Source organism: Daucus carota, chromosome 1 (genome assembly GCF_001625215.2).
Source record: "Daucus carota subsp. sativus chromosome 1, DH1 v3.0, whole genome shotgun sequence".
Classification (NCBI taxonomy): domain Eukaryota; kingdom Viridiplantae; phylum Streptophyta; class Magnoliopsida; order Apiales; family Apiaceae; genus Daucus; species Daucus carota.
Window position 1 is genome coordinate 31621529 of NC_030381.2, and position 72089 is coordinate 31693617.

The 72089-nt window shown below is 35.3% G+C and overlaps 2 protein-coding genes, 2 long non-coding RNA genes and 1 other non-coding gene across 15 annotated transcripts; 4 read left to right on the forward strand and 1 right to left on the reverse strand.

Annotated features, from left to right (window-relative positions):
• The first annotated feature begins 2716 nt into the window (after nucleotides 1–2716).
• Nucleotides 2717–3337, forward strand: LOC108220966 (agamous-like MADS-box protein AGL62). The gene has a single exon (XM_017394870.2). It carries the CDS (start codon nucleotides 2717–2719, stop codon nucleotides 3335–3337), a length of 621 nt encoding a protein of 206 aa, XP_017250359.2.
• A 13321-nt stretch (nucleotides 3338–16658) lies between these two features.
• LOC108200733 (uncharacterized) lies at nucleotides 16659–19887 on the forward strand. 5 transcript variants are annotated; one of them, XR_010284643.1, is made up of 8 exons: nucleotides 16659–16762; nucleotides 17364–17494; nucleotides 17576–17833; nucleotides 17919–18071; nucleotides 18150–19067; nucleotides 19141–19285; nucleotides 19399–19486; nucleotides 19588–19885. It is a non-coding gene; the product is annotated as an uncharacterized LOC108200733 (long non-coding RNA). The 5 variants fall into 5 exon arrangements; XR_010284644.1 differs by having other exon boundaries at nucleotides 18150–18552; nucleotides 19588–19878; XR_010284646.1 differs by having other exon boundaries at nucleotides 18150–19285; nucleotides 19566–19887.
• An 8469-nt stretch (nucleotides 19888–28356) lies between these two features.
• Nucleotides 28357–32132, forward strand: LOC108209484 (uncharacterized). 7 transcript variants are annotated; one of them, XR_010284653.1, is made up of 5 exons: nucleotides 28357–28510; nucleotides 28593–28978; nucleotides 29089–29207; nucleotides 29308–30045; nucleotides 30424–30884. It is a non-coding gene; the product is annotated as an uncharacterized LOC108209484 (long non-coding RNA). The 7 variants fall into 7 exon arrangements; XR_010284648.1 differs by adding an exon at nucleotides 31449–32132 and having other exon boundaries at nucleotides 28593–30045; nucleotides 30424–30561; XR_010284656.1 differs by having other exon boundaries at nucleotides 28593–29617; nucleotides 30007–30045.
• A 1382-nt stretch (nucleotides 32133–33514) lies between these two features.
• LOC135150036 (small nucleolar RNA R71) lies at nucleotides 33515–33621 on the reverse strand. The gene has a single exon (XR_010288390.1). It is a non-coding gene; the product is annotated as a small nucleolar RNA R71 (small nucleolar RNA).
• Nucleotides 33622–56972: 23351 nt separating this feature from the next.
• On the forward strand, nucleotides 56973–60763 carry LOC108194584 (putative F-box/FBD/LRR-repeat protein At4g03220). The gene is made up of 4 exons (XM_017361547.2): nucleotides 56973–57187; nucleotides 57768–58909; nucleotides 59057–59224; nucleotides 59932–60763. The coding sequence occupies exons 2-4, from the start codon at nucleotides 57785–57787 to the stop codon at nucleotides 60502–60504; spliced, it is 1866 nt and encodes a 621-aa protein (XP_017217036.2). The 5' UTR covers nucleotides 56973–57187; nucleotides 57768–57784; the 3' UTR covers nucleotides 60505–60763.
• The last annotated feature ends 11326 nt before the right edge of the window (nucleotides 60764–72089 follow it).

Sequence of the window (72089 nt, forward strand, 5' to 3'; positions counted from 1 at the left end):
ATGGAAAATTACACTCCCCATAATAGATTTAAGTGAGTATTTCTTTTGGATTAATATTTATTTTTTGCAAGGTGAGTACTACCGGGTTTTCGACTCGACTTTACATTGTTCCCATGATAACCAAGTTTCCACCATAATTCGGATTGAAATCGGTACAACTCGGGTCGAAATTGGATGAACTTAAAAAAACTCCAATGGAAAAAACTAAAAAAACTCATAATCCACGATAATAACTCCATTATATGTCACTTATAGAGTTTTATTATATTGTCATGATATAACATGGAGAATAAATAATTTATTAATTGACTTATATATTAGTTATTTGTCTTAGGAAAATAATTATTTAATTAATGTAATTTTTGATTTAAGTACTCATTTCGAGTACCCGAGTACTCATAGATTCCCCGATTCAAGCTAAGTTCAGAATTTTAAACCAACCCTAAATAGAGACCATGATTAAACATTTTTTCATTATTCCATGTGTAGTTGTAATATGTTGGATAGAAAAAGGCATATGCTGCACGACTATTGTTATTGAAAGAACCAAAACACAATGTTATGATCATAAGTAATTATTCTTAAAATGCAAATCTAGTGTACCTCTTTGATATTTTCCTGAAGCAGTGTAGATATATTTGTAGAACATAATGGACTAAAAAATGAACATGTAAAACTAGGTAAAGATTTAGAATATTTTGTGGTGACAAGTGATTTGGTTTCAGTGACAACAACCAACTCAGGAGCAATGGCGCAATGGCTCTAAAGTATTTTGGGGCCTGGAATGGGCTCTACGATATTGTGATGGCTGACTTTCACATTGCAGATATGAACGTCTATGAGTTTATTCAGCGCATTCGTGATCAATGCTTGAGGGGCATTAAGTTCAATTACTTTTCACACAGCACAATATGCCTAAACACTATATAGAATTTTTTTTTATATAAACCATCACAAAACTCAAGTTTGGGAAATATGACCTAAATATATATGTATGTATATATATATATATTTCAATTTAAATAGATTGCATAATTTTGATAAATTGAATATGAATAATATTATAAGATTTTTGGGAAATTTCAAAAACATTACTTAATAAATAAGATAATATTTTATAAACAATGAATTTCAACAAAAAATTATGATGAAAAAGAAATATTATAATACTATTCTTAAAACACTCAACATAACAAATATTATAAATATATGTTTGGTTTAATTTATTTGTTTTCGTGTAATACAACTTGTCAATTTATTTCTCATTAAAAAAAATTTAACAGGACACAAAAAAATATTTTATGAAAAGATTGTATTCATCTAATTTTTGTAATTCGATAATTAATTAAGAATTCATATTTATATTGATTCATAGATTAAAATTTTATGTTATGCATTAAATATGTTATTTATGTATTCTTGAATCATTTCTGAATTTCAGATTATTTCAAAATTCTATAAGTCTATTTTATTGTTATTAGAGGATATATAAAATTAGAATATCGAATTTTTGACTAGATAGATATTGTGAATCGTAGAATATCGAGATTGGATTTTGATTTTCAAAAGAATAATATTATGTAAAATTTTTGATAATAAGCAAAATATTTACTTTATAAATGTGATAAAAATTTGTAACCAGGGTAAAAAAACAAATTTAAACTAACAAATATTTAGAAAATAATCTTTACAACTACCATCATAAAAGATAATTATCATCTAACTTTTTTTATATTTAAGTCATGAGTCCTACATGTTTGCTTTGGTTTATTTGTTTTTACTTAATACAAATTGTCAATTTGTACCAAATTATATATATTTTAAAATAAACATAATATAATAGTTTTTAAGAATATTCATTCGATTTTTGTAATCCCAAAATTCATTAATAATTCAAATTTTGTATTACTTGGTAGATTAACATTTTATGCTATCCATCCAAAGGTTTATGTTCGTATATTTGAATTCATTCACAAATTAGAAATTATTTGAAAATAATATATTCATTCGATTTTTGTAATCCCAAAATTCATTGAAAATTCATATTTCGTTTTACTTGGTAGACGAATATTTTATTTATCAATTCAAAGTTTTATGTTTATATATTTGAATTCATTCACAAATTCCAAATTATTTCAAAATTCTAAGAATGTATTTGCATGTCATTAGAGGATATACATACTATAATATTTATTATTTGTTTGGATATATGTTTCGAGTATTATGGAATATAGAGATAAAGTTTGTCTTTTCAAAACAATAGCCAAAAATATTTTTAATTTTATTCTGAAAAAAGGCTATGACTTTAAGAAAAATTCTTATAAGCCTGAATAAAAAAAGAAGAAAGAAACATTCTTGTTTTATGTTTATTGTGGGATGGAATATTATTATACTCCTAAAATATAATGTAATAATAAAACTAAATTTATTTGACAAGCAAAAAAAACTTCCATGACAAATTTTAAGTTTGGCGGGATTTTTGCCCCCTTTTTTCTTTAAAAAATTTGTATTTCACATTTGAGTTTTACTATATTTGAATGGGCGCTACTTTTCTATTTGTTCCCCGCTCTTTAACTTTTGAAATTTGACATCCATTAAAATCCTATTTAAGCAGCACATTGAGGAACCCTATTTGATTAATCTACTACACTGTCACAGTCATCTGTTTTCTCACCCATAAAATTTAACATCTTTAGAGGTTCTCTCAATATCTAAAATGGCAAAAAAAGGAGCAGGGCGCAAAAGGATTCCAATGGAGAAGATAGAGGACTCAAGTAAGGTTGGGGTTACCTTCTCAAAACGAAGGTCTGGCCTCTTTAAGAAGGCATGTGCGGTCCGCTCTCTCTGTGACTGTCATACGGCTATTGTTATCTTCTCAGGGGACAACACAGTTTATTCTTTCGGTGATCCCTCCTCAGATAGGATTTTCAATTCCTTCATCGGCGCTACCCCTGCCGAAGAGAGCGAAGGCGCTACCCGTGCCGAAGAGAGCGAAGGCGCTACTTCTGCCGAAGAGAGCGAAGGCGCTACTCCTGCCGAAGAGAGCGAAGGCGCTACCCCTGCCGAAGAGAGCGATGTCCCACAGTTAACAGAAGGTTATGATTTTTGTCAACTGATGGAAGAGATGACAGAATATGAAGGCATAGTTGATGCAGAGAAAACTCGGGAAAATGGCTTTACTGAAGTTGAGAACGATCCTCAAGATGAGAATTGCTTGGGGAAATTGTGGTCAGCACCAGTGGAGGAACTAACATTGGCAGAAGCTGAAGAAATGTTGGCGAAATTGGAGGACTTTAAACCATTTGAAGACACTTCTAGCAGCCAAGCACAAACATAATCATCAAGACACACAAATGTAGAATCTCTTGGCGTAATTTGCCGAACCAATTGATAACAATAAAAAACAGGGTTGTATGTTTATCAAAATAAAATAATATTAGTATTATATATGTTCGGGCCTTTTTTATTGATATGTGATAACATAATGATACATACTTGGTACACGAATAAGAAAACACCCCAATGAATATGACTAAGAAGCCAATATTAAGATTTTAAGCTCCTTTCAGTGGTAATATATTTTGTAATACAGCCACCCCAAGTCCAGGTACAAGTTATACAATAATTTAATGCTAAACCCTTTTTTAACATCACCCTAGTTTGTTATCTTATGGATGTCGAAATTGACTTGCTTAATATTTATTTTATATGCATTTTCATACGTTGTGAGTGATACGTTAATTATTCAAAAGTAGCAAATACAATACACAAAAATGTAGAAGAACCATCAAGAATTTGCTAAAGCTAATGTTGTAGATATTTTTGTGGTGCCCCCAAAGCCATGTCTAAGCACACGACATCGATGTTTACCTATACATGGGTGGCCAACATATCCTAGACCTTGGCTAAAAATCCATGATTAGTGGAGTTTTTTGGTAGTGACATCGGTATATGGGTTCTTCAGAGGTGAAAGGTTAAGGCTGGATTTACATTTTTGATTTTGCTCATCATATAGACAAAAAGTGCATCCTGATTGATACTACAAGGAGTCTTCTTGCCACAAAAGTATTAATTGCTTCTTTGCTTCTCAGGTCTCGGGCTTTTCTCTAGGCTATGAGATTATTTAATGTTTGAAACCCTGGAAACAATATTTTATTTTATATTTTTTATCATCAAAATCTACTAAGTTAATTAGTAAAATTTCACTATATTAAGTGACTTCTTTTAGATTTATCATCAAAATCCTCAGATGTTCAGGGGGTCATGGTAAGGACCGATGTGAATTATCTGGTCGGTTGTAGCTGGAGCAGGTGTAAGAATTTGTACTCGGATTCTGTTGGTTGATCACAACCCCGTTTCCCTAGTGGAGAATGCATCTCTGCTTCAAGAACAATCCTATAACGATAATGATTTGTCTATTAATTTTTTTTGTTAATTAGTTCTTGTGATCAGATTCATGATTCTTTTATTGTATTCTCCACGTTTATTCATCTCATGCATACTTAAATAAACACATACATACACACATATGTATACATATTTTATTTTTTTACTAGTTATCTCTGAAAAAAATTATGAAAAATTACACTGCCCATAATAGATTTAAGTGAGTATTTGTTTTGGATTAATATTTATTTTTTGCAAGGCGAGTACTATCGGTTTTTCGACTCGACTTTACATTGGTCCCATGATAACCAAGTTTTCACCATAATTATTTAATTAATGTAATATTTGATTTAAGTACTCATTTCGAGTACCCCAGTACTCATAGGTTCCCCTAGTCAAGCTTGAGTTCCGATTTTTAAACCAACGCTAAATAGAGACCATGATTAAACATTTTTTCATTATTTCATGTGTAGTTGTAATATGTTGGATAGAAAAAGGCATACGCTGCACGAACATTGTTATATTGAAAGAACCAAAACATAATGTTATGTTCATAAGTAATTATTCTTGAAATGCAAATCTAGTGTACCTCTTCTATATTTTCCTGAAGCAATGTAGATATATTTGTAAAACATAATGGACTAAAAAATGAGCGTGTAAAACTAGGTAAAGATTTAGAATATGTTTGTGGTGACTAGTGATTTGGTTTTGGTGACAACAACCAACTCAGCAGCACTGGCACTAAAGTATTTTGAGGCGTGGAATGGGCTCTACGATATTGTGATGGCTGACTTTCACTTTGCAGATATGAACATCTATGAGTTTATTCAGTGGTCAATGCTTGAGGGGCATTCCCATCTGTAAGTTCAATAACTTATCACACGCACAACATGCCTAAACACTCAAATTTTTCATGATTACTTTTTAATGTTTGGGGTTTTAGTGTTAAGGACCGTTCCGGGGAGTAAGAGATTTTATTCTTGATATATGGTTAGCCACACAACCATATTTAATAATTTATATTGGAAATTACTAATTTATTAAGTTGCAGTGATGGCGGAAGATGCCCCAATGGGCATAGGAAAGGAGGCTCTGCAAAACCGGGCATCCTACTTCATCCAAAAACCCCTCTCACCTTTTGAGGTAGCATACCTAGCTATGGCAACATATTGTGCATTGGACTGGGAGGATTCCTGATGATATGGATACTTTGACAAAACAAAAAATGAAGGGCCTCACTAGGTCTTATGAAGTAATTGGAAAACGAAGAAAGATTGAAAATAAAGAAGGTCGTGTGACAGGTACCTCTATCCTGCATAATAATGGAGACTATAACAAGTCAACTAATGATTTATAACTCTAGTATCCTGCCCATTAATATCTTGGAAATTTTTATAGCCCTATTGTTTGACAATTAAGTATATTTTTAATAAGCAGAAGCTGCACCAAGAAAAATTTCACACACTACGAATGACGAGCAAGGCTATTTGCACCCGTCTAGTAATTTTCAGGTACTAATTTAACGATAACCAACATCTGTATAGGCATCTATTCTTATTTTTGATTATGTGTAGTTCTTTGAAAGTTAATCAACATACAAACTAGGGTAATTGTTTTTATTAATTTTTGGAAAAAATCCAACCAAGGTAACTTTATAAACATTTTAATGGTGTTCATCTTCTATATGTGTTCATATTATGACAACATAGATTCTTGTAAGAGAGGAAGGTTGCACCATATTTTATTCGTTAGTATATTCTCCATATATCTCCATTATCTTATTTCCATCTAAGTCATTATGAGAACTTGGGGTGTGCCCATGACTAGTATACGACAAAGAGAATCTTTTGGTTTTATATCATATCCATCCTCATGTACTTGAATATCAGAAAGACAACAGGAAAGTGGTCTCCAAACTGTGTTGGCTATACCACTGCGGGTGTTCCATATATATATCCTAAATAAATTAAACACATAAAGATTGCACTAAATGCATTGAATGAAAATGTTATTATGAACACTGGTAGAGTTCATGTAGCCGGGCAAAATGGACACTTTCAAATGGGAGGGGGTCAAGTGACCCCTAAAACTGTTTACCTGCAGACTGGTGTTCTACATATCCCAAATCTTATTCCGGATCAAGAAGCCTCGTGTGATTTGGGCGGATGAATATATTTTGATGGAAATACAGGCAATGTGGGTATCATAAGGACGGGAAACGATCAAGTTGCAGCAGTGGGGAACCAAATATTTCTGGGAGGGGGAACAAGTGATTTCTGAAAATGGTTATACTACCGGTGCTCTTCAGGTTTCCAAATCTGGGTTACATGTAAACACTACTGGCCAATGCACTGCACTTCTGGTCTTGATAATACAATTGAAGATGAGCTGACTATTGATTATATTGCTGAAATACTAAGTCACATTCAAGAATAAGATTGGACGTATCCAGAAGCAAAAATCAAGCAATCTCAAAATAACCTGAAGAGTATGAGATAATTTATTTCTACAAACTTTTTTCATCTTAGAAAACTTATTTGTATGGTTGCTACTAAAATGTATGTATATATATTTGCAAACATGATCATAACATATGTTCTTATATTCAAGCTTTTCGTTTTCTAAAATTTTAATATATTCTAATTATTGGCAGCTGACTGCTGAGACAGCATAACAAGTTTAAATGATGTCCTCTTTTAAGTGCTGATCAATATATTTTGTTTCTTAAGTAAAATTTTGGAAATATGTTTATGCGAACACAACTTTAAATAGAAATGTGGGAAAAGTCTAAATTTCACCGTTTTTATAAAATTAACAAAAAAACCGTTAATAGGCATATCGCTGTCTAGTTTCGTTGTAATATACTAGTGTTAAACTCATGCCAATTATGGACGACTATATAATTTAAAATTTACTGCTCATAATTTAATCTTTATCTATTCGTTGATATGTGAGTAAGCTCCTTGTCATATGTCTTCTGAATGAACAAATATATGAAAACATGACTTGTAGTTTGATTTGTTTGATTCCATAATAGTAGAATTTTATTATTCAAAATTCTGCTAAATACCCATATCGAGAATTAACTTCACCACAGTTATATGAGTTATATATGTATAACTTGCTTTGAAGTTCAAAAATAATTATGTCATAGACTTTAATTTGCGATAGTGTCCATATCTTGAGTTTGCAGTAGTCATAAACTTGTTTCTTATAAGTTTAAATGTTGTGTCAAACCCTCTACTTTCGTATGAGCGTTACATTGTTTGTTGGGACATATGAGAACCAACATTAAAAGTCGTGATTTTAAAAAATCCGCGAAAACTCTATACTTTAGATTGCGGGTGGTGGAAGTGGTCAGTGGTAGTTGAAGGTGATGGGTAGTTAAATTAGAACATGATGAAATATTAAAATATTAAACAAATGGTGAGAGATGAATATAATATATTTAAACGAATGGACAAGATTAGATGTCATATCTCATGGTAGTGTGGGTTCACATTTGAGCGCGATGTTATATATATAATATATATATATAGACAAGTGATCAAATAGAACTCAATGTTATTCTAGAAAATCAACTCAATGTTATTCTAGAAAATCGAAACTATTCTCACAATCATGAAAAGTTATGGTAGCGAGCAGTGATGACCAATATTGGTCGTATATGACAGCGAAAATATTCGACAATGTATTATGTGTGAAGATAATAATAATATAAACTGTATATATGTGTATGTATATATCTATATTTGTGAGATTTTTTTATAAGAAAATAGTGATTTGTGATGCACACCATTTTTACAATTAAAAATATTGATTAAAAATTGGTTAGAGACTAGTTTTTAGTTTATAGCTTTTAAACTGATATGATTTCTAGTGGAATGAGAAGCTATGTATGTAGGCAAGTGATCAGTGCTATTACATGGTTATATATGTTTCTAACATGTACTTAATTTATAATTACTTTTAAACTTAAAATCCAAATACTTGTTTTGACTCACTTACACCTTGTTATGATGTGACAGGGTTAAGTTAACTCATAATTCATAAATTATTTAATCACTTTACTTATAAAATCAAATAACATATATTTTAAATGTTAAAACCCGTATCAATGAAATTAGATATTCCCTCCATTTCAAATTAAATGTCCAATTTCAAAAATCACACTGTTTACGAAAAGTGAATGTTCACAATTAATTACATTAATTGACCATAATATGTGGAATGACATTGATCTAGGAAATATAAATAAAAGATATGTGGAGTAGAATTGATTTTGACAATATGATTTTGCATTGAAAGTTGAAGTGGACAACTAATTTGAAATAATTTTTTTTCATAAAAATATACATGTAAATTGAAACGGAGGGAGTATTTTATTTATCAAAAGTGGTTGGGAAGTGAGGTGGTAATGAATAACATGGTGTGCATTCTATCTCTACTTTGTTTAGTAGTGCACTAATGTAATTTCAAATGAAAAAGATATTTAATATTTCCTAATTTTAGCACCATTAAGCTATCATATACTCCCTCTGTCCCCCTAGGTAGTTGACCTTGGACGACCAGAGTTCGGCACGCATTCCAATACTCCCAGAAAACATAGTTCCGTAAAAGTTTTTTAATTTTTTTCTTTTGAATAAAAGTTTGATATTTGAATTTTTATACCCAAAAAGAAAATCTCAAAAATAAGTTATGAAACAATGTTTTATAAGAGGCTTAAAGTGCGTGTTGAGCGGTGAAAAAAAACAATAAAAGAAATGAGAGGGACAGAGGGAGTAATGTATTATAAAAAATTACATACTCCCTTCGTTTTAAAATAGTGATCGTTTGACTTTCTTGCACGTACTTTTAAGATTTTTGACCGCATGTTTAAAATCATTGTTTTTGAAATTTTCTTTTTCCAAACAATAATATCAATCATATATTTTAATTCAAAAAAAGAAAATTTCAAAAGCAATTATTTTTAGCATGCGGTCAAAAGACTTAAAATTAAGTGCAAAAAAGTCAAGCTACTTATATTTCAAAACAGAGGGAGTATAGAGACTATTATGATTTGCCCTTAGTTTTTATTAAGCTGTAATTTTCGAGAACCTGCTTAATATCTTATAATCTATGGAGATATAAATTGTAATCTCTAATACTTAAATATCATATAACAACAAGAGTCTTTAATATGCTGGTAGCAGCTAGCGGATAGCATAGGAGTTGGCATTCAATTATAAACTCAGTCATCAGCATTCTCAAATATTTCCAGGTCTAAGGCGTAGGCTTGGTAGGATGGAGGTGAATCATCTAGGCCGTGGTGTAAAAAGAGATGGTAGCGGGCTCATTGTAAGTACTTGTGCACGAATTTTGTTGGTTGATCACAACCCCGTGGCACTGGTGCACAATGCATCTTTGCTTCAAGACCAACTCTTTGATGGTAATAAATAGACTCTTACTTTCTTTTCGGTGAATGTTCTCTTTTGATCAGATCTCTTGAATTCTGGGTGCATATATGTTTATGACCAAAACTGATGTTCTTCCTCTGGATTTATTCATCCAATTCTTCCTGCTGATGCATACGTACATGTATAATTATATGAATTTATATATTTTTTTGAGTATATATCTTATTATTTTATAACTAACAATTTTTGAAGAATTAATTTCATGAAATTTTTGACATATATATTAATATGTTGGTAATATTTATTTTATTGTTTTCTCATTGCCATCCTTTCAAAAGAACAATATGACACACTACTTGTAACACTCAGTCCCACATCCAGAAAAGTGGAGATATTTGTTCAGTTTATAAGCATAAGTACTACTATCAATTGCAACAATGAATCATGATCTTTTGGGGCCTTTGGTAGGCTTGTGAATTACCCAAGTTGTTGCAGTTGGGCTAGTTTTATTTCGGCTTATTTTCAGATTCGGAATTCGAGACTTGACCCGATTTTCGAAAAAGACTCGGGATTTGACCCGGGTGTTGCAGTTGAGCCAGTTTATTTCGGCTTATTTTCGGATTCGGAATTCGAGACTTGACTCGATTTTCGAAAAAGACTCGGGATTTGACCTGGGTTGTCACACTACTCATAAAAAATAAGTAGGGACATATTATTCGCAAAAAAATTTGCCATCTATTTTAATATTATTTTTGTCCTTATGAATAAAGGCACATATAAAGAAAATGTTAGTTGGAACTTGGACATATATTCTCTCTGCACATTCCCTTGCTTTACCAAGACATAATGTTATTTCAATGTCACATTCTACAAATTTAATTACACACTTTCATAGTAATTATGCTTGAAATGTGCAAGTCTTCTTTCCTTGATGCTATGTACATATATTTGTTAGATAATATGGCCTAATGAAAATTAGCATATAAAATTATGTAAACAATTTATATTCGTGGGACATGTTATTTGGTTTCAGTGACAACAGCCAACTCGGCAGCCAGGGCACTAAAGTATTTGGAGTCGCGGAATGGGCTGTATCATATTGTGATGGCTGACTTCCACATCGCAGATATGAACATCTACGAGTTTATTGATCGCATTCGTGATCAATGCTTCAGGGGCATGCCCATCATTAGTAAGTTTTATTTAACATTCCATACAAATAACATGCCTAAGCAATTATCTTTTCATTGTCACTTTTGGAAATTTGGGGTGTTAGCCTATTAGGAACACACAGCCTTAATTAATAATTTGTATAAGTTGCAGTGGTGGCTGAGGATGACCCAATGGACTTGGGAAACGAGGCTCTACAAAAAGGGGCATCCTACTTCATCAGAAAACCGCTCACACCTATGGTTGTATCAAACCTATTGAAGCATATTGTGCCTAAGACATGGGGAATTCCTGATGTTACTTCAACAATAACGAAAAACAAGGGCTTCACTTGGTCTTATCAAGGAAATGATAAACAGAAAAAGATTCAAAACACCCAATACGGGGTGACATCTATAGGTGATTCTGTCTTGCATAATGATAGCCTCCATAACAAGTCAAGAATGATTTATACCTCTAGTACTATCTTGTCCACAAATATCTTCGAAATTTTGATCTCTCCATTGTCTGACTAATTTGTTTTTAATTAGCAGAAGCTGGTCCAAGCAAAACTACAAACATGAGGAATATTGAGCATGGCAATTTACAATCGTCTCCTAATTTGCAGGTACCAATTTAAAGTTCACCTACATCTTTATAGGTATATTTGGTAACCTTTAGTTATTAAAAGAGTTTGTGCAACCCTAGGTACCTGTTACATATCACTTTTATAGTCACAGTTATTACTTTGAGGTTTAAAATTCTTTGTCTTAATCTTTCAAGTTCGGATCTGCAGACTTGTATATATATTTGGGTTATGTTGATTTCTAGATTATTAGTTGGGTAATATATGTTGATTTTTTGGAAAAAAATCTGATAAAGGTAACATTCTAAAGATTTTACTCCTCATGTTCATCTAGTCTTTCTGTTCCTTTTTTGATAACATACATTCTTGTCAGACAATATGAAATTATACAATATTGCACTACAGGAAAACAGGTCAAAACCGCCACAGTTATCGGTCGGTTATTGACAGATATCAGTCGGTTATAAGGCTAAAACCGACCGATAACCGTGGTCGGTTAAACCCTGGCGGTCGGTTTTATTACCAAACAAAAAACGACATCGTTTTAAGAGATTGATGTACATATATTTTTATTTAAATTAATTTTTTATTAATTTTTCGCAGAAAGCATAACCGACCACAGCAAACGGTCGGTTATGCTAGTGCCATGTCATACTCATAACCGACCGTCCGTTGCGGTCGGTTTTATTTGTTGCCACGTCACACAGAACGCTGTCGTTTAGTTGCTTTGACGAGGTATAACCGACCGCGACCGTCGGTCGGTTTTAGTGCTGCGATTGTTGGATGGTCGGTTTTATTCGGTCGGTTATGGCCTGCTTTCCAGTAGTGTTGACAGTGAATCTTTCATTTTATAGAAAATTTATTAGTAGTATACATTGACAGTGAATCTTTCATTTTACAGAAAATTTATTAGTAGTATACATTGACAGTGAATATTTCATTTTACAGAAAATTTGTTAGTAGTATACATTGACAGTGAATCTTTCATTTTACAGAAAATTTATTTGAACAAATTTTTAATTCAGCCTTATGTACTTGAATATCATCTTTGCTGCAGAAACAGAGTTGCCACTTTACACTTGATGGCATTCAAGAAATCCTAAATGGATTAAACTCCAACATTGCACTGACTGCAACAACTGCAAATCTTACTATGGACACCGGCGGAGTTCAAGTAGCAAGGAGAAATGGAGAGTTTCAAATGGCAGGGGGTCAAATGACCCCTTCAAATGTTTACATGACAGGTGATATGGCTGGAGGAATTAATGGAAATACAGTCAATCTGGGTAACATGAGCAGTAGAAGCGATCAAGTTGCAGCTGGAGGGAATCAAATAATTTTGGAAGGGGAACAAGTGACCCTCAAAAACTGTTATACCTCCAGTGCACTTCAGGTTCAAAATGAGAAAGCATCTGGGCATTCTGGAGTTAAAATGTATTGTAATTCCAACCCGGGTTACGTGAACATTGGCGAAGGCACTTCTAGTCTCCATAGTCCAATTGAAGAAGAGCTGACTCTTGATGACATTGCTGATATTGTAAGTTACATTCATGAATCAGATTGGCCGCCTGTAACAGGTGAAGCAAATTCCAACAATCATCAGCGAGTGTAAGTGTGGAAATATGAAGATACTTGAAGAGAGTAGGCCATCCTTATGTCTTAGAACTTCTCTTTTTGTGGTTGCAGGTAAAATGTATGTGTTTTTGCAAACATGGTCACTGAAATATGTTCTTGAACTTAAATTTCTTATTTACTAATAGTTTAATAGATATTGATTGTTGTTTTCTTATCTAATTATTAATTTACTCAAAATATAATTCACGTCATGAATCATACTTATTCGTGAACCCTCGTTTGGACAGATTAAGGTAGGGTTTAATGTAACCATACACCCTATGACACTGTATTAGTGCAAGAGTAGCCATGTGAACTTAAAAATAATTTATACATGTTTTATACTATATATTCACCAAATTAGTAAGTGAGCAAGATTCTCATAATTCTTTAATTTGCAGGTCGTACATTGTTATATATGGATTGTTCAAGAGTTTGTTTTGTATATAATTGTCAACCCATGATTCATCCTTTAATCAGTTAATCAACCATTTGTTAATTCTATACATCAATAAATAAGAGGCTTTTAAATAGTATTAAAGACTATTACATAATTTTATGGGATTATGCGGTAATTTTATTTCGGTTGCCTACCAAGAAAATTTTATACATTATGACCTGACTAGTTATTTAATTAAGGCGAATTAATATTAAATATCAACTCAAAAAGTGAACACTGGATGGATGGTTGAATTGTCTAGAACATATATGAGAAGCAAGGATATATACATGCGGGCGTATGTTTCTTGTTGGATGATTTTGGTGTTTCATTTTAGTTCACTTATATTAATTAACGATTACTTTATTCATCAATTGGGTAATTTGTTTCCATAGATATAAGAACATTTTATCTCTTTTCAATTCGCTTTTTATTTTACTCACAACTCTCTCACACAAAAAGACATTACTTTTTTTTTTCCCGCTCAAAGAGAACTTATTTTCACTATAATTCTAAAGTAGCAATGGCACCTTACTTAAAATCATGTCCAACACTAGCTAGTCACATCTATAAATAGAACGAGTTGGCTGCCTCTGTCAAGATTACTGAGGTGAGAATGCACACCGCTAAATCATAATACGAAATCAAGCAATAATAAAGAATCCAGTCACTCGATAGAAGTTCATTAATATGTTAAAATACTTAATGACAAATAAGTTGTACACGCAATTTAGTTGATATGTAGATTAAATTTAGTGTTAGTCCTTAGTGAGTCAAACCAGTTACACTAGGTGTCAATATAATCAAGAACATATCTACTAAACTTATAAAAAAATAATTAAAATCATATTTTGGTATTTGTAAATGTTCAAGATCAAACTCAAAAAATTCTAAGTAAATGTGTTTCTACCACTACAAGGAAGTGAATTCTCATGAAATTAAAAGACAATTTACTCAATAGTTTTCAAAAAACTCTCAAGATGAAAACTTACTTGTCACATTCGATAGTTTTTCAACTTAAAGAGGTAGATAAATTTTCACAAGGCTTTGATTTTTTTTCATAAAGACTATTCAGTAATTCTCTAAAGGATGCTTTGTAGAAGAAGATTTCAAGCTACTTTGTTGGTTTTGATGTAAATTGGATACAAATCATTTCACTACTAGAAAAGCGGGCATTTCCGACCAAAATTTCCGACCGACCAAAGTGGTCGGAAAAAAAGCGGGCATTTCCGACCGACTTACCGACCAAACGTGATCGGTCGTAAAAAATGGCGTCATTTACGACCGCCATTACCGACCGCACCAAATCGGTCGGTTATAAAGGGCGTGGGTCCCGCTCACCAACGTTCTTCAGCTGACATGGACGCCACGTCGGTAAAACCGACCGACACATTTCCGACCGCCTGTGGTCATTTCCGACCACCTTGACTGGTTTAAAATAATTGGTCAGCTTTTAACTTGTTGTCGACTTGTGATTGGCTGAGTGGGGACGAGGTGGAGCCCAGCTTATTTCCGACCGAATTTGGCGGTCGAAAATGGCCTGCTTCGTTTCCGACCGAATTAAAACCCGGGCGGTCGGTTTTGACTTATTAGAAAAACAATAAATTCTATTTGACTAAGTAAACTATTTAAAACAAACTAAAAATATTGTACATCCAGAAAACCGACCATATTCAATATATTTCCGACCAAACTCATAATTTTAACACAGAAAACCGACCACATGCAACACATTTCCGACCAAACTCATAATTTTAACACAGAAAACCGACCAAATTTAACTCATTTCCGACCAGATTCTCAAGTGCAGAAAACCGACCATTTCGTTCTGTCATTTCCGACCGATTTACGAATCTGGCGGTCGGTTTTGACTTGTGAGAAAAACAAAAAAAATTATTCGTCTAAATGAACTTAAAAAAAAATTAAAAAAATTGAAACTAGCTTTTAGTCAGTTAATAAATTAATAAAGAATTATTCATCACTTAATATTTGATTTTTTAATTTTTTTTATTTTCATAACAAAATATAAATACTGACTAACTAATTTCAAATTAATTATTCAAACAGCTAGAAAAATGTAGAATCTTTGTGATATGGTCTATTTTAAGGTACTAATCATGATATCAAAAGAAGAAAAATATAAAAAAATTATAAAAACGCTATCCAGTTACGAATCTTGCATTGCAGTGAATGTCGAAGTTCAGGGTTTGGATTTTATTAGAAGTTATCCTAGGGTTTATACTTTCAAAATATCAATTTGTTTTTTGGGCGATCCAACCATACGGATCGTAAATTAAGTAGTCATAGTAGTTGTATACCAAAAATCAAATCAATAGGGTTTTATCTGTTGAGATATTATAACGAAAATATTATGTTATACTTAAATATAGACGTAGGGTTATTTTTTTACAAAAAAATAAATTTGTTTCTTAGGCGATCCAACCGTACGAATCGTAAATTAAGTACTCATCGTAGTTATATACCAAAAATCAAGTCAATAGGATTTTATCTGTTGAGATATTATAGCGAAAATGTTATGTTATTCTTAAATATGGATGTAGGGTTATTTTTTTTACAAAAAATTAAATTTGTTTTTTAGGCGATCCAACCGTACGGATCGTAAATTAAGTACTCATTGTAGTTATATACCAAAAATCAAGTCAATAGGATTTTATTTGTCGAGATATTATAGCAAAAATATTAGGTTATAGTACTTAAATATAGATGTAGGGTTATTTTTTAAAATAAATAAATAACTTATTTAAATAATCCAACCGTACGGATATGAATATAATTACTCAACTTATATTGGTCCTTAAAATTGATAATTTTGAACATTAGTTGAAGGAATATTATAATTAAAAACTGATTTTCTAGTTATTTTATTTTGTAAAATAAATGTATGTTTATATTTAATTTTCTTTTGTTTTAACAAAAAGTTGTAGTTGGTCTGGTGGTTGAACACTAACCTGAGCAAGCAAGGGTCGCGGGTTCAATTCAGTGGGATTGATTTTTATTTTTTTTTTGCCATGGTTTCCCGGGTTTGTTTTGGCCAAAAATTAAAACACCCGCTTCCTCTCCTTTTCACTTTCACATTCATCTCTCCCAACTCTCTCAGACCTCTCCCCCTCTCCACTTACTTTTCTCTCCTTGTCTCCCTCAACACTCTCTCTCAAATCTAGCTCTCACCCTGTAAGTGCTTCCCCCCCCCCCCTCTCTCTCTCTCTCGATTCTCTCTCTCTCTATCTCCGTCTCTCTCTCTCCCCTCCGTGTATCTCTCTCTGTTTGCTGTGCTCATTTTGAGGTTTATAAATGTGTTTATATGTACTGTATACATGTGTTATGCTCGTGTCTCTCCGTGTATCTCTCTCTGTATGCTTTTCCAGGTTTTGTATCTCTCGGTATGGGTTAGGGTTTTGATTTTTTTTGTGGCTCAAATTTGCTTTAATCTGGTATATATATGTTTATATGTCCTTTAATCTGGCTCTATTATAGCTGTTTTAATTTTTTGATCTGTTTTGTGATTATTTTTTGCTCTGTTTTGTGATTATATCTTGCTTTAACTAATATTTACATATTAGAACATGTTCAAAGTGTTAGTCATAAAAGTTGGCTAAAATAATGGTTTTGTCAGTGATGTTAGGTGTTATGTGCGTTTGATGTGTGTAGTGGTAGTGCTTGATTTAATTATAATTGAGCAGCTCTAACACTATCCTATTAGTATAAGTTTGCGGAGAAGGCTCCTGTATGATCAGCAGTGCCTCACTTTTTAAAATTATCTTCCAAACATTAGGTTGACAATATCATGGTTTTTGACTGTGGCACAAAATCATAAGATGCTAGCAAACCGTTTCAAATCACGTCTATTTTATTTTCTCTACTCTTTGAAATTGGCAGAGGGGGGAACTCACAAAAGCTGCTATAGTAAGTCCAAAATTACAGAATCCAATCTACTTAAGCCATAGTTACCGGGTTTCTATTTATATTGCAAATGATTTACAACAGGAACTCCCAAGTCCTCCAGTACAACAGCTTAAGGAACAGGCAGAGGTGGAGGAATGGCCCCAAAAATCACTGAACGAAAAACAGCAGGAGTATCAGGATTTGCTAATCCGTTGTATTGCTCAGCCTCTAGGATTCTCCAAAGGCAGACCTGTTGCAGCCTGCATCATATACAAATGCCTGAGGCACTGGAGATCATTTGAAGTAGAAAGGGCTAGCATTTTTGACCGAATTATACAGACCATTGGCCAGGCGATTGAGGTATATATATGTTATTTACTTCGACATTGCTACTACTTCAAATCAAGACTGCAGTCAAATCTTGATTATACTTCTTTCATTGTAGACACAAGACGACAACAAAACCTTGGCATATTGGTTATCAAATGCATCCACGCTGCTGTTCTTGCTGCAACGTACACTAAAAGCGAGTGCTGCTGCTGGTATGACTCCACAACATCGGCGGTCACCATCAACTTTATTTGGGAGGATGACCAGGGTAAAAAATCTACATATATGAATATAAGATTGCCCTTTACAGCAGACTTTATAACAGACGCAACATATTAATTTTCAGAGCTTTCGCGGAATTCCACTTGGCTCTGATCTTTCTTCTGTTAATGGTGAGGTGACTGGTGGGGTGGATACAATAAGACTGCAAAGAAATTAAGGAGAATTTGGGATAAAAGACTGTTATACAATCTAACATACAGTGTATTGCAGTTGTATCATTATGCTTACCTTGCGCATAGAGTCTATAGGGTGGTCATCTCCAAGTCTAGGGTCCATCAGTTTGCCGAGGCCTTCTACGGGATCTGGCTCATTAAAAGCTTCCTCGAACTGAAAAGTATTGGAAGCAAATTATCATTAGCTTATAAATTAACTATCAGCAGCTAATGACATAGCTGTCCTATTCAGTTTGGGCACTTGCTAGTACCCCCACTTTCAGTCATGGTTATAGTGGTGGCAGAGATCATTCTGTAAGTGCTGCGCAACTAAGGTCTTTCTTCTTTTGTTTCTTGTATTATATTTTCTCCAATGACTGCAGCAGTTGTATAGTTACGTGTAATGTGGTTTTTAAAAAAACAATAGAGAACTAGAGAGATAATTTATGGTAGTTAAGCATAACATATATAGTTTTTATTGAATAGTATTGTATATTTCAGAACAGATGGTCATTTTAGTTTACATTACAAATATATACGTCCATGTATTGTTAACCAAAATGATTATTTTATGTTACAACTATATAGCTCAGGTGCTTCAAGTTATATAATAAGGAAATTAATGATTAGATCTTAACTAGTTGGTCACTTCTTGATGTAGAATTAATTTGATAAAAAATCTACAATTCTTTGGGATAGATACTATGGACAGAATAATATTCGTAGGTCACCTCTTTCTTGTGGAATTAATTACCTTGCAGACATGGCAACACAAGGGAAGCTAATGCTCTGGGGTGCTTAGTTCTTGCATAGACTCATCATATCAAAATGTAAACATATATATACCCTTCTATTGTTTGATTTTCAATTCCCTAACTGTATCTATATTACATACACTTGCAGATTAATAGTCTAATAGACAGAGGACAACTATGGAGACTCGCATCATCTTCATTTTTGCATGCAAATATTGGACATCTCCTGGTCTGGTGTTTATGCAACATAAATTAATCAACCTATCCCTGATTTTCAGAAACTCAATGCCAGGGTATTTCTCTTGACTCATTCTTTTTCAACAACCTTCTAATTATAAATTATAATTTTTGGTGGAATGGTGGAATGGGTGACTATGTTGCTTGCTTTCTCGCTGTCGAACATAAGCCTGCTACAACAGACTGTTGATTTTGAATGGAAATCTGCTATTGCTGCTAAAGTTTGGACTAATGTTGCGAAAAAAGGCTTAGTCAATGTAAGCCTTTTTATATCTCTTTCTAACACACGCGTACACACACTGTTCACTATGGTTATATATGTAAGTGATATATTAGTGTAAATGATGAATTATTGCAGGCAATTGCGGAGGCAACTAAAGATGTCACTGATGGTGAGAGTTCGGAGAATGACATGATGGGGATGATGATGGTGATGGCGATGAGGATGATTGAAATGAATCTAACTAGCTATATGCATTATTGGTAGGGATGTTGATTTTGTTAAAACATTGGTTTTTTAAACCGAGACCGAACTTATAACTTTTTTTATTCAGCTGTAACGTATATTTGCATGGTTTCGGTTATTTTGTTGAAAGAATTTGTAAAAATATATGAATGCTTGTTGGGTTTTAAATTATGTTGTATTGAATTTTAATGGATATGATTCTTGATTTTGGGTTTGAAATTGGATATTGTATGTGCATTGTTGGTTTGGTAAAATAACAGGGATATGGTATAGTTTACAATGTAAATACTGCATTTTTTTGAAATTTTCTTCCCAGAAAACCGACCAAATTTGCTCATTTCCGACCAAGAATGGTAAAAAAGAACCAAGAAAACTGACCAGATGTAAACATTTCCGACCAAATTCATATCCTAAAACCCAGAAAACCAACCAAAGCAAGGCAGTCAGTAATGACAATACGGTCGTAAATGATTTTGGGTGGTCGGTTTTAGCCCAGAAGCTCACCCAATGGATCCTGAAAATTATTTCCGACCAACTCATTTCCGACCACACTGCGGTCGTTTTTACAACTGGGCCCCACAGCTGAGCCCTGAACTTCTTTACCGACCAACACATTTCCGACCGTCATTGGTCGGTTTTGAGACAATCCACGTGTATGACACGTCAACGGTGGGCCAGATTTATCTGATACAATCCACGTGTATATGGACATGGCAACACATTTCCGACCGAAAGAATCGGTCGGTTATATTCCTCATTTCGGACCGATACGTCATTTCCGACTCGGTTTAAAGGGACCGACGTGGTCGGTCGGTCGGTGGTCGGAAATGACCTCAAAACCGACCGATTTTGCTTATTTCCGACCGATTTTGGCGGTCGGAAATGCCCGCTTTTCTTGTAGTGTTTTATCATCTTTATTTATAGTGAATGGTATTTCGATAGTTTTCAAAATTGAAAACTATTGAATTACAAATTACATGCTCGATAGTTTTCTCGGGCTAAACTCATCGTTTTTTTTGGTTTGTTTGGTGCATTTTATTGAAGTCAACATTATAATGGTTGTAAGAGAACTTGTAGAGATCATTGCACACTATAATTCAATAGATTTGAAGACTACGAAATTTTGAAGATTGTGTTCACTTCTTTATCTTCCTTATACACTAGATTTACTATTAAGAGACAAGTGAGCTCTATGACTTCATGTACAAATTTGATATCTAAAGTTTATTGTCAAAATCTTGTATTAGAAAAGTGTACAGAAGAAATGTTGTCGAGTAAATAATCAATTGTACACGGAGGTTTAAATACAATTGATAATCTTTTTTCTGACTAATCAAATGATCAACCAAATATGAAAGAACTAAAACAATTTATAGTGATAACCTTGATACATCGTTACGACTCTATCAAGAAAATTCGTAATCTTGTGATACTTTGAACAAACAAAAAATGAAGGACTTCACGTCTTGTGAAGGAAATAGAAAATGAAGAAAGATTCAAGATACACAAGGGGGTGCCACATTTACACGTAATTCTGTCCTGTATAATGACGCACACCGTAAAAAGTCAAGAATTATTCATACTTCTAGTATCTTGTCCATAAATATCTTGTAAATTTTCATATCTTTATTGTTTGACCATCATATTTTTAATTAGCACAAGCTGCTTGGATTAGAACTTCAAACATGAGGAATGATGAGCAAGGCTATTTACAGCCATTTAAGAATTTTCGTACTAATTTAACAATAACCTACATCTATTTAGGCATACTGAGTTACCTTTTATGACTTAATTCACTACAACAATTAAATATCCCCTTTTATAACGGAAAAGACGGGTGCACAGACATTATGACGGAAACCAAACTACCGACGGGATAATTAAGTTTAGACGCCAGCAAATAGGACTAAGTGTTTCCATCATAAATAATATTATTTACGATGAAAAAGGACCAGATTTACATTTTAAAAATATTTACCAAAGAATTATACGATGATTTATATGACAATACCTTTTTCTACGGACACATTTTCAAAGAGGACAATAATTTTGAAGAACACTCTCTCAGAGTGTTTGTTTTGACTAGTTTGTGCAGTCATGATGGTCAAAATTAAAATATTTTTTATTTTGAGAGAATGGATTTTTGAATATTTTTATGCGTGTCACGGAAATAAAATAATATTTACTAAAAGTTAAGAAAGTTAGGTGGGAGGTAGTTTTTTGTTATGTATTTTATCTCTATTAATTTGTTTGCTAGTAATTAAGGTCAAACTTAAATTTTAAAATACTTAAGATTTCCTTGATTTAGTAACCACTAACCTACTTTGTTACGATTTACACATTTAAATTTTTATATCTTTATGATTCATGCTTGCGCTTTATTGAAGAACAGTTTTTAGCATGAAAACACTGAAAACACTGATCTGCTGCATAACAATACAACATTCAAAAAGTGAAATTTTACAAAATAATTGTCCCGCACTATCTAAAAAGCGCACAACAATTATTCTCACTGTTCTCACAAACAAAATGTTCTCACCCGAATCACTGCCTATATATATAATTTATACTTCCGGTTTTTTATAATTTCTATATCTTGAATTAATTTAAATATTTGTGATTTATATTTCAGGTTTTTATAACCTCAATTTTTATTTTATATCTTATATAAATATAATTTATAGTGACAACATACTTAAATATTTTATAACAAGAATATACATTTATTTTTGGTGGGTGGAGTGTTAATATGATGAGGGCTTAGGTGATAACACTATATTAGAATCTTAATTTTTTGTGCAAAATATTCCCAGGTTCAACGTGGTCTGGCAAAATCATCTTCGGTATCAGGATCGGAATAATTTCAAACAAAGTTTTCGTGTTGTTGATTCCTAGTTCAACGTGGTCCTGGAAAAATCATCTAGGCGGTCGTCTTAGAAGTGACGGTAGCTGGCCCAGTGTCAGTACTTGTACTCGAAGTGGCTTCAAGAACAACTCTGTAACGGTAATGAATTGGCTCTCTCTTTTTCGTTACTCTCTTTTGATGAAATGTATTGACTCATGAGTGAACTTTTATATGTTTATAACCAAAACGGGGGTTGTTTATCCTCTGGGTTCTTTCATGTATTCTTCAAGTTTGCTCATCTGATGCATACTCTCACACACACGCACATACAATTATTGGGCTGATTCTCAAAAAAATGAAAAAAAAAATAGTTTCAAAAACTCAAAATCCAGTATGACTACCTGATTATTTGACACTGTAAAGTTTGATATACTCTTATGGAATTTATTATATTAATTAATCCCAGTATTGATGTGAGCACTCATTCCAAGTACCTGAGTACTCATTACTCGATAAATTTATCAGGGGAAGCCGAGTTCCGATTTTTAGAACACTGTACGTTCTTTTCTTTGTTCCACCTATACTTGTAATATGTTGAATAGAACAATGATACTGAAACAACCAAAACATAAGGGTATTTTCATATGTAATTATGGTTGAAATGCACTTCTAGTGCTATTCTTTTCTTCTTGATGCAATATAGATATATTTGTAAAAGGGTTTGTCTGGTGTGTGACCATGGGCACATGCAAAGCACAAAAATTAATTATATGTTTTGGCCATTTTGATTGGTGTGGTTGTTATATATGCAAGAGTGGTTAGCATGTGCCCATGGGCACACACTAGAAAAACCGTTTGTAAAATATAATGGCCTAACGAAACTAGCTTGTAAAGAGTTAGATGTACAATATGTTTGTGAATATCACATAATTTATTACCATATTATCACAATCTTATTCTTTAATTATTATATATAAATAAAAATTTGAGTCGCCGAACATCGCACGACTGTCACTAACATGAATTATTTTTATAAACATAAAATTCGAATCAACGAATATTTTATCAGTTATCACTAGATTATCACATTCAAGTATCTTATACCTTAATTATTATAGCTAGATAAAAATTTGAATCGTCAATTATCACGACTATCACTAATATTTATCGCTATAATTATTATAAATAGATAAAATTTGAATCAAAGAATTCACATCACTTATCACTTGATTATTTCAATCTAATTCCTTAATTATTATAAATAGAAAAAAAATCGAATCGCCGAGAATCACGGATATCACTAACATGAGTGATTACTATAATTATAATAAACAGAGAAAATCTGAATCAACGAATATCACATCAATTATCACTATATTATCGCATTCATGTCTTGTTCCTCAGTTATTGTAAATAGATAAAAATTTGAATCATCAAACATCACGGCTATATATAGCATGAGTTATCACTATAATTATTATAAATAGATAAATATTCAAATCACCGAATATCACAGCAGTTATCACTAGATTATCACGTTCAATTATCTTGTTCTTCAAGTATTGTTACTATATAAAAATTTGAATCTCCAAATATCATAACTATCACTAATATCAGTTGTCCATATAAGTATTATAAATAGATAATAATTCGAATTATCGAACATCGTGACTGTCACTAACATTAGTTATTACTATAATTATTATAAACGGGTAAAAATTTGAAATTTCACACCTAGAGGGGGGGTGAATAGGTGTTATGGCTAATATACCCGATTTTTAAAAGTTACCAAATAATTAATCTGTCAATGACAGCCTACTGTTAATTTTCAGAGTAAACAGTTAGCCTGCTAACAAGATAAATGCAATGCAGATAATGTAAAGCAGTATGCTAGCAACACCAAGAATTTTAGCCAGGTTCGACCCCTAACCCTAATGGTCTACGTCCTGGTCCCCTACCAACTGGTAAGAGATTATATTATTAATCAATAATATCAACGATTACAAGATTCAATAATATAACTCCCTTTCTCCCTTGTTCCTGTTATCAGCCTGCTGAAACCCCTGAACCACGAACCAAAAGCCTACCAAGACCTATACTTCCCAAGTATACTCTTCTAGCTAACTAGTTCCCTTGTTCCCTTGTTTCACAAGCTGGATACACAGCAACAAAACATTACACCTTGAACAATACAATGAATAAGTGTAATACAACCGAAACTATGAACTCTCAATATAGATATATATGCAAATATAAGTACTAGAGCTCAATAAAAGATTTAGCAATGTAAAGAGTTGTATTTCAGAAAGCTTGGTGTGTTCTCCTTGTTCTCTACCGAAAATGAAAGCACACACAAATTTATATACATCATACCAACGGTCATAATCCAACAAATTTCCCAACGATCTTGGTAACAACCTCACGTTTAAATTTGAATTGAATGATGAACGTTTGGATGATATATGTTTACTGAGTAAAGAATAAGTCACGTTTGAAATCATCTCAGTAAAGTATTTAAAATAAAACCCGTTTGAAACTAAATAGGAGTTTGTTAAAGATAAGATCGATTTGAAATAAAATCTCCTATTTGTTAGGAAAACGTTTTTGAATGAAACTCTTTATAAAACTGAGCTCTAATATTTATATAAGATATATACAAATATTAGAATCCTTACAAAGTCGTTTCCTATTAAATCTCCTTGAAAATAGACTTTGATCTTTATCCGATTGATTCTCTGTTCACGCTGTTAGCCTGCTGATAGCTTGTAAATATTCCTGTAAGCTTGCTGACAGCTATAATCATGCTAACATCCTGAAATACTGTTAGTACGCATAAACAACCTTTGATAGCATGCTTTCACATATCAGTTCCATGTTATTATCTTGCTGTTAGTGTCATCATCAAAACCTAGAGAGTATCAATCTCCCCCTTTTTGATGATTACACTATATTAGGAAAAGTAATAAACTCCCCCTAAATATAGCAATCTAATATCACTAAACTTTCACAATTATCACAGAGAATAAAATCTAGCAAATAATCCTAACTCACAGATATTCACAGATATGCAATATTTAACACAGAAAACAATTAACCAAAGCAAATATGCATAGATAATTAACCAGGATAAACCACCTGGTGTCCAAAATATTATCCAACAAAACAAACCAAGTTAACTCAGGATAAACCAAGTTAACTCAGGATAAACCACCTGAGACCAGCAAATTCAAATCCAAACCAACATAAACCAACTTAGTCTTAAAGCAAATTAAACTTAGGGCCAATAATGTACTTAAGCAGATAACACAAACTTAAGCAAAGTATTATTAATTTCCTAATTTCCTCCCCCTTAATCATTAAAAAGGTGAGAAAATCAAGTTCCAGCCTTGTCCTGTTCATCCTTCTCCTTGGCAAATTTCTTGGCAAGTTCAGCAGCAATCAGATTTTCAGCCATCAGTGCATTCCCAGCAGCAGCATACTTAGAATCAGTGCCAGCAGCTTCCTTCAGTGCATCCAAAGCTGTCCTAGGCCTTGGACTTTCTGTGGCATCATCTTCTGAAGTGAAAGTTGCCTTGACATCAGATGAACCACCAGACCCATACATCCTCTTGCAAAGTTCATAGGCAAAACTCCCAGAACTGCATTTCTCTGAGGCAGTTGAAGTTCTAGCCCCAAACATCATGTCCTTCCAGAACCCAAACTGAGAATTCAATGCATCCATCTGCTCAGACAACTGCTTCTGGCCATCCATCACCTCCTTGTGATTTGCTCGAAGCTCATCCATATATTCCTGAATCTCTTGTGCAGAGATTCCCAGATCAACCACATTCACAGACTGTGTCGTGGATGGAGGAGGAGGAACTTCAACAGTAACCAAGTGCCCATCCTTATCCAATTTTAAATTGGATTGAGCCAAAAACTTAGCATCCAAAAATTCCTTAGCAACAATGACTTCCTCATCAGCAAAAGACACACCAAACCACTCGAATACTCGAGTCAACAACAAGCCATACGGTAAACCACCAGTTGATTTACCCTCAACAGATTCCAACATATTCTTTAAAATCAAATCACTTAAGTCAAATTTACGACCAGCCACCAACATAGCAACCACAACAATATCTTGAGAAGATAAATTAGAACGAGTCCCCAATCTCGGACTGACATTCTCTATAGACAACTTAAATATAGCTTGAGCCAGTGGGAGCAATTGTGTAGTTGACGGAAACGCATTTTCAGAAACAATTTCAGACCCGGTGATTAATTTTAATTGATCTTTGTGAGAGAAACCCTCAACATCCTTAGGTCCTCTTTTAGTGTGAATAGACATAGTAGATGGTGGAATCTTAAGTATAGCCTCCAAAAACATCGAGGACAGACAGATCTTCACATCCGACACATACGATACATACTGATCAGACCCAACTAACTGCAAATTCGCATAATACTCTCGAACTAGAGCAGGATAACAATTTTTAGGCATATCCACTAAAAATGACTGAAATCCTAAATCCTCAAAGAGCTTCACGATACCACAAGAATAAAAGGTTTTGCCAGAAAGAGGCTTACCCATGATGACTTTCCGACCCGCAAGACCACGGACTGCAAGAGCCTCTGACTTAACCTTCTTTTGCCCAGATTCAACACCTGCATCGCTTCGATTAACCCCGGATAACTCGTCGCCGCTTTCAATCGTAACCAACTCATCGTCTTCTTCGTCAATCAACTTGCGCTTTTGAGATGTCGGAGTAGGCTGAGGAGTGTGAGACTTGACATTTGCCCTAGTCTTCTTCCTCATCGCTAATCGCAACCCGATTGATGCTATTGTGAAAACGAAAGCTTTTCGGAGAAAGTGGGTGAAAACCCTAGCGTCTCGGGGTGGGTTGTATATGTAGTTGAAGAGGCGTGGAGTGAGTAGATATTTCAAAACTCTTTTAACAATTATCAGGGGAGTAGTTTTAGGAATCAAATTAAACGAAGTGATATTCCTAAAATAACTCATGTTTATCGACTAGATACCGAATTACTCACAAATGTTAACAGCACTTATCACTTATCACATATATATACTCATTGTAACTAATTTGAATTTTAAACTTATCATAAATTACACAGATAAGCACAAAGTCACGTATCAAAATTCAGCACAAAAATTCATCAGTCTAAGCACATAACGGTAATATCATTTATGAGCACAAATTTCAAATTAACACTTAAACTGACCGGCATGCAAAAATAACAAAAATTATGTAAAATGCTAGGAGTAAGCTGATAGTACCCGGACCATGCTTAAGAGCCTGCTGACTGCACATCACACATACCCAATTCCCTTCTCAACACAACATATCGTTCTTCAGGTAAAGGTTTCACTACGCCATATAAGGCCTACCGCAATGGTATGAACACGAGTGTTGCAAAATTATGTTGCATTAGAGACACTAATCCATATCTACCGCAACGATAACCATTCATGTCCATATGATGTTGCAATAGAGGAATATATGTGTTGCATAGAGTATTAGTAAAATAATTATTTATAATATGAGAATAAAATTTACATAAAATCAAAAAAAATATAAAATAATTAATTAAGAAAATATAATATATTAGACATGTAAAAGGCTTAATTTTGAAATGCAATATTAATTTTTATATAATCTCTTTAAAATAATAAATTTGAAACTAAGTAATTATGTATAAGATAATAATGCAACAATTAAATTTTTAAAAATATAAAATAAATAAAATAATCATATTTATAAGTAATTAAAAATTTAAAAATAAAGTAAATTACTAAAAATTTAAACAAACAAATTGAAAAATTGGGCGGCTCCTAAAAATTTGGGAGCGGCAGATTTCCCCCCTTTTCTCTTTTCAGTAGACACGCATACACACACTCACATTTCACTCCACAAACTCATCTCACTGCAGACACTCACCTCATTCTCTCCGCTGAAACTCACCGCTCTGGTCAAACTCACTTCTCTGCTCAAGCTTCTTCATTTTGTTTTTGACTATAATGTTTTGAGTTTTGTGTCTTTATTTTTCTCAGACCTTGAATTGAATTGGGATTTCACCGGAATTAGGGCTTAAATAGCTTTTTACTTTAATTGGGGCTTCGATTTGCTTGGATTTAAGGTACAATCCCTCTCTCTCCTTATCTCTCTCCATGTCTCTGCGATGCAGTCTCCCTCTTTCTCTCCCCCATCTGGCTTTCCCCACCTTTGTTAATTAGCCTAATCTGAAGTGCTAAGCACGTTAGTCCTAATTATTAAAAACCCCAAATGTCTGAACACTCTCTACTTCTTGATATTCAATATCCACCACCACAAACATTAGTTTCTCACGGATTGACCAACTGGGTCCCAGTTCTTTCTCTAGTGTAGTTGTTGAGGCACTTGGGTAGTTCAACCTCACAACTTCATTTTGTAAATTGAGGTATTCTTTGACAAGTTTTATTTTATTAATAGTTTTACAGATTTTCTTATTTAGGTGTGTGCTGATTTGTATATAAATTCAGGGGATTGTTGTTTTCTTGAATTTTACAGAAAAGAGAAGAAGATATAAAATAAATGGTGTGTATGCTTTTTTGTTTTGAATTGGAGCTCCTAAAGCTCTGGTTATCGCAGTTGTGGCTTTGTTGTTTTTTGGTAAAGGTCTTGCTGAGGTGAGTTTCTTTACTTTGAGCTTGAGGTATATATGCTTTACAATTTTTGTTTGAAGCTTATGTAACATTTGTGGCATCTATGGGTAATGATTGTCTCAAGGTCAACATGTACTTTGTGAGAGTCTACAGGTATTCAAAGATGGCTACTGATAAAGAAATTCCTGAGGTATATATGCTTTACAATTTTTGTTTCATTCATTACAAGTTCATAGATAACTGCACCAGTGTATATGAAGTGATCCTTACTTCAAAAAACATGACTTTAAAGATAAGTTGTAGTAGTATACAGAAGCTGCATAGGGTATATTCTAAAGCTCTCAGGTTCCTCCGACGAGAAGATCTTGTACACCTTGCTTATGGACTGTAAGTTTCAGATTCTGAAGATGTCTTTATGCTAATAATCCAACCAGGTAATCAATTTGTTTCAAATAATGCAAAATTTATTACGTATCTTAGTATCCGGATTTGCAGCATTTGATACAGTAGCTTAATAACAAAGGTCATTTGCTTCTATATGCCGGTTTAGTCTTTAGACTTGAGAACAAGAATTAAAGACACCTACGCCCCTCCCCTTGCCAGCATATAACAGCTTTTTAATGTAATGGACTGGTAGCTCGAACCTTAGTTATGTTAGAGATCACTATTTAGATGGAAGCAGTACTATGCTTATCATTTCCTTAATTCCATAACTAGAGTACTTGACTGATTGGTGAGAACTTAGAATACTGTGTTCTTTTATTTCAAGTATGTTTCACTTTGAGTGGGAACATGTACTCATTTCAATTTTTTTCCTTTCCAGGAGGATCAACAACTCTGGATAATCCGACAACTCCATCAGGTAATGAAATTATATAAAGTACTACTAGCATATGTATCATGAATTTCTGATATCTGGATTTGCATAATTTAATGGCTCTCAGAAGGTAAATTGTTTGCCTTGGGTTTTCTGATTTTCTGTATTGTGTATACTTAATTTATTATCAGTAGTCCCTTTATTGCAAAACAGTATTTGCATATACTGGTGATTGGTATGTCGACAAAAATAAATACCTGGTGACTGTGTTATTAATAATTGCTAAAATCAGTTTCTCCCACAAGCATGAAATTGGAAAATAATAATTGAATACACCATGATGAAAAAAAAATTAGGCCATATATGTAAAGTGTTTATGTTATCTTTATCTATCCTTATTTTTTGTGTGCTTGAACATTGTAGTGTGACCAATTAGAGGTGTGTACTTGAGATCAAGATGAACACTGAGGTTCAGCAGGCTTCTAGAGTTGATCATGGAATTCAGACCAATATGACGTCCACCTCATCTGCAGCCCCAACAATTAGTCCAAAAATTTCAAGGTTTGCAGCAAAGTCTGGATTTGTGATACCTAAAAATAAGTTGTTAGGCTCGCTGGTACCTGCATATCGGGGTAGTAAAAAGCCGGAAGAAACTGCTCCTATTAGTGACGAAAGTAGTAAACATTATCGGCGTAGTGTTTTGTGAAGATGTCAGCTAGCTGATCTGCTGTAGCCACAAATATTAATTTGACAGCACCCTTTGCAACATTATCTCTCAGAAAATGATGTCGAACATCAATGTGCTTTGTCCTTGAATGGTTGACTGGATTTTCTGAAATGTTGATTGTACTTGTGTTATCACAAAAGATAGGAGTTTGCTTGCATTTGATTCCAAAGTCCTTCAATTGTTGTCTCATCCATAGCATTTGAGAGCAACAGCTACCAGCTGCTAAATACTCCCCCTCAGCCGTAGATAGAGCAATTGAAGTTTGCTTCTTGCTTAACCAAGAAACTAAGCTTTGACCCAAAAATGCACAAACACCACTTGTACTTTTTCTATCAGTTTGACTACCTGCATAATCTGCATCACTATACCCAACAAGATCAAAAGCATTTGTGATAGGATAGAATAGACCCAAAGTAATGGTTCCACTTAAATATTTAAATATTCTTTTAACAGCTTGTAAGTGAGAATCCTTTGGTTTTGCTTGAAATCTAGCACAAACACAAACACTATACATAATATCAGGTCTAGAGGCTGTAAGATAAAGTAAACTACCAATCATACCTCTATACATTCGAATATCAACATCTTTACCATTTTCATCTGCTGTCAGCTGATAAGTGGTATTTATACACACTTATAGGCCTTCATTTCCACTTAAATTGGTTGATTGTACTTAAGTGTTTAGTGTCTTTTGATGTGTTTTTATTGTTTTTCTGTGCAGGTCACGAGTTGAGGTGATGAAGTGATTTTCTATCAGTTTAGGTTGGTTTTGGTGCATTATTTGCAAGAATAGAGAATTGTTGATTCACCGCGACTTGGGATTTTGTGGGTATATCTTCTACAAACCCTCACGAGAGCACACTCATCCACTAGAGCTATCTAGGGGTTTAAAGGGCTTGTTGCATATGCTAAATGCAACCGTGATCACCTACGGAAGTGGTACTAGAAGCGAGGAAGGACATGCACGCGAGAACGAGCGAGAAACGAAGAAACGGGGCTGCCATCACAGACAGTAGCGCGCCCGCGCTACTTGACAGCGCGCCCGCGCTATCCACTGGGACAACTAGCGCGCCTGCGCTAGTTTAGCGCGGCCGCGCCCAGCAGAAGTTCCCCGGGCCGATTTTTACAGCTTTTTAGCGGATTTTCGCAGCGGTCGAGGCCCGGTTGACTTGGTCAATGTATTTTCATTTCTCGTGTGTAAAACCCTAGCCTAGGAGAAGTAGTTTTAAAAAAAAAAAAAAGAAGAGAGAACAATATCGTAGTTAAGTATTATTCATTCAAGCACATTATCAGTTTGTATTAGATCGTTCTTCGCGAGGAAGTGACAGTTTCGAGCGAGATCGTGAACATCAATTCTGTAACGTGTGATCTTTATTATTAATTCAAGCATTTTTATTCCATTTAATTCTTGTCTTTATTCTATCATGTTTTCATTAGAACCCATGATGTCGATTGGTTCGATTATGAACTAACCGCCTTCATGGGATTCTAATGGATTTATCGATGTAATCTAGTATCGAATATTAATTACTTGATTGTGTGACGTACGTTGATTTCTTTGCATGAGCCGTGCTTATTCTTCTTAGGAGTGTAGCTAACTTCTAAGTTGTTTGTTAATTCTTTCTGAAGCGAGAGTGGATGATTGAATTTAGAACTATGCCATGTAAACATAGGATTATGTGAATGAAACATAATTTGTGGTAGACTTGAACTATTTTTATCACCCTGTGTAATCACGATAGATGACTTGCTATTTAAACCTCTCTGCTTACACTACCGCTATAGAGATATAGGGTCTGAGCTTTGTTGGTGTCTATGAGATTTCTGTCTTAATTGCGGATTTTGATTGGTATGATACGTGTGCAACGAGAGTTGGCATGTATTACTTTCGTGTTGTCTGATTAGGATAAACAGTCGCATGTTAATCAGTAATTTCAATTCTAGATGAATTCGATAATGAAGTTAGAATCCCATGTGTTTTCCTATTCTGAATTTGATTAGTAATTTTAGTTATTAGTATAAAAGAAACCATCCTTGTTAATTGACTTAGCAGTGATAATTGATCATACATTGTTGCATAGGTGCGTATTATTAATTCACCAGTCTCTGTGGGATCGAACTTAATATATTACTTGTGATCACGTGCGCTTGCGTGTAGATTTCACCGAACAAGTTTTTGGCGCCGCTGCCGGGGACTCGGTGTTAATTAATTAGTTTACGTACTTGTCATCAGTGTGCATTAAAATTCACTGACTAGGATTCTAATCTCTTCTCACTTTTCTTCTTTTCTTTATTTCAGGTACTTGGGTCGCGTTTATGCAAACACGTTCTCAAACCCGTAAAAGAAAAGCAATTGATTCATCTTCATCTTCTTCTTCTGATTCTGAAACAATGACAGAACCTGAAGCACAACCAGACAGTAAGGCATTGAAGGATTTCTCTATGCCAAAAATCGATGATATCCAATCAAGCATTGTTAGGCCTGCAATCGCAGCCAAAGCCTTTGAAATCAAACCAGGAACTATTCAAATGGTCCAGAACTCGGTACAGTATGGGGGTTCTCCTACTGAAGACCCCAATATGCATATACGGAATTTTATAGAGATCTGTGACACTTTCAAATTTAATGACGTCTCTGATGAAGCTGTGAAGCTAAGGCTTTTCCCATTTTCACTGAGAGATAAAGCTAAGGGATGGTTACATTCTTTACCACCTGGTTCGATTACTACATGGGAAGATCTAGCTCAGAAATTTCTCACTAAATTCTTCCCCATGGCAAAGACTGCTGCCCTACGAAATGCTCTATCTCAATTCTCTCAACAATCAGGAGAAACATTCTGTGAAGCCTGGGAGCGATATAAGGAGATGCTAAGGAAGTGTCCCCATCATGGCATGCCGGATTGGATGCAAATAAACAGTTTCTATAATGGTCTAGGACCTCAATCCAGACCTATGCTTGATGCTGCTTCTGGAGGTGCATTATGGGCTAAGAGTTATGAAGAAGCTTATGATCTTATTGAAATGATGGCTGCTAATGAATATCAGAACCCTACTCAAAGACTTACTCAAGGGAAGGTAGCCGGAATTCTTGATCTTGACACGTCTACAGCTATAGCAGCTCAACTTAAGGCTCTCACGATGAAGGTTGATTCTCTGGCTCACCAAGGAATTCAACAGCCAATCTCTATTTGCGAATTATGTGCTGGTACTCATGCTACCGATCAGTGTGCCATTTCTAGTGAATCAGCACAATTTGTGAGCAACTTTCAGAGAGGTCAACAGCCTGCTCCAGCTACTTACCATCCTAACAACCGAAATCATCCGAATTTCAGCTGGAGTAATAATCAGGGCTATAATCAGCCTCAACAAGGATTTCAACAGGGACCTAAACAGTACAGTCAGGCTGGGGCTTCACAACAGTATGCAACTAAACAGCCATATCACCCTCCGGGATTTCAGAATCATGGGCAAACAACTAACGAAAGGTCTGACATGGAAGAGCTAAGACTCATGTACAAGAGTCAAGCAGTAACTTTAAAAGCCTTGGAGACACAAGTCGGTCAGTTGGCTAACGCTCTATTAAGCAGACCACAGGGGAATCTCCCTAGTGATACAGAGGTACCAGGTAAGAGGGACCCTAAGGAGCAAGTCCAATCCATTACGCTGAGATCTGGAAAAACTACAACAGGGCCTACCTCAACATTAGTACAAGATCGGGATGATGAACCGCAAGAAATTCCAGCAGAACTTCCTTCGAATACAATTAGCATAAAACCTACTGTTGAAATGGACAAGGCTATTCCTACTGCTGCTCCAGTATCAAAGCCATTATATCCACCACCTCCGTTTCCTAGGAGGTTAAAAAAACAGCAGCTGGATAAACAATTTGGTAAATTCCTTGAAGTTTTCAAAAAGCTTCACATCAACATTCCGTTTGCTGAAGCACTCGAGCAAATGCCTAGCTATGCCAAGTTCATGAAGGGTATTCTTTCGAAAAAGCTAAAGCTTGAGGAGTTAGAGACAGTAGCTCTAACAGAGGAATGTAGCGCTGTGCTTCAACAAAAATTACCACCTAAGCTGAAAGACCCGGGAAGCTTTACTATTCCTTGCACTATTGGGAAGTTCTCTTTTGATAAGTGTCTGTGCGATTTGGGAGCTAGCATCAATCTGATGCCTCTATCGATCTTCACACAACTTGGCCTGCCAGAGCTCAAGCCGACAAACATGTCTTTACAGCTGGCTGATCGTTCGATCACATATCCGAGGGGTATAATTGAAGATGTGCTGGTCAAGGTTGATAAATTAATATTTCCAGCCGACTTTGTGATTCTTGATTTTGAAGAAGACAAAAGAATTCCTATCATCTTGGGCAGACCCTTCTTAGCCACCGGACAAACCTTGATCGATGTACAAAAAGGAGAACTTACAATGAGAATACAAGATCAAACGGTCTCGTTCAACGTATTCAATGCAATGAAATTACCAACCGATGAGGAATCTTGTTTCAGTATGGATGTACTTGATACTACGGCAGAAGCTAATAGCCATCGGGTTTTACAGAATGATGCATTGGAAGCAATCCTTACCAATGATGAGGAATTGGACAGTGAAGAAGAATTGGAAGAAATCCATCACCTTAACTATCACCTTGGCGTAGGAATTTTGAACCACCTATCGAATCTCTTGGCTTGGAAGAACAAAAGGAAGATCATAAACCACTACAACCATCAGTGATCGAAGCACCTAAACTTGAACTTAAACCGCTACCGGATCACTTGAGGTATGCTTTTCTTGGTGAATGTTCTACTCTTCCTGTTATTATTGCAGCTAACTTGTCAGGTGAGGAAGAGGAAAAACTTTTGAGGGTGCTAAGGGAATTCAAAACAGCAATTGGGTGGACTATAGCTGATATCAAGGGAATCAGTCCATCATTTTGTCAACACAAAATTCTCATTGAAGAAGGGAGCAAACCTTCAGTAGAACAACAGAGAAGGTTAAATCCTATCATGAAGGAAGTTGTAAAGAAAGAAATTCTTAAATGGCTCGATGCAGGTATCATATATCCAATTTCAGACAGCTCATGGGTGAGTCCGGTACAATGTGTGCCTAAAAAAGGAGGCATGACAGTAGTAGCCAACGAAAAAGGTGAACTCATCTCAACTAGAACTGTCACTGGTTGGAGGATTTGCATGGACTACAGAAAGCTGAATAAAGCTACAAGAAAGGATCACTTCCCTCTGCCATTCATTGATCAGATGCTTGATAGGTTGGCTGGCCATGAGTTCTATTGCCTGTTAGATGGGTATTCTGGCTATAATCAGATTGCTATTTCTCCGGAGGATCAAGAAAAGACAACCTTTACATGTCCTTATGGTACATTTGCATTTCGAAGAGTACCTTTTGGCTTATGTGGTGCACCAGCCACTTTTCAAAGGTGCATGATGGCAATATTCTCAGAGATGATCGGCATCAACGTGGAGGTATTCATGGACGACTTCTCTGTATTTGGAACATCTTATGACGAATGCCTCACGAATCTGAGAATGGTTCTTAAGCGATGTGTGGAAACTAATCTGATTCTCAATTGGGAAAAATGCCATTTCATGGTGCAAGAAGGAATCATATTGGGACATAAAGTATCCGCCAAAGGACTAGAAGTTGATAAAGCAAAGGTAGAAACAATTAAAAATCTTCCCCCACCACTCTCGGTTAAGGGCATCCGAAGCTTCCTTGGTCATGCAGGTTTCTATCGGAGGTTCATCAAGGACTTCTCAAAAATTTCCAAACCTCTTTGCAATCTGTTAGAGAAAGACATTCCATTCAAATTTGATGAAAAGTGCTTGGAAGCATTTGAAATTTTGAAAAAGAAATTGACATCAGCACCTATCATCACTGCACCTGATTGGAGTAAACCATTCGAATTAATGTGTGATGCCAGTGATTATGCTGTAGGAGCCGTATTGGGCCAGCGTACAAGTAATGTGTTTCATGTTATCTATTATGCTAGCAAAACATTAAATGATGCACAATTGAACTACACTACTACTGAAAAAGAACTTCTAGCTATTGTCTTTAGCTTTGAGAAGTTCAGGTCTTATCTTCTTGGAACAAAGGTAGTGGTATATACTGATCATGCAGCCATTCGGTATCTCATCTCAAAGAAGGATTCTAAACCAAGACTAATTCGCTGGGTTCTATTACTCCAAGAGTTTGATGTCGAAATTAAAGATCGGAAGGGCACAGAAAATCAGGTAGCAGATCATTTATCCCGACTAGAAGATCACAGCAAACAACTTACCGACAGCACTCTAATTAATGAATTCTTTTCAGATGAACAGTTGTTTGGAGTTGAGGCTGAAGAGCCATGGTTTGCTGACATTGTAAATTATCTGGTGAGTAAGGTCATTCCTCCAGAATTCTCTTATGCTCAACGCAAGAAATTCCTTCACGATGTGAAATGGTATATTTGGGATGAACCCTTTCTGTTTAAACAAGGAGTCGATCAAATTCTCAGACGATGTATTCCCAATAATGAAGTTGAGGGAGTTTTGCGCGAGTGCCATTCCACTGGTTATGGGGGCCATTATAGCGGAGAGAAAACAGCAAAGAGGGTACTTCAAGCAGGTTTTTACTGGCCAACTCTGTTTAAAGATGCTCATCAGTTCGTGTTGGGTTGCGATCGTTGTCAACGTACAGGTAATATTTCTAGGAGGAATGAAATGCCTCTTAAAATGCTTTTGGAAGTCGAAATATTTGATGTTTGGGGTATTGACTTTATGGGACCGTTTGTTTCGTCTTGCAACAACCAGTATATTCTATTAGCAGTTGATTATGTGTCTAAATGGGTGGAGGTGAAAGCTTTACCGACAAATGATGCTAAGGTGGTCTTGCAATTTCTTCAAAAACAAATCTTTACCCGTTTCGGAGTCCCTAGAGTCATTATCAGTGATGAAGGCTCTCATTTTTGCAATCGGAAATTCACAACCTTGATGTCGAGGTATAATATCAATCACCGGGTTGCTACTGCGTATCATCCTCAAACGAATGGTCAAGCTGAAGTGTCTAACAGAGAGATCAAACGCATATTAGAGAAGGTGGTTAACCCTTCTAGGAAGGACTGGTCCTTACGATTAGATGAGGCTGCTTGGGCCTATCGAACAGCTTACAAAACACCGTTGGGTACTTCTCCATTTCAGCTAGTGTTTGGGAAAGCTTGTCACTTACCAGTAGAGTTGGAACATAAAGCTTATTGGGCACTAAAGAAGTTGAATTTCGACTTACAGTTAGCTGGAGAAAAACGCATGATTCAACTCAACGAGTTGGAGGAGTTCCGCCTCCGTGCTTATGAAAATAACAAACTCTACAAAGAAAAGGTGAAAAGATTGCATGATCAGCGGCTGATACAGAAATCGTTTGTGGTTGGTCAATTGGTTCTATTGTATAACTCTCGGCTGAAGCTGTTTCCAGGGAAACTCAAGTCACGTTGGTCAGGGCCATTTACAGTCAAGACGGTATTTCCCCACGGTGCGGTAGAAATCTATGCAAAATCACCGGATGAATCATTTAAGGTCAATGGTCAAAGGTTGAAGCCTTATTTTGGTGGAAATGTGAATCGTGAGGTACAAACCACGATACTTCAGTCGGAATCGGATTAATTCTGGACTTCACGTCGAGCTAACGACGTTAAACAAGCGCTTCGTGGGAGGCAACCCACGCATTGGAACTACATTGTACCATTGTAAACCTCAAAAACACAAAAATCGAAAAAATGCAGCCCCCGGTGTCAGACACTAGCGCGCCCGCGCTAGTGTCCAGCGCGCCCGCGCTAAGTTGCACAGCGCGCCCGCGCTACACTTAGCGCGGCCGCGCTACTGACTGCTGGACTAGCGAATTTTCTCCCAAAAATACTTTCTTTTCGTTTTTAAAAGCCCACAATCCTAATTTTGCATGCCTAGCCCGAAATACATTCTCTAAAACCCTAACTCAGCTCTCCAATCCTTATATAAACACAACAACCATCTCCAAATCCCATTATAATTCTATAAACCCTAATTATATATACACATCCATACACACAACTACCTCCAAATCTCTCAAACCCACTACACACAAACCTCTTGCAACTCTAAATCTCTACCAATGGCACCCAAAAGAGCCCGAAGATCACAAGGAACTAGCTCACAAGCCCCTGCATCTAGCGATTCTTCCTCGATGGGTGAGGTTGAGTTCACCTCCGATGGAGCACGAACCGAATTTCAACGGCTTATGAATAAGTCGTTAGTTAAGGAGAGGGGATTCTTACCCACGGCGGAAGATGGTGAGCTATTGAACATGGTTCAAGAACGAGGTTGGGAGTCTTTTTGCGAGGCTCCGGAGGCGGTTCCCTTGGCTATTATCCGTAGAGTTATTGGGGGGCGTGCCAAGCGCCGTAATGAAGAAGATTGGGTTGTCCCAATGTCTCACGGGATATTGATCTCGAAAGAAAACAGTCCGAAATCATTGGATGATAAGGACCGTATGAGCAAAGTTCCATATGCTTCGGCAATTGGTTCCATAATGTATGCAATGATATGTACTCGTCCTGATGTCTCGTATGCCTTGAGCATGACGAGTAGATACCAGTCTAATCCAGGTGAAGGTCACTGGACGGCAGTCAAGAATATTCTTAAGTACCTAAAGAGGACTAAAGATCAATTCTTGGTATATGGAGGAGAAGAGAAACTAGTTGTAAAAGGTTACACAGATGCTAGTTTCCAAACAGACAAAGATGATTCGATCTCTCAGTCTGGCTTTGTATTTTGTCTAAATGGAGGTGCTGTTAGTTGGAAAAGTTCAAAGCAAGAGACGGTTGCCGATTCTACAATGGAGGCTGAGTATATAGCTGCTTGTGAAGCAGCCAAGGAAGCTGTTTGGATCAGGAAATTTCTTACAGGACTTGATGTGGTTCCTTCAGTATCAGATCCGATAGATTTGTACTGTGACAATAATGGAGCCATTTCACAGGCTAAGGAACCCCGATCTCATTCCCGCACTAAGCATATACTCAGACGATACCACCTACTCCGAGAGATTAACACTCGAGGGGATATACATATATGTAAAGTGCATACAGATGATAACATTGCAGATCCACTGACCAAGGCTTTGTCGCAGCAGAAGCACGAAGGTCATACTAGTTCCATGGGTATTAGATACATCAGAGATTGGCTCTAGTACAAGTGGGAGATTGTTAGTATTGGTGTCCTAGAGACAATACTATTGTGTTCTATCGTAGACATTTATGGATTATGTTATATTGATTATGGAATAAATATTTAATGTGTCTTTATTTACTGCGTAATAAATTGAAAGCATAATAAATGTCCTTGGAATATTATATGTAATTCTATATCTCTAAGTACGTGACTTAGAAATGAGATTATGAGAATAATATCAATATTCCTAAATGTCCCTAGTCGAGTATCATTGTTAAGGGACAATAATGATGCATTAAGACTAGTATGTTTGTTGACTGATGATCACATCTCATTGATCATAGGTATAGTGATGCTAAAGTCAAGAACATAAGTGCATGTATCGACACATGGCACTGGAATGACCCACCGTGAGATTTTACATGTTAATAAGTGTCATTAGAAATTCTCACTGTGATAATGATGTAATGATCCTCTGACTTGATATCATTATATTTCTATATGAGAATTAATATACTTTGGTTGCACTAAAAGTTACCTTTGACCGGGTGATGATGAAATGTACATTGGGTATATTATGAATCGTATGAGAAATATGAATGATCTAGAAAGGATTTAACCCTCCTATTTTAGGAGTGATATTATTGGCCTCTTGATTGAGTGAGACTATAAAATGCATGGCCGTGCTCAAATATTGATTTGTTTAATAGTCTACTCATTGATCAAGGAAATTCGGATTAGACGATGAAGAGGATGACACAATACATGCCTTGAGTCTGATCTATAATATAAGGTTAAAGGGATTATATTACATTGTACATTATTCACAAAAGGTTTAATTGAATCACCAATTATTATTATTACTTGGGTAGCAATGATGTATTACTAGATGCCGCTCATTGTTTATAATTTTATTATTGGATATTAAAATTATTGCCAGCGTAATAATAACCTAAAGGGTCACACACTTTGAACGTTTAAAGGAGTTTTAATTTAAATTCTGAATTTAAATTAAATGATTAAGTTCGAAATAAATTATTTAATTGAGCCAGTCTTAATTAAGTAATTAGAATTTCGAATTTAATATTAAAACCAAAATCGGATTAGGTTTGGAGAAGCCCAAATCCGATTAGGGTTTGGCCCATCTATCTCTCTTCCCTATAAATACATAATGATGTATTGTTTTAGGGTTAAGTAACATAAAATTCGTTTTATTATAAAACCCTAGCAGCTCTGCATCAAGAGAGGCTAGAGAGAGAGAGAGAGGCTGCATTCGGCTAGTACCGGCTCCGGTGATCTTTGGCGATCAGACGTTCGTGTGGACTGCTTAGAGACGCGATCCTTAGACGAGGGCTGCGTGGTGATTGCTTGTTCCGGACCTCCATCTTTCGCTAACGTAAAGCTTCAACAAGGTATTATTTCGTATCTCCATGATCAGCCGTTCTTTATAGATGGATCCTCGGGTTAGGGTTTCGGATTTTTTTTTATTTTACGTCGATTATCCGCTGCGTTTGTTGCCCCGAAACCCAACAGTGGTATCAGAGCTACGTCTATAAGGGGCTGATTTGGTTACGTGTTTACAGTATTCGATGCATGTATGCATGTTTTATGAATCTGCCTTGATATGGTTTTGAGATATGTTGATTATAACATGTTATATTGATCATATATGATTCTGTTATGTTAAATATAGTGATATGATGATACTAGCATGATTATGATTTGCCATGACTGATTAGTATGCGATTTGTATGTTCTGCATATGATGTGTTGTTTATATAATGATATAAACTGTTCAATAAGATGGTGTATGGACATGATCTGGTCACTGGGGAATGATCAGCATGTATATGATATATGCTTCTGAAACTGCATATGATGCAGTAGTGGCAGAAGGTAACAGCCTGGGGCTGCCGCCCCCGGACCCCGCCCGGTGGCTGCCGCCCCCGGACCCCCGCCCAGGGGCTGCCGCCCCCGGACCCCCGCTTTGTATGGTTATGTGTTCTTGTTTGTTTACTTGAGCATGGTGCTGGTTATGGCCTTAAGGACCCCTAGTTTAATGGTTTTTTTTTTTTTTTTTTTGGTTGTATAAATACGACTTGCATGTCGTGATATTCATTCTTGTAATTTTAATCTCGAATGTAACTCGAGTTTTCTCATGTAAGTACATTAGAATAGGTTGTATTCAATTATTCATTGTAATGTACTTGAAGATTGAAGGATGATCCACAAGGAGGGGCAATCAAGGAGCATGAAGACTTGTAATAGTTATACATCTTCACCATAGATTGACCTAGATTCTTTCATTAGCTTGAAAGAATCATATAGGATAAAGGCCATAACCATGCACGTTTACATACTGCACTTTACATATATGATGCATGAGATGATGATATGTATGCGTAGTTATAGAGATGCATGCTTAATTAGATTAAGATGTATGTATTCGATACGACACCCATGCCATGCTTGTTTAAACAAGATAAAATCTGTAACGACTCAAGATTTTTTAAAAGGAATACAACGATCATGAGATTCTCGTGTTTATGAAACACGGAATTAATTATGGATTTTCGATATTCAATGAGAGGAAGATTCCGTCGGATTTGGGGTTTTTAAGTATAGCCGTTGTGCCAACACCTCAGGTCGGGTTTTCAACCAATCAAAGAGTATTGATTTGAAATATTTGATTCAAGGAAAAATTGAGGATCTCTTTATGACAGGATCATGGTCGTTTTAATAAAATCCCTAATTAAAAATATTAAGTTAATCAGATGCCTTCCAATGATTAATACTCGTCAAGATCTAGATTGAAAGAAGTAGGTTTGCCAAAGCAAAGTGCTTTAATCAATCATGGGAAGACGTGACAAGTAAATGTACTTAGTTATTGAATTATTGGGTCTAACTTAACTAAACCATCACAATAGGATTGTGGGTTTAGAGGCATGGAGTTTGGTGAGATTTATTACATAAATATGTGCAAAGGGTTGCTCCACCAAACTATCCAAGAGTTATATTTGATATAATTGACAAATGTTGTCTACCTAAATAGTCATGTTTTGAGAGTATTAGCCCACGCTAACTTAAAACATGGATGAAATATGGATCTTGGCTCACTAGAAAGATTTGCAGAAATGCTTTCCGAATTAATAGTTAGGGCTATTGATTTGAACAAAATAGTGGGAGATATATATTTTGAATATATATTTATAATCACTTAAACATAATTTAATAAACATCTGTAGACTAATTTATCTTATGCATTTGAAAATATTGTAGATATCCAATGGCAAATAATTCAAACAACTTCTCTGTACGATCAGTCCTTAAGAAGGACAAGCTGACAGGAACCAACTTCCTTGACTGGCAAAGGAATTTGAGGATTGTCCTCAAACAAGAGCGCAAGCTCTATGTCATAGATATTCCTCGCCCTACACCTCTCGCTGAAGGATCAACCCGTGCTCAGCATACTGCTTATCAGAAGCATATCGATGATGACACGGATGTTCAATGTCTCATGTTAGCGACCATGAGTGCTGAACTTCAGAAACAACATGAGAATATGGATTCTTATGATATGATTGAGCACCTTAAGCGTATGTTTGAGGGACAGGCTCGTCAGGAGAGGTTTGATACTTTCAAATCTTTGAATGCTTGTAAGCAGGGTGAACGTGATCCGGTAGGACCGCATGTTCTGAAGATGATAGGGTATATTGATTATCTTGAAAAATTGGGTGCCCCGATTGGTCCTGAGCACCAAATTGATCTGATCTTGCAATCTCTAAACAATAACTATTCTCAGTTTGTAATGAATTACAATATGAATGAGATAAACAAGAACCCCGCCGAATTTTTGGCAATGTTGAAAACTGCTGAGACCAACATTCAGAAGGCGTCCCCTACTCCCATATTGATGGTGAATAAGGGGAAGGCCAAAGGAAAGGGTAAATGGAAAGGCAAGAAGAAGATGGGATCTAATTCTAATGCCAATCCGAAACCTGGTCCAACTAAGGCCTTGAAGCCAAAAGGTGGTGTTCAGAAGGAGGGTGATTGTCACTATTGCAAGAAACCAGGTCATTGGAAGAGGAACTGTCATGCTTATTTGGAGGATCTGAAGAAGAAGAAGGCTGCTGCCGCTTCTGATTCAGGTATTTATGTTATAGAAGTCAATTTGTCTACTTCAACATCTTGGGTATTAGATACCGGATGTGGTTCTCACATTTGTATGAATGTGCAGGAGCTACAGGGAAGTAGGACGTTGGCAAAGGGAGAAGTCGACCTACGAGTTGGCAATGGAGCAAAAGTTGATGCTATAGCTGTAGGGACTTATCATTTATCGTTGCCCACTGGGCTTATTTTAGAACTTGAGAATTGTTTTTACGTGCCTGCAATTTGCAGAAACATTATTTCAGTTTCTTGTTTGGACAAGAAAGGTTTTGCTTTTTCAATTCAGAACAATAGTTGTTCCTTTTCTTTGAATAATGTTACCTATGGGGTTGCACGTTTATTTAACGGTTTATATGTTCTTGACTTGGATACTCCCATCTATAATGTGAATAATAAACGACTTAAAACTGATGACTCAAATAAAACATACCTCTGGCACTGTCGTTTAGGCCATATAAATGAGAAGCGCATTTCCAAGTTACATAAGGATGGATACTTGGATAAGTTTGATTTTGAATCATACGAAGCATGTGAACCATGTCTCATTGGAAAAATGACTAAAGCACCTTTCACAGGACAAGGTGAGAGGGCCACTGAGAGATTGGAACTAATACATAGTGATGTATGTGGTCCAATGCGAACTATGGCAAGAGGTGGCTTTTACTACTTCATAACATTTACTGATGATTTCAGTAGATATGGATATGTGTATCTTATGAAGAATAAATCTGATTCTTTTGAAAAGTTCAAAGAGTACAAAGCTGAAGTAGAAAAGCAAACTACCAAAAGTATTAAGACTCTACGATCAGATCGTGGAGGTGAATACTTAAGCCAAGAATTTAAGAATTTCTTAAAAGAGTGTGGTATTGTATCACAACTTACTCCTCCTGGAACACCACAATGGAATGGAGTTTCCGAGAGGAGAAATCGTACCTTGTTGGACATGGTGCGATCAATGATGAGTCATGCAGATCTTCCAATTAGTTTTTGGGGCTATGCCCTAGAGACGGCTGCCTATACACTTAACCGAGTTCCTACTAAAACGGTCCAGAACACTCCATATGAGATATGGACTGAGAAACGTCATAGCATGTTATTTATGAAAATTTGGGGATGTGAGGCGTTTGTGAAACGTCAAAATTCTGACAAGCTAGGACCTAAATCTGATAAATGTAATTTTGTGGGATACCCAATTGAAACAAGAGGTTATTCATTCTATAATCCTTCTGAGAACAAAGTGTTTGTTGCTCGAACCGCTGTGTTCCTTGAAAGAGAGATGCTTTCTAAGAAAAACAGTGGGAGGATAATAGATCTCGATGAAGTTCGAGAACCACATGATAACATTGAACCAGAGCAGGAACCTGAGCAGGATGTACATCAAAATATTGAGAGTAATCCTGTTCCGGAAACACAGGTTGTTCGTAGATCTAGTAGGGTTCGCCATGAGCCAGAGAGATATTATGGTTTTCTCTTGACTCAAACTGGTGATGTGATGCTTATGGATAATGATGAGCCTCTAACCTACAAAGATGCTAAGAACACTCCAGATTCCAAGAGATGGCTTGATGCCATGAAATCTGAGATGGATTCCATGTATGAAAACCAAGTATGGACTTTGGTTGATTTACCCGAGGGAGTTAAACCTATTGAGTGTAAATGGGTTTTCAAAAAGAAAACCGACATGGATGGAAATGTTCAGACCTATAAGGCACGACTAGTTGCAAAAGGTTTCAGACAGATTCATGGTATTGACTATGATGAAACCTTCTCACCAGTTGCTATGGTCAAATCCATCAGGATTTTGCTTGCAATAGCTGCTTACTATGACTACGAAATCTGGCAGATGGATGTCAAAACCGCCTTCTTGAATGGAAGCCTAGAAGAGGATGTGTATATGACACAACCTGAAGGTTTTGTCGATCCGAGATTTCCCAAAATGGTTTGTAAGTTGCGACGATCTATATACGGATTAAAGTAAGCCTCAAGGAGATGGAATATTCGTTTTGATGAAACAGTCAAAGAGTTTGGCTTCATTCAAAATGAAGATGAGCCTTGTGTTTACAAGAAAGTGAGTGGGAGCCATGTGGCATTCCTAGTGCTATATGTGGATGACATATTACTAATGGGGAATGACATACCTTCTTTACAGGCTGTTAAGACTTGGTTGAGCAAAAATTTCTCGATGAAAGACTTGGGCGATGCGACCTATATATTAGGGATCAGGATCTATAGAGATAGATCAAGAAGACTAATCGGCCTAAGTCAGAGTACATACATTGATAAGGTATTGCATCGATTTGGGATGCAAGAGGCAAAAAGGGGATATGTCCCAATGTCTCACGGGATATTGATCTCGAAAGAAAACAGTCCGAAATCATTGGATGATAAGGACCGTATGAGCAAAGTTCCATATGCTTCGGCAATTGGTTCCATAATGTATGCAATGATATGTACTCGTCCTGATGTCTCGTATGCCTTGAGCATGACGAGTAGATACCAGTCTAATCCAGGTGAAGGTCACTGGACGGCAGTCAAGAATATTCTTAAGTACCTAAAGAGGACTAAAGATCAATTCTTGGTATATGGAGGAGAAGAGAAACTAGTTGTAAAAGGTTACACAGATGCTAGTTTCCAAACAGACAAAGATGATTCGATCTCTCAGTCTGGCTTTGTATTTTGTCTAAATGGAGGTGCTGTTAGTTGGAAAAGTTCAAAGCAAGAGACGGTTGCCGATTCTACAATGGAGGCTGAGTATATAGCTGCTTGTGAAGCAGCCAAGGAAGCTGTTTGGATCAGGAAATTTCTTACAGGACTTGATGTGGTTCCTTCAGTATCAGATCCGATAGATTTGTACTGTGACAATAATGGAGCCATTTCACAGGCTAAGGAACCCCGATCTCATTCCCGCACTAAGCATATACTCAGACGATACCACCTACTCCGAGAGATTAACACTCGAGGGGATATACATATATGTAAAGTGCATACAGATGATAACATTGCAGATCCACTGACCAAGGCTTTGTCGCAGCAGAAGCACGAAGGTCATACTAGTTCCATGGGTATTAGATACATCAGAGATTGGCTCTAGTACAAGTGGGAGATTGTTAGTATTGGTGTCCTAGAGACAATACTATTGTGTTCTATCGTAGACATTTATGGATTATGTTATATTGATTATGGAATAAATATTTAATGTGTCTTTATTTACTGCGTAATAAATTGAAAGCATAATAAATGTCCTTGGAATATTATATGTAATTCTATATCTCTAAGTACGTGACTTAGAAATGAGATTATGAGAATAATATCAATATTCCTAAATGTCCCTAGTCGAGTATCATTGTTAAGGGACAATAATGATGCATTAAGACTAGTATGTTTGTTGACTGATGATCACATCTCATTGATCATAGGTATAGTGATGCTAAAGTCAAGAACATAAGTGCATGTATCGACACATGGCACTGGAATGACCCACCGTGAGATTTTACATGTTAATAAGTGTCATTAGAAATTCTCACTGTGATAATGATGTAATGATCCTCTGACTTGATATCATTATATTTCTATATGAGAATTAATATACTTTGGTTGCACTAAAAGTTACCTTTGACCGGGTGATGATGAAATGTACATTGGGTATATTATGAATCGTATGAGAAATATGAATGATCTAGAAAGGATTTAACCCTCCTATTTTAGGAGTGATATTATTGGCCTCTTGATTGAGTGAGACTATAAAATGCATGGCCGTGCTCAAATATTGATTTGTTTAATAGTCTACTCATTGATCAAGGAAATTCGGATTAGACGATGAAGAGGATGACACAATACATGCCTTGAGTCTGATCTATAATATAAGGTTAAAGGGATTATATTACATTGTACATTATTCACAAAAGGTTTAATTGAATCACCAATTATTATTATTACTTGGGTAGCAATGATGTATTACTAGATGCCGCTCATTGTTTATAATTTTATTATTGGATATTAAAATTATTGCCAGCGTAATAATAACCTAAAGGGTCACACACTTTGAACGTTTAAAGGAGTTTTAATTTAAATTCTGAATTTAAATTAAATGATTAAGTTCGAAATAAATTATTTAATTGAGCCAGTCTTAATTAAGTAATTAGAATTTCGAATTTAATATTAAAACCAAAATCGGATTAGGTTTGGAGAAGCCCAAATCCGATTAGGGTTTGGCCCATCTATCTCTCTTCCCTATAAATACATAATGATGTATTGTTTTAGGGTTAAGTAACATAAAATTCGTTTTATTATAAAACCCTAGCAGCTCTGCATCAAGAGAGGCTAGAGAGAGAGAGAGAGGCTGCATTCGGCTAGTACCGGCTCCGGTGATCTTTGGCGATCAGACGTTCGTGTGGACTGCTTAGAGACGCGATCCTTAGACGAGGGCTGCGTGGTGATTGCTTGTTCCGGACCTCCATCTTTCGCTAACGTAAAGCTTCAACAAGGTATTATTTCGTATCTCCATGATCAGCCGTTCTTTATAGATGGATCCTCGGGTTAGGGTTTCGGATTTTTTTTTATTTTACGTCGATTATCCGCTGCGTTTGTTGCCCCGAAACCCAACAGTGCTTTCCAGGCACAGGGGGTCACAGTTCAGTGGCCAGTATTCGGAGCAGGGATGCAGTATCCTCCACCTGATTCACCTCCAGCAGAGGAGGGGGAGGACTCGGACTCCGAGTAGGTATGTGGGCGCTCTAGCCTTTTTATCACTTTCAATAGGGACATTGAAAATTTTAAGTTTGGGGGTGGTAATCTAAGGAAGAGCATATTATTATGCAGTTTATTGCATGTGTAGTTAGTTCATGTAGTTCACGTTTTTTTTTTATTTTATTTTGTTTTTATTTCTCACGTTTTTTTTTCTCATATTTTTTTTTTATTATTTTTACATGTTTAGTAGTAATTGTCGTAGCTAGTATCACGAGCATTTGCATGAATTATGAAGTTAAGCCAAGTTAATTGCCTATGATGAGTTATGTGCGTAGTTCTTGATTAGTAATTTCAATTGCAATGCTAGGTTAGTACTTAGAAATTGCTTGTGTTGGAAATTGTAATTCACATATGTTCTTGAGATAGGATTTAGACGAAATTCCATGAATTCTAGGATTGAATTGAACACCCTTCAGCTTAGGTCTGTAAATCTTAAGTTTGGGGGAACTGAGGAGTAGATATACCTTTCTGAAAAAAAAAAAAAAAAGTAGTAAATAAATTCACTGAAAAAAATAAGTGGTAGAATTAACTAGGTTGAGCTCATTAGTACTCGAGTAATTAAGTCTGAGGGGACTTTGTGCCTAACAACCTAAAGCCCTTCGTGGTTTGGGGGATTGTTGACCCAACGCTCGCTACATGGGTACTAGTGCATAAATCTTTAGGGATCTCAACCATTGCACGGTTAAATAAACCACTAGAATAAAGTGAATAATTGGTGTGTGAAGTCTTGTGGTGTTCGTAACGCATTTACACTGCGAAGCGCTCTGACCTTAGACCGAGCAATTAATCACCAATGAAAAGAAAAAGAAAAAAAAAATAGTGAATAAAATAGAAGGGTGTGGACATTCTTTGGGACCTTGGCTTTTAGTTGGACTTGAGTGACGGGGTGTTAGTTTTGAACTTTTACGATTCTTGATTGGGATTCTGTGGGAGTAGTAGTTTTTGTCTTGTCTCAATAAAAGAGCATGCTTGCACACACTGGCACTCCACACTTGTAAATAGAAGAGTAATTGACTTGGTAGCGAGAGAGATGAAATTCAAGAACATTAGCACAATCTGAGGTATTATAATTGACAAGGCAATTACTTCATAGTTTACTCATTCATCACGTAGTTGCATTCATGCATTGCATTGTATTATTGTATAGTGTTGTTGACGCTTGAGGACAAGCATCAGTTTAAGTTTGGGGGTGTGATAAGTGGTATTTATACACACTTATAGGCCTTCATTTCCACTTAAATTGGTTGATTGTACTTAAGTGTTTAGTGTCTTTTGATGTGTTTTTATTGTTTTTCTGTGCAGGTCACGAGTTGAGGTGATGAAGTGATTTTCTATCAGTTTAGGTTGGTTTTGGTGCATTATTTGCAAGAATAGAGAATTGTTGATTCACCGCGACTTGGGATTTTGTGGGTATATCTTCTACAAACCCTCACGAGAGCACACTCGTCCACTAGAGCTATCTAAGGGTTTAAAGGGCTTGTTGCATATGCTAAATGCAACCGTGATCACCTACGGAAGTGGTACTAGAAGCGAGGAAGGACATGCACGCGAGAACGAGCGAGAAACGAAGAAACGGGGCTGCCATCACAGACAGTAGCGCGCCCGCGCTACTTGACAGCGCGCCCGCGCTATCCACTGGGACAACTAGCGCGCCTGCGCTAGTTTAGCGCGGCCGCGCCCAGCAGAAGTTCCCCGGGCCGATTTTTACAGCTTTTTAGCGGATTTTCGCAGCGGTCGAGGCCCGGTTGACTTGGTCAATGTATTTTTATTTCTCGTGTGTAAAACCCTAGCCTAGGAGAAGTAGTTTTAAAAAAAAAAAAAGAAGAGAGAACAATATCGTAGTTAAGTATTATTCATTCAAGCACATTATCAGTTTGTATTAGATCGTTCTTCGCGAGGAAGTGACAGTTTCGAGCGAGATCGTGAACATCAATTCTGTAACGTGTGATCTTTATTATTAATTCAAGCATTTTTATTCCATTTAATTCTTGTCTTTATTCTATCATGTTTTCATTAGAACCCATGATGTCGATTGGTTCGATTATGAACTAACCGCCTTCATGGGATTCTAATGGATTTATCGATGTAATCTAGTATCGAATATTAATTACTTGATTGTGTGACGTACGTTGATTTCTTTGCATGAGCCGTGCTTATTCTTCTTAGGAGTGTAGCTAACTTCTAAGTTGTTTGTTAATTCTTTCTGAAGCGAGAGTGGATGATTGAATTTAGAACTATGCCATGTAAACATAGGATTATGTGAATGAAACATAATTTGTGGTAGACTTGAACTATTTTTATCACCCTATGTAATCACGATAGATGACTTGCTATTTAAACCTCTCTGCTTACACTACCGCTATAGAGATATAGGGTCTGAGCTTTGTTGGTGTCTATGAGATTTCTGTCTTAATTGCGGATTTTGATTGGTATGATACGTGTGCAACGAGAGTTGGCATGTATTACTTTCGTGTTGTCTGATTAGGATCAACAGTCGCATGTTAATCAGTAATTTCAATTCTAGATGAATTCGATAATGAAGTTAGAATCCCATGTGTTTTCCTATTCTGAATTTGATTAGTAATTTTAGTTATTAGTATAAAAGAAACCATCCTTGTTAATTGACTTAGCAGTGATAATTGATCATACATTGTTGCATAGGTGCGTATTCTTAATTCACCAGTCTCTGTGGGATCGAACTTAATATATTACTTGTGATCACGTGCGCTTGCGTGTAGATTTCACCGAACATCAGCTTGCTGACAACGCTCATCGGTGTTGATTTCGCCTTGATATTCTCATATCCAAATCTTTTGAGTAGATTCTTGATATACTTGGATTGATGCACATAAATTCCTTCTGGAGTTTGCTTAATTTGGAGCCCCAAGAAATAATTGAGCTCTCCCATCATGCTCATGTCAAACTCACTATGCATGCACTTTGAAAACCACTTACACAAAGAATCATTAGTAGATCCAAATATAATATCATCCACATATATTTGAACAACTAATATATCTTGACCTTTAATAATGGTAAACAAAGTAGGATCAATTTTACCTCTAATGAAACCATTTTTGATCAAAAATTCACTTAACCTTTCATACCATGACCGAGGTGCTTGCCTTAATCCATAAAGTGCCTTCTTGAGCTTGTAGACACGGTTAGGATATTTTTCATCCTCGAATCCTGGTGGTTGCTTGACATAGACTTCTTCCTTTAGATATCCATTTAAGAATGCACTTTTGACGTCCATTTGATGTAGCTTGAACTTCTTGTAGCATGCAAATGACAATAGCATCCTAATAGATTCCAATCGTGCAACAGGAGCATAAGTTTGATCAAAATCAATCCCTTCTTGTTGATTGTATCCTTGTGCAACAAGTCTAGCTTTGTTCCGAGTGATTGTACCAAATTCATCAACTTTATTCTTGAATACCCATTTGGTTCCAACAATTGAAGCATCCTCTGGTGGATCTACAAGTTCCCAAACATCACATCTTTCGAATTGGTTGAGTTCTTCTTGCATTGCCATGATCCAATTTTCATCTTGTAAAGCTTCTTGAACATTCTTTGGTTCCTCTTGAGCTATGAAGGCAGCATAAGCACAAATGTTGGCTTGAGCTTTCCTTGTCTTGATTCCAGCTGATTTATCTCCAATGATCAACTGAGGAGGATGATTCTTCACTGTTCTAGTTGACTTTGGTAGATTATGTTGAGCTATGACCTCTTCATTCCTTGTAGTCTGCCTAGGAGGAGTCTGATCAACAACATTTTGACTTGCTGATGAAGTTTGACCTCTGGATTCATCCAATGTGAGCTTTGACATCTTATCCAAAGTTTCTTCAAGAGATGGAGTGGATTCAGTAGCTTTATTGCCTTCTGAAGTTGTGGCAGTTGACTTGTCAGCTTGCTGATTTCCAGTTTCCTTCACTGTCAGCTTGCTGCTAGAACCTGTACCTGCACATTCTTCCTCATTCCTTGCAAGATCATCAGTAGACTCTTGAAATGAAACATCAATAGACTCTTCAACAGTATGTTTAGCAAGATTATACACTCTATAAGCACGACTTGTTAAAGAATAACCCAAAAATATAGCTTCATAAGATTTAGAATCGAATTTACCATCCCTATCAATGGTTTTGAGTACGAAGCACTTAGATCCAAAAACTTTGAAGTAGCTGATGTTAGGCTTCTTTTTCCTTAGCAATTCATAAGGAGTTTTGTTGAGAATTGGCCTGATAAGCACTCTGTTAAGAACATAGCATGCTGTGTTGACAGCTTCTGCCCAGAAACTTCTTGGCAGCTTGCTCTCCTGCAGCAATGTCCTAGCTGTTTCTTGTAAGGACCTGTTCTTACGCTCTACAACTCCATTTTGCTGAGGTGTACGAGGTGCTGAGAACTCATGAGAGATTCCTCTTTCTTCACAATAAGTAATGAAGTCTTTTTGGAATTCCCCACCATGATCACTTCGAATACCTACAAGTCTTGTATCTAGCTTGTTCTCAAGCAACTTGATTAGTTTCTCAAATTCACTAAAAGCACAATCTTTAATACGCAAGAATAACACCCAAGTGAATCTAGAATAATCATCAACAATAACAAAGGCATATTGTTTACCTCCAATACTCTTATAAGCTTCGGGACCAAAAAGATCCAAGTGAAGAAGCTCTAAAGGTTTAGAAGTAGATACCATTTTCTTTGCCTTATGTGGAGTCCTTGTTTGCTTTCCCAATTGACAAGAAGAACATGTCTCCATCTTGACATACTTAAGCTTTGGTAGTCCTCGAACAAGCTTCTTTGCTGACAGCTTGCTGAGATGATCCATATGAGCATGTCCAAGCCTTCTATGCCAAATTTCTGGATTATTATCCACAGCTGCTAAACAAACACCTGCCTCCTGTTCTTCAAAGTTCAAAACATATATATTTCCTTCTCGTTTTGCAACTAGAGGAGTTTTGTTAGCACCAACAAGTATAGTACATTCATCCTTACCAAAGTTGACAATATGACCATCATCAAATAACTGACTTATACTAAGCAAGTTATAAGTAAGACCTTTGACATATTGTACCTTGTTAATAGAAATGATACTATTACCTATAGTTCCTTTGCCAAGAATAGGAAGAGTTTTACTATCACCAATTGTGACACGTCCACCCTTCTTCATCTTCAAGCTTAGAAACTGAGATTTGTCTCCACTCATGTGCCTAGTGCATCCACTATCCAATATCCATTGATTTGGCTTTACTTTAGACACGAGACAAACCTCACTATTAGTCTCTGAATCTGAATCAGTTGTCTCTATTGAACCATCGAGACCAACAAGAGCCAAGTTAACCATCTCATCACTTGAGACATCAGAAGCTGATTCATCTTCATCATCACTCCATGTGAGAAGTGCCTTTGATTTCTTTTTGTTCTTGTAATCAGCTTGCTGTTTAGACGGCTTAGACTTGTTTTTCAGCTTGTAGCAATCCCTTTTGAAATGTCCTTTCTTGCCACATTCGAAACATGCATCATCTTTTGGATCTTTCTTTGCACCAAAAGCTTTGCCCTTTTCTCTTTTCATCTTATTCTTCTTTTCGATCATTCTCTTGATTTTTCTGGACATAAGAGCTAGATCCTCATCTGATTCTGTTTCCTCATCTGATTCCAGCCTGCTGGCAGTAGAGTGGAGTGCAAGATTCTTCATTTTCTCTGTTGGCAGCTTGCTGCTTTCTGAGCTGTTAGCTTCAATCTTAGCTTCAAATTGTTCCAACTCAGCAAATATAGCCAGGTGGTCCATAGTATCAATGTTGAGAGCTGATTCCAATGCTGTGACCTTGGCACCATATTCGAATGGAGCTGCATTAAGAATATTCATGTTGATTTCCGATTGAGGAATCTTTTTGCCAAGTCTTTCAAGACTGTTGAGAGTGACTTGGAATCTAGCTTGGCTTTCTCGAATGGATTCTCCCTTTTTGATAGCGAAGCTTCCAAATTCTTTCATAAGCTTTCCAAGCTTGACCTTCTTTAACGCCTGTGAGCCTTCGTGATATGTCTCCAATGCATCCCAAATCTCCTTTGCTGTTTTGAGAGATGAGACCTTGTCATATTCAGCTTGATTCAGCCCATTGATAAGTGTACTCCTTGCTTTTCCATTGGCAGCAACCTTTGATAGCTCGTCCGCTGTGAGAACATCAACGTCCTTGACTTTGTCATCTTTATCAAGATATTCATACGGACCTCTTTGCACCACTCTTTGCATTAGGGGATCTCTGGACAGATGAGCCTCCATTTGGCCTTTCCACCAATTGTAGTTGTCAGAACCCGTGAGGAGAGGAGCTCTAAAATCGGACTTTCCCTGAAAGTTATCAGCCATATCGATCGATACTATTCCTGTTACAGAAGTATTAGTACAAACACAGCTCTGATACCAATTGAAATTTCACACCTAGAGGGGGGGTGAATAGGTGTTATGGCTAATATACCCGATTTTTAAAAGTTACCAAATAATTAATCTGTCAATGACAGCCTACTGTTAATTTTCAGAGTAAACAGTTAGCCTGCTAACAAGATAAATGCAATGCAGATAATGTAAAGCAGTATGCTAGCAACACCAAGAATTTTAGCCAGGTTCGACCCCTAACCCTAATGGTCTACGTCCTGGTCCCCTACCAACTGGTAAGAGATTATATTATTAATCAATAATATCAACGATTACAAGATTCAATAATATAACTCCCTTTCTCCCTTGTTCCTGTTATCAGCCTGCTGAAACCCCTGAACCACGAACCAAAAGCCTACCAAGACCTATACTTCCCAAGTATACTCTTCTAGCTAACTAGTTCCCTTGTTCCCTTGTTTCACAAGCTGGATACACAGCAACAAAACATTACACCTTGAACAATACAATGAATAAGTGTAATACAACCGAAACTATGAACTCTCAATATAGATATATATGCAAATATAAGTACTAGAGCTCAATAAAAGATTTAGCAATGTAAAGAGTTGTATTTCAGAAAGCTTGGTGTGTTCTCCTTGTTCTCTACCGAAAATGAAAGCACACACAAATTTATATACATCATACCAACGGTCATAATCCAACAAATTTCCCAACGATCTTGGTAACAACCTCACGTTTAAATTTGAATTGAATGATGAACGTTTGGATGATATATGTTTACTGAGTAAAGAATAAGTCACGTTTGAAATCATCTCAGTAAAGTATTTAAAATAAAACCCGTTTGAAACTAAATAGGAGTTTGTTAAAGATAAGATCGATTTGAAATAAAATCTCCTATTTGTTAGGAAAACGTTTTTGAATGAAACTCTTTATAAAACTGAGCTCTAATATTTATATAAGATATATACAAATATTAGAATCCTTACAAAGTCGTTTCCTATTAAATCTCCTTGAAAATAGACTTTGATCTTTATCCGATTGATTCTCTGTTCACGCTGTTAGCCTGCTGATAGCTTGTAAATATTCCTGTAAGCTTGCTGACAGCTATAATCATGCTAACATCCTGAAATACTGTTAGTACGCATAAACAACCTTTGATAGCATGCTTTCACATATCAGTTCCATGTTATTATCTTGCTGTTAGTGTCATCATCAAAACCTAGAGAGTATCAAATTTCGATTCATCGAATATCACTTCAGTTCACTAGATTACCTCATTCAAGTAAACAATAAACAATTATATTGCTATAATTCATTTTATTCAAACATTTAATAACTATATACAATTATATGGCCATGATTAATACGAGAACAGTTTGGTTGAGAGAATAATGAGAACAGTTGTTTTGTACTTTTCAAAAAATGCACTGAACAATTGTTTTGCCGCTATTTTTTTTTTTTTTTGATGTTATATTATTCTGTAATAGAATAATAATGTACGTTCTCAATATTTTCAAACCACGGAACGTGACCGCACAATTATATTATGTTAATTGTATTTTCACTAATTCACTATATCTTTCATTTAGTTCATCTTTTATTTCACATGCACAATCAAACTTGTATAGACAAGTAATCTCCCTGAAAAAGAAAAAAAACTTAAATAACCATTCACATCACAATTGCCATAATGGACAAAAGAGGCCCAACTCTGGAAATCCCAAATCCATGGGCCATGAGAGAAAAAGTCGCGAACGAGGTCATACTTTCCGCCTAAACTACACTTTGGTTCGTAATTTAAAAAAGCAAGCTGAGTGTAATTTTCAAAACCCAAAAGTCGCGTCTCTTGCTCGTCGTATAACATCTCTATATAAACCCTCCTCTCTCTTCACTCTCTCTTCGTCCCATCCCTTCGAATTGCTTCGATTCTCTCTATTCACACCTCTCCTAGCTATCTTTCTGGTAATCCCCGATATCATCTCTATTTAATCATGTGCTTTTTCTTTGTTAACGTGCTGAGATTTAATAATTTTTACTGTTTGTTTGTGTTCTGTCACTAATCGATAGCTTAAAACTGAATTACTAGGGGTAAAGGATTAAGAATGCTATCTTTGTGGTAATCCCCGATTTTATCTCTATTTAATCGTGTGATTTTTCTCTGTTAACGTGCTGAAATTTGATAACGTTTGATGTTGTGTTATGTTACTAATTGATATGATTGGGGGCGGTTAACTTTATTCATTTATAGAAAATGTTATTGGTTTATCGAATATTTATTTATACAGTGTCGGGGTTTTGCGGACATTTCGTTTATAAAAATGGGTCAATTTTATGTCAAAGATAAAGTATCTTAAAATTGAACTACTGTCGTAAGGGATTAAGAATATTATATTCGGATGTTGTCTCAGCAAATTGTGCTGTTGGATTTATAAATGGGTCAATTTTGAGTCAGATGTAAAATAGCTTAAAATTGAATCATTAGGGGTAAAGGAATTAAAAAGTTATCTTCGGGGTTTTTCTCAGTGATTTATGTTGTGTTCAGGTTAACTAGATGTGCGGATGGAATTCAGGATCAGGAAGAAAATGAGGACTGGTAATGGAAGTGTACAAGGTGAAGATAGAATCAGTAGCCTGTCGAATGATTTGATACACAAGATTTTGTCGAATGTCGATACAAGAACTGCGGTTCAGACAAGCGTTTTATCAAAGAGGTGGGAGCTGGTCTGGAAAACTCTTCCTTTTCTTAAATTTGATGGGTATGGAAAATATTTTAACAGGAAAGAAGCTCAATTTTCGAGGTTTGTTGACAAGGTTTTCACAAATCGGAACGATGAATCTCAGATACTAAATTTGGAACTCAATGTGAAAAAGGTGATTGGTCCGGATTTAGTTGAAAATTATGTGCAGAGTGCAATTTCCCACAGTGTCCATGACTTGCATGTTGATTTGTGTCATACTTATTCATTGTCGATTTTCACTTCCACTTGGTTGAAGGAACTTAAATTGACCATGAGACCTGGATCTGAGGGAGTTCTTAGGTCAGATTGTTGGAGTTTGCCTGTTTTAACAAATCTTCATTTGATATGCGCTCATCATAGTCACAAATTGTCCATGTCACTTTTCACTTGCTTGCCCGCATTGGAAACCCTGTGTCTTGATCATTGCTATTTGCCGGATTCTTTCCGTTTACCCACTTTAAGAGTTCTCTGCCTGGCAAGGTGCGATATGCCGGAAATAGTTTGGCATTTGCCAGCTTTGAGTAGTCTAGAGTTGGATGATGTAGTATTTTCTGCGAATATGAATGAGCTTCTCTCTGTTCTTGTCAGACTTCAGAGTCTTGCTTTATCATTTCGGAGGAAAAATAAGCAACAGTGCTTTATTATATCTTGTCCTGAATTGTTGAACTTGGAACTCAGGTCCAGCAGCATGACTACTACAAGTTCTCTTACCGGTAACATTGTGGTTATGGCACCAAATCTTCGTAGTTTCAGTTCTCTTGGTATCTTTCCTGTAATGTGTGGAGTTTCCAAGTTAGAGAACGTTAATATCAAACTAAGGGGTTGCTTTAAACACAAAAGTAAGTTTCCGTTGGAGTCGCTAAAACAGTACTATCACAGGTTTATATTTATGTTTCCAGGATTGGGTAATGCAAAAATTCTCACTCTTGACTTAGACACCGTTGAGGTACGTTGATGATTTATTTTTGCAAGTATATAATCATCATGTCCTTATTTATCTTTAGGACCGATGATTTTATTTGATATTTGGCAGTTGAATTAGTTCTATTCGCTGATTGCTATGTTCTGATCAATTTTAATTGTTATTTCCTAGGCACTTATTGCAGTCTCTGACTTTCTAGCACGTTTTCCATCTCCATTTTATAACTTAAAGTTCTTAAAGCTACCGAAAGGATATCAGCTATCAAGTCTATCTGGTGCATTGAAAGGTTACCTGCTTGGTGGTTCTCCAGAAGCCAGCATTGTAACAGGACTGACACAGGTAAGCAAAGGCTGATGTATCACTTTATATATCAGTAATTTTCTTGTTTTACCTCTGTAGGCGCATAAAATTCATGTTACCTAATAGTAAGGCTATATATCTTTTTTTAATTTAATGTAGTTTATTGTTGTGCTGTTTTTTGTCTATATATATGTGCCGTTTTATTTCCAAAGAATCTGTTATATCCGAAAAGTTTAACTAATTGAAATCCCGAGCAATGTAATTTTAAGTTTTACTATTCAACCTTTGAATAGTTTACCCTTATGGCAGTAGGAAACGTAAGTGCTATCTGGCTTAATAATTTGGCTATGATTAAATTATAAAATGTGACTATGATTAATATTTATGGATGTTATTGGCAGAAACCTTTTATTTAGGCAGGCGTAATATCAATAGTTTTCGGCTTCATTGATTTTCACTCTGTCTTGAGTTTTGACATTTCCATATGGATTGTATGTAGATATTTTCATTAACATACCTTTTAATATTTATATGGCCAAGAGTAAAAGAAAGAGAAAAGAGTGAATATTCTGCTTTCGTCTCCAAAACCCTTGTAAATTAGTAATGTTATTTGTGCAGGACTTCAGTTAATAAAGTGTTATGTACAAAGACTGATTTGTCGCTAATTAATTCTGGCCCAAGATTTATTGTAACTATGAAACATATAATATGAATGTTTATTCACCTGGGTTTGGTATTTATTTCAGTATCATTTCAATCCCGAATCGGATTTGGTTTCGCTGCCAGGTTGGAAAGCTTTGCTTCGAGAACCTGTTGCCAGAGCAGGCAATGCTCAAGCAAGCTCTTCAAGGGAAACCAGTGGTTTTAGGCTTTGGAGGGGTCATGAGGTTAAGTCAGTGTATGTAAGCCTACTTGAGCGGATTACAAAAGAGTACCCAGATACTCTGAAGCACATCACTGCCAAAGTCAATGTCATTCAGACTATGATGTTGAATGTGTTTTGCACAACAGTGACCTCGTATATGAACACTGCAGTAGCTGATGTCACTGCTGCCATGATCACCGAGTACAGGGCACTATTTTCCGACTTGCAGAGATGGGGATTTGACATAAGTTGGCTGGTCAGACGTCTGAACTATGTGGAAGAACTCCGAAATTCAAAACCCTTAATTAATGAGCTTCGTGCAATTTTTTCTCGTGTTCATGATATGCAGACTCTTTCTCCTGAGAAGATGACAGAGATTCACAAGGCTTTTGGAACCATGGATGCTGGCCTTTCTCTTCACTTTATTGGCGACAACTTACTTCCTAGTTCCTAGTTTTCTTATGGTCACCAAGGCAAGATGATTTTACAGATACAGTAGTTTAAGAGTGGTGCATTAGTTTCTCAGAAAATGGATTATCTGAATTTAAATGTTTTAGTTTTCAAAATGTCATAAAATACATACAAAGAAACTACATTTTTTGTAGGTTATTAATGGGTGGTTGTGAACACCGAAGGAATGGTCCTTCAATTTTCGCCATAAGTTTTTTCTGTTTATGAAAAAATAATATATAATTTTTAGTTTGTTTTCTAAAGTGCCCGTGCAAAATTAAATTGGAGGTGAGGGGGAAAACATGACATTCCTTTAAAGATTCAGGCTGTGTTAATTTTTGTGGATCATTTATACTTGAAAGTTGAAGCTTGTGCTTTTTATTTACTTTTAATCATTTGAATTGCAATGTTATATTTTTCTATTGATTTTATTTTATAAAATTGATTACTTATAATCTAATACTCCTCGGTTTTTAAGTATTTGTTTTTTTGATTGTTTTTAGCACACATATTAAGGTGTTTTGACCATATAACTATTAATATTATTTCGAACTTTTCTTTTTGTGAATGAAAATATTGATGTAATATTTTTATTCAAAAAAATAAATAAAAATAATATTTTTAACTATATATTCAATGCACTTTAATAAACGTGCCAAAAAGCTATATGCAAGAACTATGGGAGTAATTCTCAACTTATCTTAGTATTGTCATCTGAATTTTCGATATTATATTCGTTGTGTAGTATGTAACTTTTTGCCGGTAGAGGGTTTCTAAAGTTAACTTTAGATATATTCCTATTGTCACTTGCCTAAGTTTTGTCCCGGTGTTTTTTGGACTGATGATTGACAAGAAAATCATACTTGTAGTTTCATGATGTAATTGTGTTTGATGGTACATATAAAACAAATAATTTTTCATTGCCTTTTGCTCCATTTATTGTTGTAAACCACCATATATATACCATCTATCCTATTTGGGTGTGTTTTATTGGCGGATGAAAAAGATGAAACTTTTATATATATGGTTATTTAGGCCGTGGTTAACACTACAACAAAAACAACATCACACAACACTAGTCAGACAACGGTCACAGAAAAAAGTATTGGCCAAAACAAAGACACAACACTTTATTTTCGTCATCGAAAAACTGAAAAACTATTGTTTAATACCTACGACCTAAAACGGTTAAAAAACTACTGTCTAGTAAATTTAATCCAATAACGGTATCTTGACAGTGGTATTGTGTAATGATGCACGATAGACAAGTGTTTTTAGTGCCCATGTGTGAAGAAACTTCAGACAATACTCTGAGAAACCGTTGTTGTAATGATACAAGTGTTTTATTTGTTGCGTTGTTTACGAGAAGCTCAAACAAGAGTTCATATAGTGTTGTGTGACTGGGAAGCTAACATACAATTGTTTTTGTTAGCATCGTACCATCGCCTCATAGACAATTTCGAGGTTTGTTGACTAGGTTTTCACAAATCGGAACCATGAGTCTCACATACTAAATTTGGAACTCAATGTGGAAAAGGCGATTGGTCCGGATTTAGTTGAAAATTATGTGCAGTATGCAATTTCCTGCAGAGTTCATGATTTGCATGTTGATTTCTGTCATATTTTTCCATTGTCGATTTTCAATCCTACTTGGTTGAAGGAACTTAAATTGACCATGAGACCTGGATCTGCCGGAGTGTCTAGGTCAGATTGTTGGAACTTCCCTGTTTTAACAAAATCTACATTTGATATGCGCTGATCATAGCCACAAATTGTGGATGTCATTTTTCACATGTTTGCCCGCGTTGGAAACCCTGTCTCTAGATCATTGCTATTTGCCGGATTCTTTTCGTTTACCCACTTTAAGAGTTCTCTGCCTGGGAAGGTGCGATATGCCAGAAATAGTTTGGCATTTGCCAGCTTTGATCAGTCTAGAGTTGGATGATGTAGTATTTTCTGCGAATATGAATGAGCTTTTCCCTGTTCTTGTCAGACTTCAGAGTCTTGCTTTATCATTTCGGAGGAAAAATAAGCAACAGTGCTTTATATCTTGTCCCGAATTGTTGAACTTAATTGGAACTCAGGTCCAGCAGCATGACTACTACCTTTGTGGTTATGGCACCAAATCTTCTTAGTTTCAGTTCTGTTGGTATCTTTCCTGTTATGTGTGGACTTTCCAAGCTAGAGAATGTTAATATCAAACTAAGGGGTTTCTTTAAACACAAAAGTAAGTCTCCGTTGGAGTACCTAAAACAGTACTATCACCGGTTTATATATATGTTTCCAGGATTGGGCAATGCCAAAATTCTCACTCTCGACTTGGACACCGTTGAGGTACGTTGATGATTTATTTTTGCAAGTATATAATGAATATGTCCTTATTTATTTATTTGATATTTGGCAGTTGAATTAGTTGTATATGCTGATCGCTATGTTCTGATCAATTTTAATTTTTATTTCCTAGGCACTTATTGCAGTCTCTGACTTTCTGGCACGTTTTCCATCTCCATTTTATAACTTAAAGTTTTTAAAGCTACCGAAAGGATATCAGCAATCAAGTCTATCTGATGCATTGAAAGGTTACCTGGTTGGTGGTTCTCCAAAAGCCAGCATTGTTACTTAATAGTAAGGCTATATATATCTTTTTTTCTTGTTCTCACTTACTGATCAATGTAATTTTAAGTTTTACTATTCAACCTATGACTAGTTTAGTCTCTTATGGCACTAGGACACGTAAGTGCTATCTTGCTTAGTAATTTGGCTATGCAGATCTCTTTTATCCAATTTTAAAATGTGGCTATGATTATGTTATATTCTTTGTTGAGTACTGGACTATTTAAAATTTAAAGTGATAATACTTTGGGAAAGGCTATACTAGTGAAGCGTTAGTTAGTCTAATAGGGTAAAAACTTAGATGATATCGATTTATGGGTGGTGGCTGTATTATGGCAGCAAGCTTATTATTTCATTAAACCCTAACCGGGTTCATTATGTTTTTTTAATAGCTAAGTTCATTGCCTTTTTAAGCAACATCACCTTTGTGTATACACGTTTGCCCTGGTTAAAATGTAGCAATATTGTATCCTTGACGGCTGATTATGATGCTCTCTTCATAAATAGTAAGCCTAATATATGTCTCATTTTGACCTAGTGGTTCAGTATTCCTTCAGTTTCGTATTAATATTTGTAATGCCCCTGCACTGTATTTTTTCTAAGAGATAATCAACCTATTTTAGGATATTGGTTTCACAAAACCTTTTATTTAGGCAGGCGTAATTAAAATAGTTCCATATGGATTGTATGTAGCTATCTTCAAGAACATACCTTTTCCTTTAACATCCTCTTAATTATTTGCTTTTATGGGTTAATTCCAAATCAGTTTATCAATATTTTCTCTCATATGGCGACGAGTAAAAGAAAAAGAAAAGAGTGAATATTCTGCTTTCTTCTTCAGAACCCTTGTAGATTAGTGACGTTATTTGTGCAGGACTTCAGTTAATATAGTGTTGTGTACAAAGGCTGATTTGTTGCTAATTAATTCTGGCCAAAGATTTATTGTAACTATGAAGCATATGATATGAATGTGTGTTTATTCACCTGCAGGCTTCGGTATTTATTTCAGTGTCATTTCAATCCCCAATCAGCTTTGGTTTCGCTGCCAGCTCGGAATGCTTTGCCTCGAGAATCTGTTGCCAGAGCAGACAATGCTCAAGCAAGCTCTTCATGGGAAACCAGTGGTTTTAGGCTTTAGAGGGGTCATGAGGTTAAGTCAGAGTTTGTAAGCCTACTTGAGCGGATTACAAAAGAATACCCATGGCCAGATACTCTGAAGAACACCAAATATATAATTTAATGAATTATGATTCAGACTATGATTTTGAATGTGTTTTGCACCACAGTGACTTCGTATATGAACACGGAACACCGCAGTAGCTGATGTCACTGCGGCCATGATCACCGAGTACAGCTGTACAGGGAATTATTTACTGACTTGCGGTGATGGGGATTTGACATAAGTTGGCTGGTCAGACGTCTGAACTATGTGGAAGAATTCCAATATTCAAACTCCTTAATTAATGAGCTTCATGCAATATTCTCTCACGTTCATGATATGCAGACTCTTCGTCCTGAGAAGATGACAGAGATTCACAAGGCTTTTGGAACCATGGATTATGGCCCTTCTCTTCACTGTATTGGCGGCGATTTACTTCCTAGTTCTTAGTTATCTTATAGTCACCCAGGCAAAAGATGATTTTACAGACAGTATGGTTTTATATACTATAGATCTGGGACACGAGTGCGGGTGCGGAGAGTGCGTGGTGCGGGGATACGGGAATTCGGCAAATTTTCAAAAATGAGAATACGGGTGCGGCGGGATACGGCAAATAATAAAATATTAAAAATATATTTTTATATATGCATATTTTATATATATAGACATATAGTGGACTTATCCTCATTTAGTGTATATATGCAATTATCTCATATTTACTAAGATTAAAGCTTTAAATTATATCCAATTTCAAGCGTTAAATATTTATATTATTTCATTTAATAAACAAAAAATAGTACTAAATTATCATTTTAAATTAACAGAACTAAAAGAAAAAAAAAATAAATAAATAAGTTGAGTGCAAAATATGAGCAGCGGTCTTACTTATTAATCAGAGGAGTCCAGGTCCAATAGCAAATATATACAGTCCAGTAGGGATGGCAGAAAAAACCGATCCGAATGGATACCCGACCGTTTCGACCCGAATGGATCTTACCGAACCTGATATTTTGGATTTGGATTTGGATTTGGATTTGATTATTAGACCCGAACGAGTTTGGATTTGGATTTGGATATTAGGTATTCCGTATCGAAACCCGACCCGAAATCCGAACCCGATCCAAACCCGAAACCCGAAAAAAAATCCAAATATATATGTATAAGTATATGTATATGTATACTAATATATTTTTTTTCAATTTTAAATCTACTAAATTTTGTTTATATATATATATATAGGTAGAGTGTGAATGTGTATATTTTTGGGTTACAGCGAGTTTTTTTGTTTAACTAATGAGTTACTTTAAAATTTCATACTCCATATAGTGAAGATTTGTGTTTAGAAATTATTAAATATGGTTCAAGATTTTATTAATATGTAATACTTTATTATTAAAGTAGTTTAGTTTTAAATATAATGAAATTTAAGGGCGAAAAAATCAAAAATAATATTTTTACAATACTATATAAATTTCATAATTCAGGTTTTGGATAAACCCGAACAAACCCGAACCCGATCCGAAACCCGTGGATTTGGATTTGGATTTGATATGTGAAACCCGATTGGATTTGGATTTGGATTTGGATTTTAAAAATAATTTGGATTTGGATTTGGATATCTCAAATATCCGAACCGATCCAACCCGTTGCCATCCCTACAGTCCAGTAGTTTACAGAGACAAATATACAATATATACGCATCGGCAGTCAACGAAACGTCAATTCATCAATCAAAGAGAAAGGGCCGGAAAGAAGGAGCCTCCACGAAAGAAGAGTAGATCGGGACTTATGAAATTACAAATTTTACCCTTCCCGCACCGCGTGTCGGGCATCAAAATACGTACGTCCACATAATCTGATACAGAAAAATGCACAAAATGACGTGGATTCCACTAACATGTACTCTCTGTCTTTTTTTTGTTGAGAGACGTGGATTTCACTATCATCATTGGTACTTTGCCAGTTTTTTGTTTAATTTTATACTCTTGTTTAATTTTGTACTCTGCTTGTTTTGAGCTTTGTACTCTGCTTTTTTCCCTTCCTCTTTAGTTTTTAGTCTTAAAGTTACGACTATCTTTTTATACACATAAGTTATATATTTAATCATTTTCTCAACAACTTTTTTATATAAACATTTTTTATACAATTTTTTTGACAACTTTTAATTTAAAAATATATATATGTGCGTGTGGGCGCGCGTGTGTTTATTTTGTATTTGATGTCTTTTCTTCTCTCAATTAAATAATATATTTATATATATATTGTACGAACTTGTTTATTTTATATTACATAAAATTTCAAGTATTTGTTTTATTATCCATATGTGAATCTTGACAACAAATTTAAATTTAAAGTTAAAGTATGAATGATAAAATAGATACTTAAAATTTTTGGAATATAAAATAAATAAATCCCGTACCAAAGTATAGTCAATAAATTATCTAATACAAGGAAGACAAATTTCAAATTATAAAGATAATAATATATATAATATATATATTGGATGATAGAAATAAAAGGATAGATATCAAAAATATAATATAAATATATTTGTTCATATAAAAAGTTGTTAAAAAGATGATTAAATTTACTTAATAAAAAAGATGATTAAATATATAATATATGTGTATAACAAAGATAGCTGTAGACATTGAGACTCAAAATTTAAAACATAAAGAAAACATAGCAGCGCAACACTAAAAGGAAAGGTCTGAGGGTAGTGGAAATCAGGTCAGACAGAATAGTGGAAATCCACGTCATTCTGTGCATTTTTTTGTATCCTTTCTGTAGACCTAGCATTATTCTTCTTAGAAAATGGATCATTAAATTTACATGTTTTAGTTTTCAAGATGGCTTAATGCCCTTTTAATCCTCAATATTTGGGGATGTGTACCGATACGGCCTCAATATTTTAACTTTTAAGGGTTAAAGGAAACATCTAAGATATTCTAATGTAATCTTTAACGCTTAAAAGAAACATCTCTTTAGGGGTTAAAAAAAATGAGCAAATTTTATCTTCAATAGTAATTGTCAAATTTACCCTCTCTTATATACCGTTTTTTTTTCTTCATCCCGGTATGAGGGTTGATAGGAACACTATCGGATATTTGGAGGGTTAAATCGGCCGAATTAAAACATTGAGGCCACATCGGTACACATCTCCAAACATTGAGGGTACACGAGCACTAAGCCTTTCAAAATATGGCATGGAATAGGTACACATTTTTTGTAGGTTATTAATAAGTGGTTGTAAATACTAAAGGAATGGTCATTCTATTTTCTACTAAGTTTTTCGGTTCACGAGAGAATAATAATTTCTAATTTGTTTTTTCGGTTTAAATTGAAGATGAGCTGGGAAAACATGACATTCCCTTGAAGAGTCAAGTTGTGATAATTTTTCCACATAGTTTTTACTTTAGCCTTGTCCTTTTCATTTACTCTTAATTATTTGAATTTGCAATGTTATATTTTTACTATTGGTTTTACTTTATAGAATTGATAATTTTATAAGCTAGTAATACTCCTCCTTTCTTAAGCATTTATTTTTTGATTTTTATTAATACATATTTTAAGATACTTTGACCACATAACTATTAATATTATTTCGAATATTTCTTCTGTGAATAAAAGTATTGATGTGATATTTTTATTCAGAAAAAAAAATTAAAAATAGTCAATGTACTTTAATCAATGTGCTAAAAAGTTAATTTACAAGAATTAAGAGAGTAATTCTCAAGGTACGGGTATAATTATCTGAATTTCTGATGTTAAAAAAATCGAGATTCAACTTATAATGCAAGGCTCCACACAAAGATATATGACGCGAAAAACTCACGTACCAACTTGTATTATTAATCAAAACCGTTATCAATAATACAAACAATCGAACTTGGATACTCAAGCGTAACAATACTCAAGCATTCGTTCTCGAGCGATACCTAAATCTACATCTTGATCACACATAACAAACACATAACTAAATAAAAATCTAATTCAAAAATACCTAACTTCAATTAGAATCCAATTCTGAAATATAACTCAACTCAGAATCCATACCATACGAGGTTAATACCCAAAAATCCTTCACATATTTTGTGGCCATGAGACATACCTTTTATAATAATTATCAAAACATACTATTAGTATCCCTATGTATTTCGGATCACTCAAACCCATGTTATCATTGTAAAGAGCTTATACCTAATAATATTTATGGTGTGCTATGTAATTTTTTATGGGTAAAGGTTTTCTAGACTTAACTTTAGATATATTCATAATGTTACTTGCATTAACTACCAAGTTTTGTAAACTACTAAAAAATTGAAGAATGTATGGCTATGATTAAGAAATTTGTTGAGAGACAAGCAAGGAATTGAGAATTTTATCATGCCATTGAGATTAGTGAGGATCAAGTTTGTCGTAGTGTCTTTTACGCAGATAATAGATCAAGAAAATAATACTTGTAGTTTCATGATGTAATTGTGAAAAATTAGGGATTTTAACTTCGATTCGTAACTTCTAATTTCCTTTTTGTTTTTCTATCTCTTTTCCTCTCTCTCCTTATTTGCTTCTTTCTTCTTCTTGCTTCTCTCTCAATTTCTCTCTCTAACTCCTTTGATTATGGTTAACAAATCTTTTTAATGGTTTTTATAAGAGAAAGTTTAGATGATTTATTTGTAAGGACTTCTCTTTTATTTATTTGCTAATCCCACTTCTTATAATATGTTATGAATTTAACCTTTTAAAATCAAAACTTCCTTTCTCTCTCCCTAGCTTTTTATTACTATTACTATTATTGTTATTATTTTATTATTATTATTTATATATAATCATATTTCTCTTTATTTAGTGTCACTTCTAAGATAATAATAACATGGCTACAACATTAATCTTATCCAATCCAATATTCCATACTTTAATTATTTATTTTCTATTATAAACCATATAACATCTATCTAATTATTTTACTTAATATTTCTTTCTTTAAATAATCTTTGATATAAATCTACTGAAAATCTCATAGCATCGGTGTTTAATATTATTATCATTCGGACAAGTGATAATCATATTGCTCGAAAATCTTGCGGCTGCTGTTTATTCAAAAAATAATATTAATAAGCAGTTAATGATTCTTGACTTTTATTCGTGACCTTAAATAAAAAAATGGAATCGAAAGTGTCGTGCCATTATCTCTCATCAATATTAATTGATAAGTGAATACGTACTTGAAATTTTAATGATCGTTACATTAAAACTCCGTCTTCAATTCAAGGAGAGTTGCCAAAAAGCAACATTATTTTCACTTATCTCAAGTCTTAAATTTTTTTCTTCTTATGAATAACAAGAATATTATTCTCTTGTGCCAAAATCATGTGACAATATATATGGTTCAAGATACCTTATCCACCACTCAAAATCTACATAAACATGGTGAGCCGCTGCCTACAAGGCAGACGACCTCGAAGACAACATTACAAACATGGGGTCAGAACTCTTTAGTTCAGACCCTAAGAAATTACACATTCAAGTGTATACCCTCACATGGTTCATGGTTTGGGGGTGGTCATCCTAAGGGGGAGCCACCCAAATTCACTGCAATTCCAGTGTAGGTTCAAAAAGATACAATCCCTTACAAACATAGTTGAAGATGCATCTTAATGGATGTTGAAAATGTGAGACCAACTACCAATGAAGAGTCCAATGCTTCATGTAAAAATCCACTTTCAAGTAGTGCACCTTCATAGGTGCGATGATTTAAGGGTGATGCCAATGTATATTACTCACCCAAATATTACCCAATTTAGTTACAAGCTAAATCAGTTGAGCAGAAAATCAACACAACCACATGCGAAGATGCATCCATCCAAGATGCAAAACCTATGAGTACAACTACTAATGCAACACTCATAATGCAGAGATATATATGGGGGCTCTCTTATAACTCTGTTCTAACTTATTGTCTCAATGGTTGTGCAACATGACACTGTATGACCATCTACTTCCACATGGCCATTTCTTCATATAAGATTTATGTCCTACGAAGAACAATTTAAGGATTTAGACATAACATTCAATAACTTCTATCCTCAAAACTTCCAAATAAAGACCGATTGGTTATCTTCTTTGCCTACAGGTAATATGTTAATGAATGAAAGTCAAACCCATGAAAATACTACTTATTGGTTGAACAAACATTTTACCATTTATATAAGACTATCTCAGTCTTCAAACAAGAGTATCTCACAATATTGGGCTCACATGCCAACGATTTGTCTTCCGCATCTATCTATTATTGCCATTAATGAGATCTACATGCAACATGAAGGCTCTATATTTTCTTGGAAAGGCAATGAAGGATGAGTTCACATCCAATATGAAGATCATTTTGGAGAAGAAAAGGAAGCTCATTAAGAATTATCAAGTTAAGTTAATCGACTTCAACCAATTATTAAAGAAGACCTCTGATAAATTCTAAAAGGAAACTTTTGGAGGGTCAACATATAAAATTTCCAGTCTTAAACATGTGTTCCGAAACTACTACAACTTGGAAACAAAAGCCAATACTAGATACTCTATACAAGACTAGGTTTGATCATTCTCTGTTCATGGATTCTATGCAAACATGTACTTTAGCTCCTCTGCTTCTCCGTTCACTTTATATATACAGCTTCTTCTATCATTTCTTCCATTGATAAAGATTTTGAAAATCTTAAAGTTTCTCAAGCTTCATCACAGTTTACTGTTTTGACTTGGAGTAAGGAATGGTTGGAATTCAAGGTGATCTTAAGCAATTGATTGACTGCTAGAATTCCTTTCAAGTGAAAACCAATCTTGTGAGCAATCATGGATTCTTTAAACATTCTCGTACATTAGTTTTTGCAATAGTAGCTAGGGCTCGAGTCTATTCTAAACCTCCTGCATCCATCACAGAACTTGGTACTAAGCTTAAGATGAAGAAGTCGCAATTTAAACAAGTGAATAAGATGAAAAAGAAAGAACCCCAGCAAAATGTGAAGCTATCAAAAGTTGAAACTGAAGTAGTTGGTGAATGGAGCGTGTGGCAAAGAATTAAAGTGGCTACAAAGAAATTATACCAGAATATGGAATTTAATGAGTTTTTGCAAGGATTATGGCTCTTAGCCAAATGCAATTACTACTCCGACATGAAGGCCCTCAAAGAAATATTAATTTGCTAAGAACCTTGTTCACACCAAGGGAGCATGATGGCATATTAATTTTCAAAAGTCACTGTGATTAATGTTTCTCATGGTAAAGCAGATGAATGCTAGCACATTTCACTTGACATTCTCAAATGCAGAAAATACTTTGAGCTGGACATTATCGTTAACAAACTGAGATTGATAACAAGGGAGGATACTGAACAAATTTCGTACTTAATTTTTTGAGGGCGAACCTCCCCAAAGCATATTCCATGCCAGACACAACATTGTATATATGAGCAGCACTGGAAAAATTAATCACTTCAAGATTCCAAAGCACCACATTATGTCTAATTAAAAAGTTTTGTTGGATCTTGAGATTTGATTAATGGCAAAAACTTATAGGTCTTATGAAGATTTGAATAGGATAAGGATTCTTTTAAGCTCCAATCTTCAAGCCAAATTGCCAATAGTCGAGAGAAATAACAAAATGGATAATAATGACAAATATCAATCGATGAAAAATCTAAGGGACCCAAGTCTGGTGGATCTTCTAAAAGGCGTGAGGAGAAGAAAGATGGTTCCAAAAAAGATGATGACATGGGGGATGATAAACAAAAAGAAGCCATTAAGCAATAAAGTTTAAAAGGAGCCAAC

What these genes read in the sequence shown, in the direction of transcription:
- LOC108194584 (XM_017361547.2), top strand. Translation starts at nt 57,785, where the DNA reads ATGGAATTCAGGATCAGGAAGAAAATGAGGACTGGTAATGGAAGTGTA. An exon ending in TTGACTTAGACACCGTTGAG is followed by an intron (nt 58,910 to 59,056) that starts GTACGTTGATGA and finishes GTTATTTCCTAG; the next exon opens with GCACTTATTGCAGTCTCTGA. An exon ending in TTGTAACAGGACTGACACAG is followed by an intron (nt 59,225 to 59,931) that starts GTAAGCAAAGGC and finishes TATTTATTTCAG; the next exon opens with TATCATTTCAATCCCGAATC.
- LOC108220966 (XM_017394870.2), top strand. Translation starts at nt 2,717, where the DNA reads ATGGCAAAAAAAGGAGCAGGGCGCAAAAGGATTCCAATGGAGAAGATA.